Consider the following 53910-nt stretch of genomic DNA (forward strand, 5'->3'; position numbering starts at 1 on the left):
GGAGCTGCCAGGAGCCAAATCCTGGCCTGGCCGGAGCCTCCCAGGGCAGTGACCCGGTGGGGGGGTTGGGGTGAAGTTCTGCCGTTCTCCTGCTTCAAATCCCTTTTCCCGAAGTGCACGGATTTGGGGGCTCTTCGGGAATCAGCCTTGTCCTTTTGCTGTGGCCAAGGTGCTCATTGAGTGACAGCCTGTGACAAACACGGGGGCTGTGTCAGGCCACCTGCCCTGCCTGCTCCCATAGCACTGTGCTGTGTCCTTTCTCCCTTCCCAAAGCACATCCCAGGCATTTTTGGGAGCCTGGGGTTGGTGACTGCACTGGCTCCTTCCATTCCAAGCAGGGAGGTTTGGGAGATCAGGCTCAGCACCCTCATTCCACCTTCTGGAAGACTCTCCCCACTTTCTCTGGCAGTTCTTGCCATCAGAAAACAAAAAATAAATTGATGTCTGCTCCAGATGTTTCTCACACAAACATCATCCCAAACCTGGACGAGGTGGCTGTGATCTGGCCTTTTCCTTCAGCACTTGACCTTGGAATGAGGAGAAACTCGATGCCATGTGTCACTGAGATCCTGAATAAATCCCCCCTTGGCCCTGTTCCTTTCCCCTCGGAGCTGCTGTGGGGTCTGGGATGAGTTCCCTGGGGCAGGCTGTGCTCCCTGGGGTCGTCTTGGAGCTAATTCCAGGTTTTTTGACCATTTCTTTCTTGTGTTGGAGCATGGATGGCTCCGCTGGGGTCAGCTCCAGGCTGTTTCCCCCAGGATGAGCTCTGTAGGGTCTCCCTGGGGATGCTCCCACTTGTTTTCCCTCCTTAGTGGCACAGAATTGTCCCCAGGAGCTGCTGGGGGGGGTGGACCCAGGGCTGTGGTGACCACACGCTGCTCTCCAGCTGGAACCAGCTCCTCCAATGCATCCAGGGGGTCATGGATTCTCCAAAGTCACCCTGAACTGTCACCGCTGAGTTGTGGGCACCTCATGAGGAGCATCCGCACCATTCCCTGCCCAGGGTCCAACCCCTCCTGCCCAAATCCATCCTGGGGGATGAGCAGCTGCCAGGGAGAGTGGAGAGGGGACCTTGGGGGACCCCCTGCCCCACTCCCCCTTTTCTTCTGTGTTTTTGGGGAGGTCACTGGGGCCTGCAGCTGGTCCTTCAGCTCGGTGACATTGGGGTGGGGGCCCCTTTGGGTGCGGGGGCCACTCATCCCCCAAAAGCTCCCCAGGGGAGGTTGGTCCCTACCTGAGCTCATCCTGCTGCCTCCCGGGGTGTTTCCTGAGGAGGGGAAGGGGTTTTTGCCAAAAAAGGGTCAGTTTGGTCCTGGTTGAGGCATGGTGGCTTGGCAGAAGTAGGGGGTCAAGGGGGTGCCCTCCTCACCCCTGGGTGAGCTCTGTGTGTGCCTGGAGCAGCTGCAGCTTCTCCTCCTCAGCCAAGGTCACCACCTTGGTGGCCGTGACCGGCTTGAGTCACCCCTGGCAGGGACATCGTGAGTAGGGGACACCTGGTTGTGAGTCCCCACCCCCAGGATATCCCATCCCTGGGGATGAGCTGGGTCAGGGCTGGGGGGGAGGGTGTCCTGCATTTTGGGGGGTTATGGGGTGATTAACCCAGCCTGGGCCTGCCCCTGGCAAACTCAGAGCAGGGTGAGGACCTGGGGAGACCTCAAGGTTGGGGACACAGTGCTGGGAGCAGCCAGGTCTCCTTGGGACAAGAAGCTGGAAAACCAGTGGGGTCCAGAGAGCGGGGGGTGAGCAGGGCGGTGGATTCCCACTGGCAGCTCCACCCCAGCCAGGGGCTCCCTGAGACCCCCCAGGCCCCCCAGGAAGGGACCAGGGGACCCCCAGACCCCCCGGTGGCTGCAGCCCCTTGGAGGGGCTCCCCCAACCCTGCCAGGACCCCGACACCCCAGGGGACCCCACTGGGGGTACAAAGGGGGCACCCCACGTATTTGGGGGCCTTACCTGTGTGGTGGGGGGCTCGGGAGGCAGAGACTGGGTGGGGGGTTCAGGCAGTGCCCCCCAGGACACCCGTGGGTGCTCGGATTTGGGGATGCTCCAAGTCCCTGTGGATGGGGGTGCAGGGGGATTCTCCCCCCCCCCCTCATGGGAGCAGGGGGACACAGGACCCCAAACGGGGGGGGGGTCTCTGCTCCCCCCATCACTGCCACGAGTTCCCCAGGTCTGAGCCCTCCAGCCAGCACCCCCCACCCCGATTTTGGGTGCCCTCCGTGGGGGGGTGGTGGGAACAAGTTGGGGTTCACCTCCCCTCCCCCCAATCCTGCGCGTTCCCATGGCAACGCCGGATGCGAGGGGAGCCGCGCATTGGCTGCCGATGATGTCACCTCAAAGGGCGGGGCACCCCCACCCCAAAAAAAAGAGGGTGGGGGAGGGGAGCTCCGCCCCACGCGGCCCCTCCCCGCCCGTGGGGGCCCCACCCCGCCCCACCCGGCACCGCCCCGGGGGCAGCGGCGGCGGCGGCGGCCGGGGATGCGCTCGGAGGAGGCGCGGGGGACGGTGCGTGGGGCCGGGGGCGCGGGGGGGCCCGCGTGGGGCTGAGGGGGCGGGGGGGGTGGTAGCGCGGGGTCCGGCGGGGGGAGGGGAGGGGAGGGAAAAGGAGGGGGAGGGTCCCGCCCCCCCCCCGCGGCCCCCTCAGGCCTCCCCTCCCCCCTCGGCCCCTCACGCGGGGGTCGCGCGTGGGGTGTCCCCCCTCCATGCGCCGCGCGCGCTTCCGGGCAGGGCGCCCCCCCGCGGCTGGGAGGTCACACCGGGCGCGGCCCCGCCCTTCCCTCCCCCTCCCACGCCCTTTGCTCTTAAAGGGCCAGACCCTGCTTGGGCTCGAGCCCCCCCCACCCCGAGAGGGGATCCCCCCCCTCTGTATTCCCTCCGTGCCCCCCCCCCCCCCCGCGTGTCCCGAGCGGCCGCTGGCGGAGGGTGGAGCGCGGAGGAAATTCCACGGGGGGGTGTGGCGGCGGCGGCGGGGTGTGACCCCCCCACGCCCACGGGTTGGTGGACACGCGGGGGGGGGGGGGGAGGGCGGTGGGGACACGTAGGGGACAAAGCGGGGGGGGAGGGGGTTGTGGAAGGCGTTTTCCCACGCTCCCCCCCCCCTTGCCCAAGGTCACCCGAAATCCCTCCTTAAGCTGTTTAGGGCTAAAAAGGGGGGGCATTAATTATTCCCGGGGAGTTGGGGACATAAAGTATTTAGGGGGGGGTTACAGCACCCCCAGATATGTGGGTTTGAAGGGGCCCCCCCCGAGCCCCTAATCCCCACGCCTGGCTGGGTTCGGGGTGCGCTAGGCTGAGACGGAGGAATTCAGTTCACCCATGAAGGGTGGGGGGGTCAGCAATGGTGGAATTTGGGGGGTAACGAGCCCCCCCCCGCCCACTCCACTGCCCCATCCCGCACCCCCCACCCTCGCGGGGCTTTGGGGTGCAAGGGACCCCCAAATTTGGGTTGAGCAGGGTCCCTCAGGGGAGGACGGGGTGCCCCTTTGTGCCCCCCCCTCAATGAGTCTGTTTGTGGGGACCCCCGGGTGTGGGGGGCTGGTCCTGGGGGGTCTGGGGGGACATGTTGAGGTGTCCAGGTGCGGGGGGCAGTTGTGTGTCTGTCTGGGGGTGTCTCCTGGTGTGTTTTTGGGGGGGGGCTCTGGCTGGACGGGGTGTTTTTGGGTACCTGGGGATGTGTTGGGGGGGTCCCTGGCTGAGCGTGGGGTGTTGGAGGGGCGTCTCTCCTTGTTGGGGGGTGCTTTGGGGGTCCCTGGATTTGGGGGGAGGGGTTCTATGGGGGTCCCTGCCTGAGGCTGGGGGTGTTTTGGAGGTGCTGGTAGCTTGTGAGTGTGTGAGGGGGGTGTTTTGGGGGTCCTTGGCTGATTTATGGGAATGTTTGGGGGGATCCCTGGCTGCGTGTGTGTGTTTGGGGGGGGGTCCCCAGCTGAATATGTGGCTACTGGGGTGGGGGGTCTCTGTCTCTGTTTTGGGGTGAAACGTGTGTTTGGAGGGGGTCGGCGGCTCTGTGTGTTGGGGGGTCCCCAGGTGAACAGGTGGGTTCTGGGGAGGGATGTCTCTGGCTCTTTTTGGGGTGCGTTTAGGGGGCTCTCGGCTGTGTCTGGGTAATACGTGGGGGGCCGTGTTCGGGGGTTCCGTGGCTCTGTGCGTGTGCTTGGGGGGGTCCCTGGCTGCGTGTGTGGGGGAGATTCGCGGGGGGTCCCTGCCTTGAGTATGGAGGTGCTTTGGGGGGGGTCCGGCTTTTTGGGGACGGTGAATTCGCGGCTTCGTGCCGGTGCCGGGGGGGTCCGTGCCGGTGCCGGGGGCTCGGTTCCGTGCCGGGGGTGAGCTGTAGCCGCCGCCCCCCCCGGGCGGGGCCGGGCCGTGTGCGCGGGGCGCGGCGCTGGGTGTGGCGGGGCGGGGCCGCCGCGCGAGGCCGGTGCGTGGGGGCTCCGCGGGCGGGGACGGTCCCTGCGTGGGCAGGTACGTGCGGGAGGCCCGGGGCAGGGTCGGGGGGCCGCGGGGCAGCGCGGGGGGGTGACGAGGAGCTGCTTTGGGCAGGGGGTCCCCCGTGCCGGGCACCCCCATGCGTGCCCCGGGACGCAGCGCGGGCTGCGGTGGAGGCGGGGGTCCCGGTTGTCCCCCGGTTGTGTCGCGGTCCCGCGTGTGCGCAGCGCTGGGGGTGCCGCGGGTGGGGCCGTGCCCGGTGCCTCCCGCGAGGGCCGGGCCGGGCCCTTTAAGAAGCTCCACCCGCGGCCGATCCCAGGTGGAGCCGAGGGGGCCCTTCGCACCTCGGCCGGCGCGGCCCGGGAGATGGTGCTGCGGGCGGCGGGGTAGCTGCGAGCCCGGCGGACGCGCGTGGGAGCCCCGCGGGTCAGTGCGTGAGTGACCCCGGGAGGGGGGGCGCGGGCCGGGGGGGGGCGCGGCCCCTTTAAGGCGCGGGGGGAAGGAGCGGGGCGGGGCCGCCACCGCCCCGCGCGCGGGACACGCCCCCGCCACGCCCCGCCCGCGGGGGGCGGGGCCGGGCCGGCACAAAGGCGAGCGCGGGCGGGGGGGCGGGGCCGGCGGTTCCCGCCCTCGGCGCGCGCCGCGGCCGCCGTGAGGGCCTGGGCGGGTCCGTGAGGGCCTGGGCGGGTCCGTGAGGGACGGGCGGGCCCGGCCCCGCCTCAGGGCACGGGCGGGCCCCGCCATGCCCGGCCCGGCGACCCCCGGGTGGCCCCACGCCGCGCCGGAGCCGCCCCGAGGCACCGCCCCGGTCGGTTGGTTAGTGAGAGCCCGTTAAAAAAACCTCTTCGCCCCCGCCCCGTGCCTCAGTTTCCCTGGCTCCTCACGGACTGCGGGTCTCTTGCAGGGCCAGGGGAAGGCGACGCTCGCCATGAGCTCGTCGGCGCTGCTGGCTGAGGGCCCCCTCGACCCTCCGGTGCTGCTGGCTGACATCAAGACGGAGCCCCCCGAGGAGCTGCTGGCCAGCGACTGCAGCCAGCCCCAGGCTGAGCCCGTCGATCTCTCTCTCAACAAATCTAAGGTGGCTCCGGCCTCGGCCCCGCCGCCTCCACCCCCCACCTCGGTCCAGTCTTCCCCCATGCTGGTGGCTCCCCCGCTTCCCGCTCCCAGCACCGTGTCCGTCCCGCCCTCCGGCCTCAGCTCCACCTCGGCCATCCCGGCTGTCCTCTCACCCGGCTCCATCCTGGCCTCCACGCAGGGCAGCAGCGGGCAGCAGATCCTCCATGTCATCCACACCATCCCCTCCGTCAACCTGCCCAGCAAGATGGGCAACCTGCAGACCATCCCCGTGGTGGTGCAGTCGCTCCCCGTCGTCTACACCACCGTGCCCACGGACGGCGTCACCGCCATTACCGTGCCCCTCATCGGGGGGGATGGCAAGAACGCTGGGTCTGGTAAGGGCACCGGGGGGGAACCCTGCAATCTGGGGAGTGGGGGGGTATCTGTCCTGCCTTGAAGGGAATCTCATTTCTCACTGTGGAGTGTCCTTGCCACCACCACATGCCACTTTCATACAAAGCCCCTCAGCCCCCAGCCTGTGCCCCCCAGGGGACATGGGGAGGGCAGGGACACGCAGGGCATGGCACTGCCTGTCCTGCACCCATCCTGCTGCTGGCAGCCTGCCCTGCCCTTCCCACTGGCTGCCTGCTGCCAGCAGCTCTGGTTTCAGCTCAGCTGCTCCCTGTGCCCCCCACAATCCCCTTTCCCAGGATATTCCCAGCTTCCCACCTTATCCAGGGTGGGGGGCCTGCATCTGCTCTGCTCTGGGCAGGAGCAGGCAGCCAAAAGTGATGACCCCCAAGTTGTTTCCTCCCTTTGGGGGTTCTCCATCTGCCCAGTTGGATTGGATTCTCTGGAAGAACAGGCAGCGCTCAGAGCGCTGCAGGAGCAGGGGGAAGGCTGAACCCCTGATGTGCACTGGGTGTTTCGGGGGACGTCTCTGTGCTGTGCTCATCCCTTCCCTCTTTGTGCCCCAAAGCTTTCCTTTCCCGGACCCCTCCAGTGAAAATGGATCCCAGCTCCGTGTACCCCATGGACATGAACAGTGACAGCGAGGACAGCGCCTCCGAGAGCGGCCCAGCGCCTTTTCAGGACCTGCAGAGAGAGTGAGTCCCCTCCTGCCTGTGCCTCCCCACCCTTTATCCCCTGAGCCCCCCAGGGGCTCCATGGGCTCCAGGGTCATGACTCCAGCTCTCCCTGCTCCCGGCAGGCCGGCGGCACGGGGGCCCAGAGCCGATTCCCCGGACCTGAAGAAGCGGCGCATCCACCAGTGCGACTTCGAGGGCTGCAATAAGGTCTACACCAAAAGCTCCCACCTCAAAGCCCACCGGAGGATACACACAGGTAGGGGTGGCATTGGTGTCCCTGGGTGCCCCGTGGGCTGGGGGAGCAATGGTGCTGTGTCCCTGGGCAGAGGGGTGGCCCTTTGGGACTGCTGGGTGGAGGTACCAAGGGATTCCCCTTTTGGAATTTCTGGGCGGGGTGTGGGGGCTCGTTGTTGCAGCACTGACCCCTCGGTGCTCCCCGGCACAGGCGAGAAGCCCTACAAATGCACGTGGGAAGGCTGCACCTGGAAGTTCGCCCGCTCGGACGAGCTCACCCGGCACTTCCGCAAGCACACGGGCATCAAACCCTTCCGCTGCTCGGACTGCGACCGCAGCTTCTCCCGCTCCGACCACCTGGCCCTGCACCGCCGGCGGCACGTCATGATGTGAGCGGTGCCCGCCGGGCTGGGCTGGGCCGCGCCGGGAGCCGGGAGCGCCTCCCTCCCTGCCTCCCTGCCTCCATCCATCCATCCCCGGCGCTCCTGCGGGGCGGGGCAGGGACTGCGGGAGCGCCGGGGCCGAGCCGTGCCCGCGGCAGGAGCCCCGCCGGCACGGGACGGCGAGCAATGGATTCGGGACTGCTGCCCCTTCTCTCCTGTCCCCGGTTGTTTTTATTCCTGGGTTTGCCCTCGCCTGGAGGCTCCTTGATTCCTCACCTGGAGGCTCCTTGACTCCTCACCTGGACTTCAGCCAGCAGCTGCCTCAGGCTCTTCAGCCTCCTGCCCGTTGCCCCTCGTGTGCTCCCGGTGCCCTGCCCCTCCCAGTGCCCGTGGGCAAAATCTGGGAGCCGTGGCAAGGACAGGGGCAGGGGGTGATGGCCCCCGTGGAGGAGCTGTTGGCCATTCCCTCTCCATCCCCATACTGTCACAGCGGGAGAAGGGACATCAGCTCTCTGTGTGCCCCTCAGCACATGCTGGGATTCATGGGAAGTGCTGGGGGCACGGAGAGCCAGGAGGAAAGGAGGAATCAAGAAGCGGGGTAAACCCAACCCAACAGTGACCCACAAACAAGACCATCACCACCACAAAAAGGGAAACTTTGTGGAACATGGAACTTTTATTTTATGGAATTCTACGAGGGGGTGGGACAGGGTGGGGGGGGGGGATGAGGGCCAGCAGCTCTCGGGTTTTTTGGAAGACTCTGGGCCACTTGAAGTGTTTCTAAGTTAAACCAGCGGCTGTGGCCACACGCTTTGCTTTTTAATAATGGTTTTTGTGGAGTGTTTCTTCCATCTCCCACCCCAGGCAACCCTCCTGGTTGCTGGGAGGGTGTCAGGATTTGGGGTTGGATGCTTGGAGCTGTCGGATGGTGGGAAGGGTGATGGGGACAATGACCATCCCCATGCTCAGGGCAGTCCCTGCAGGGGCTGGTTGGGAGGAGGAGCTTCCCAGACTCCCTCTGAGCTGGTGCTTTTGCCCTGGCTGTGTGGGCATGGGGGAACTGGTGCGAGGAGGGTCTGTGGGGGCACTTCAGGGGCCTGTGGCCCCTGAAAACAACTCTCAGCTGCTTGGGAAGGAGCTTTTCCTCAGCCAGGATGTGCCATGGGCAGAGCTTGTCCCCGGCCTGAGGTGGTCCCTGACCACCACGGCCTGAGGGAGAGTCTGGTTGGCCACAGGTGAAGTGGGACCTGCACTTGGCCCCAGCCACCCCACCCGAGCTGCAGGCCTGGGGCAGAGGGGCTGGGAAGCTGCCGGGTGGGCAGTGTTTGCTCAGATCTATTAATGGCAAGAGGCAGTGTAGAAATACCATGGATTGACCCGTTCAGGATGAGGATGTCACCTCCCAAAGGGGACAGGGACAAGGCAGAGCTCTTCAGGGCATTCTGTGGCCTCCACCTTCAACGCAGAGCGTGGACCAAGGGGGTCCCAGTGCCCTGAGCTGGACGAGCAGGACTGCAACGATGGTCAGCTCCCTGAACTTGTGTGGGCTCTGCTGCTCCAGCTGGATCCCTGCAAACCCCTGTGGGACCTGGTGGGATTCATCTGAGAATTCTCCAAGAGCTGCTGATGCCATCATTAAGCCTCTCTTGATAATTTTGTGAGGTCTTGGGAATCTGAGAGATCCCAGCTGGCTGGAAACTGGTGAAATTTGTCCTGATTTTTCCAGAAGGGCAAGAAGGAGGACCCTGGAACTCACAGGCCTGTCAGTCTCACTTCAGTGGCCACTAAAATCATGGAAAACGTTCTGGGAAGTATTGAAAAACATGGGGAGGACAACACAGTCATTGGTCACAGCCAGCACAGCTCCGTGAGGGGAAAGTCCTGCTTGTCCAGCCCGATTTCCCTCTACAGCTGATCAAGGGAAACCAGGAAACGGAATCTTTTTGGACTTCAGCAAAGCCTTTGATGCTGTCTCTCCCAGGATCCTTCTGGACAAACTGTCCAGGCCACAGCTGGATAAACACATCATGGGATGGGCGAACAACTGGCTCATGGGTCAGGCACAGAGTGTGACAGGGACTGGGGTGACATCAGCCTGGCACCTGTCATTAGTGGGGTTTCACATGGCTCCAGCCTCATCCCAGTTCTCTTCAACATCCTCATGAACAACCCAGATGCAGGACTCAGAGGAATACTAAAGAAAAACTCTAAATTCTTCAGTTGAAGCTTCTTGGGGATTTTGCATGAAAGATGTCCTATTCCAGAGAGAAAACTTATCAAGAAAAGATATAAATACTCCTTACAGAAATGAAAAATCAAACTCTTGGAGGATTTGGGAATTCTGTCACCTTTTGAGGGGCCCTGCGGCTCCACCTGGGCTCGGCTGGGGGTGGAGCTTCTTAAAGGGCCCGGCCCCACCCGCGGCACCGCGACACAACCGGGGGACAACCGGGACCCCCAAATCCACCGCACCCCGCGCTGCGTCCCGGGGCACGCTTGGGGTACCTGGTGCAGGGGACCCCCTGCCCAAAGCAGCTCCTTGTCACCCCCGGGACTGCCTCACACCCCTGGAGCTCTCCTGCACGTACCTGTGGCACCTTCAGGGGTGTCATTGGGGGTGCTGGCACCGTGTATCAGAAACTGGGGGTCCCTGGGGGGCGCAGGGTGCTGGCACCGTGTGTCAGGGCCAGGGATTTTCCTCTGGGGGAATGGGGGGCTCTTGGGAGGTGCCTTTCGGGGGGACAGGGTGCTCTTTGGGGGTGCTGTCACCCTCTGTCAGGGTTCAGAGCGGTACTTCGGGGCACTTGGGCTCTGTGCTCGCCATTTTGGGGGTGCTGGTAGCCAAAGCCATGCTCGGGGGCACCCTCCGGCCGCCCATCCCCCAGTCGGGTTGTGGGGCGGCCCTGCTGGGGCTCCCCCTCCTCCTCCCCACCCCCAGCGCCCCGGGGTCCGTGTGCGGGGCTGGGACCCCCGGGGGGCGGCTGGGGCAGGTTCCGGGAGTGCTGCAGTCGCCCCTCGCACCCCAAACGCCGCCGGGCCGCGCTGCTGCGCCCCGCTGGCAGCGCTCGGGCACCCGGTGGCGCCAGCGGCCCGCGCTGGGCGAGGGCTGGAGGAGGAGCCGGGGGATTCCCGTTCTTTGGGAATTTCCCTGGGCGCGTGGGGGCCGCCGTGGCAGCGCTGACCCCTCGGTGCTCCCCGGCACAGGCGAGAAGCCCTACAAATGCACGTGGGAAGGCTGCACCTGGAAGTTCGCCCGCTCGGACGAGCTCACCCGGCACTTCCGCAAGCACACGGGCATCAAACCCTTCCGCTGCTCGGACTGCGACCGCAGCTTCTCCCGCTCCGACCACCTGGCCCTGCACCGCCGGCGGCACGTCATGATGTGAGCGGTGCCCGCCGGGCTGGGCTGGGCCGCGCCGGGAGCCGGGAGCGCCTCCCTCCCTGCCTCCCTGCCTCCATCCATCCATCCCCGGCGCTCCTGCGGGGCGGGGCAGGGACTGCGGGAGCGCCGGGGCCGAGCCGTGCCCGCGGCAGGAGCCCCGCCGGCACGGGACGGCGAGCAATGGATTCGGGACTGCTGCCCTTTCTCTCCTGTCCCCGGTTGTTTTTATTCCTGGGTTTGCCCTCGCCTGGAGGCTCCTTGATTCCTCACCTGGAGGCTCCTTGACTCCTCACCTGGACTTCAGCCAGCAGCTGCCTCAGGCTCTTCAGCCTCCTGCCCGTTGCCCCTCGTGTGCTCCCGGTGCCCTGCCCCTCCCAGTGCCCGTGGGCAAAATCTGGGAGCCGTGGCAAGGACAGGGGCAGGGGGTGATGGCCCCCGTGGAGGAGCTGTTGGCCATTCCCTCTCCATCCCCACACTCTGTCCCAGCGGGAGATGTCAGATGCCTCAAACCACCCCCTTTTGTGGGACCCCCGTGCTCTGTCTGGCTCCAATTCCACCCCTTTTTTCCTGCCTTTGGGACACCTTTTGCAGAGCTGGAGCTCAGCATCCCCCTTTCCCTCAGCAGGGACTGTTGGCACAGGCCAGGTTGGGCAGTGGGAATAGAGGGGGCAGCCCCCAGATCTCAGGAGGAGCTGCAGAGGTTTGGGGGTCACACAGGGTCCTGTGTCAAGTACCCGTAACAAAGGGGCATCGGTGTGTGGGCATCACCCTGCAGCTGGAGATGCCGAGGTCCTGCTGCACAGGCAGCAGGTACCAACCTCTCCCCAGGGGCTGGAATCATCATCCCAGGAGTCGGAATCACTGGTCCAGGAGGTCCAGGCTGTGCTAGCTCCCTCTCCTGGGTGAGGCCCTGAGGACTTTTAATTGCTCTGAGCAGCCCCCACTTGAGACCCCCACCCACATTCCTGGGCCCATTTAAGCTCAGCCTGGGGCCTCCAGCTCCTCCCTGTGGCCATGGACCCCCCTGGCTCTCACCTTGGACCTGCCCCATCCCTGTGATCCCAGGACTGTCCTCCTGCTTGTACCAAGGCCAAGGTGACCCCCAGGGAGGGCTGTGCCACCCCCTTTCTGGGGACAGGGGGTCCCTGAGCTTCAGCAAAGCCCCTCAGTGGCTGCCAGACCCTGTGGCACACTGGGGACATCCAGCTCCACATCCCCTGGGAATTCTCCAGTGCCTGGGGCTGTGCTTGGCTTGGCTCTTTCCTCGCTGGGCGCTGGAGGGTGGTGTCCCTGTGCAGTGGGAGCCCAGAAAGTCCTCCCGGTTGTTTTCCAGGCTTGGCAAAGGTCCAGGGCTGGGTTTTGAGAGGAGCAAAGGCCAATAGCACCCCCTTCCTCCAACCCTGCCGTTTGTCCTGGAAACTCACCTCAGCCTCAGACCCTTCTGCTTCCTCACCTCCCTCCTCCTCTCCCAGGAACGCCTGGAGGAGCTGCTCGATCTTCCTGCTGGGGGTTGTGATGCCTCCCAGTGCTCCCCCACTGGGGACTGGGGTTACTGGGGGCCTCCCCAGCTCCTCGGGGCGCTTTCCCCATCACCTGCCTGCCCTTTTCCGTGGCTGGGAGAAGAATTTAACAATCCCCAAACTGCTTCCCTGCTGGATAAGCAATGACTGGGGGGCTTCTGCAGCCTGCCGGGGGGTCCTGCTGGCTGGTGGCATCCCTGTGCTGCCGGGGTGGGCAGTGGGGTGGCGGTGCCCTGGCTCTGGGGTCACCCGAGGTCCCTGAGGACGGTTCCTTGTCCCTGTCCCTGTCGGAGTGCCGGGGCCTCTCCCGCCTGCCCGCCCGGCACTGCTCAGACTGGTTTAGCAAGTGGATGGGATGGGGCGGCCGCTTTCCCTTTGAAGGGCTCCCGGGAAGCATTTGATGGCTGGAAACCTCCCGAGGAGGAGAAAGGGAAAGACAAAAATAGGTGGTTTTGGGTTTCTGTGGGGGAGCGGGGGAGGCGCGGGGCTGCTCCGGCAGCTCTGCAGACCTTTGTGTGCCGGGCGTGGGGACAGGCGGGCGGGGTGTCCCCCTGCCCAGAGGGATCCGAGCAGCACCCGGCCCAACCAGGAGCTCCTGGCCCGAATCCGGGGTGGGCTCGCCCCAGGGAGGCAGAGGCAGAGCGGACCGGGGGTGTCCACCACGGCCCCGAGAGAGGTGGGTGCTCCGGCATCGCTCTGGGGTGCGTTTGGGGTGGCAGCAGGGTGGGGAAGAGTTTGCTGCAGGAGGAAAGCCGGGCCAGGGACCTCCAGCCGGGGCCTGGCCCCTTCCCCAGCCCCCACCTCCCGGGTGGGATGTGCTGTGGGACCCGGCAGGGCTGGGACCCTGAGTGGTGGCTCTTGGCGGTCCCTTGGGAGCCAGCCCTGAGGGTGGTCGTGGGGATGCTGGGGGCAGGCCAGAGGTGCCTCTGGCTGTGCCTGGGATGATTTGGGAACAGGGAGCTGAGGTTTGCTGCCCAACCTGATCCAGCTTTCCTCAAAATCTGGCGCCTTTCTTGCCTTTTAGCTCAAGTCGGTAACTCAGGGCTTCACCTCCTGTCTCCTGCTCCCTCGCGAGAGGAGGACCTGGCTGTCCTTCCCCACCATTCCCGTGGACCCGGAGCGCTGGGATCACGGGCTGGCTCCCCAGTTCTCCCTCACCGACCCCCAGCAGCCCCAGCCCCTGGGTTGGGACCCCCTTTCAGCTCCCTGCGGCTCCTTCATCCCTCCCTGCACAGGGTCCCCCTTCCCAAACCCCCTCCAGCCTCTCGGTGCCGGCTTTTCAGAAGGGAATTCCGCGTGGAATGAGGGAGGAAAACGTGAGGAACGTCGGGAGGGGAGCGGGTTGCTGGCCGGGTCACGGGGAGCCGCCGTTATCTCTGTGCCATCGTGGGCGGCACGTGGGGACACAACGGGACCGGCGGGGGCCACCGGGGGCAAAGTGCCGGAGGCAGAGATGGGCTCAAGGCCGTTCTCCCGGGGCAGATAAGGGCACTGCCTGGATTCGGCCCATCCCTGCAAGGAGAGGCAGCTCCGCCTTGGGAAATCGTGGATTGATCCCTGCTGGGCAGGCGCAGCCTGGCGTGAGCCCCGCTCCAGGAATGGGATTCACCCAGCCCCGGTGCTGCGGATGGGATGGAGAGAAAGGGAACTCTTCTGGTTTGCATAATTTATCTTGGAATCGTGGAATGGTTTCAGTTGAAAGGACCTTAAAGCTCATCCCATTCCACCCCTGCCCTGGGCAGGGACACCTCCCACTGTCCCAGGCTGCTCCAAGCCCCAGTATCCAACCTGGCCTTGGGCACTGCCAGGGATCCAGGGGCAGCCCCAGCTGCTCTGGGCACCCTGTGCCAGGGCCTGCCCACCCTCACTGTAAACTTCCTTCTTTCCATGCGTGGTCCTGCAGGGTTGGTGACACATCTGCTGTCCCTGGCATCCCCTGGGAGCCCTGGTGGGTGCTCCAGCAGCAGCACAGCTTCCCTGGAACACAAAACCCTGCAAGGCCTGAGCTCATTTCCCAAGGGCTCCACAAGCTCCACACTCCGGGATGCTCAGCCCCCCCAGCTGTTTTCGGTCCCGGTGTGGGGGTGGCAGCTGTGACACCAAACCTGTGCCGTGGCTCCTGCTTTGAGTGGTCACAGGTCTCACGTGGCTGCTGTGAAGCCCCTGGGGTGGCAGGAATCCCATGGGAACAGGCATTCCCCTTCCCTGGCAGCACTCCGGCTGCTTTCCCTTTGGCCAGGGGCATAGAAGAGCCTTGGCCCCCCCACTTCCTTCCCCTGCTCCTGTGGTCCCCTGGAGGTGCTGGGATGTCCCCAAGGTGGTGACGGCAGCATCCCTGTGTGGGATCCAGCCTGGGAGACACAGGGAAGTGGGGAATCCGGGGCTGGTTTGGGATGGGTGAACACAGAGAGGAGGAGGATCCAGGCTCCTCCTTGGGGACGGGCTTGGGACTGTTGGGGCTGGATTATCTGGAGCAGGATGGCTTTTTTTTTAAAGTTCTTTGCCAGAAAGGTGATTTTTATTCCCTTGTATCTCTGGATTTTTACACTCCTTCCTTTCCAAAAGGGAAACCCAAACAGAGTTGCCTGGTGTCTCCATATGAGCCCTGTGCCCTCCTCCCTGTCTGTTGCTTTTCCAGCTGCTGCTTTTCTTTTCCTTCGGGGTTTGTCCCTTTTAGTTTTGATCCTTCCCTTTTTCTCCCTGGGAATGAGAAGTGTGAGCAACCAGGAATCTCCTCTCAAAATTAGATTTGGTGGAAAATGTGACCCATTCATGGAAAAAATAGCATTTTCTCATGGAAAAGTACCCACGTCTGTAAAAAAACTGGAATATCCCCCTTGTTTCAGTGCAGGGGACTCAGTCTGGGGACAGTGGCCCAGTTGGGGGGGGTTTCAGGCCTCAGGACTGGGGACTGATCCCTCCATCCTGGTGCTGCTGGAGCTGCCCAGGTGCCGGGGCTGCTGAGGCTCCTGGAAGGGCTCAGGGGTTGGGATTGGGATTGAATCCTGGGGTGCTGGAGCTTCCTGAGCTCTCCGTGTGGGAGCACGGCTGGTGACGGAGCTTGGGTTTGGGATTGGGGATCAAATCTTGGGGTGCCGAAGCTTCCTGAGCTCCCTGTGGGATCACAGCTGGTGATCCTGGAGCTCCTGGGTACCCGCTCAGGTTTGGGATTGGGGTAAATCCTGGATTGTGGGAGTTTCCCGAGCTCCCTGTCAGAGCACGGCTGGTGACAGAGCTTGGGGTCGAGCTTTGAGTCCCGGGCTGCCGGAGCTCCCCCAGCTCCCCGTCAGAGCACACCTGCTGCCGGAGCTCCCGCCTTAGGGCCGGGATTAAATCCCGGGGTGCTGGCGCTTCCCGGGCTCCCTCCCGGAGCTCCCGGCCACCCTGTCGCCCTTTTATGTGCGGGTGTCCCGCTGGAGCCGCGGCGGGGCCACCGCCGGGAGCCTGATTGGCTCCACACCCCTGCGCCGCTTCCAGGTTGGCGTTTCCTCCTCCCGCGGCCAGGTAAAGCCTTCCCGACCCGGCACCGGCCTCCCACCCGCGCAACTCGCTCCGGCTCGCCTCAGGGTTTTTGGTTTTTTTCCCTTTCCCTTCCTTGTTTTCCCTCCCTTTTTTCCCCCTTTTCCCCCCGTTTTCCGGGCCGGGCCCGTCCCCGCGCGGGGGGATGAGCAGCGGGCTGGTGGACGCCGCGGTCTTGGCGCCGCTCAAACCCGTCACCATGTCCGGGGACCCCCACGAGGACACCCCGGTCTTCGAGGACATCAAAGCCCCTTCCCGGCCCCTGGAGAACCCCCCCGACCTGGCGCAGGTAAGCGTTGGGAAGGGGCCGCTTCCACCCGCTCAGGTGCGCGGAGCCTCCCGAAAAACCCCTGGATTTGGGCTGAATTCTGCTTTGTTTTTCCCGTCGTTGCTGCGACACCTCCGTGGCTTTGTCGGCTCCCGCTTCCCCCTCCGCCGGCTTTCCTCCTGGGCGTGTTGGGTTTCGTTTGGGAGTTTTGGGGTTGGGTTTTTTTGCCTCCTGTCTGCCTTCAAAGCTCCTCGTCGTCCGTGTGGGCTTTGCTCCCACTCCAGGGTTCAATCCCTGGCCCCTGGGATTGGCAGGTGAGGGGTGTCCAGGGGCTCTCCCACTGGCAAGGACAGGACGTGGGCCCTGAGATTGCTGTGCCCGCGTGTGCTGGACGAGAAACGGGACCTTCTTTTCCATTTTATTTTATTCCCTGTATTTTTCCGCCGCCATGGTGGGGAAGGAATGCTCCTCGAGATTCCCTGGCAGCATTCCCCCTAGATAAAGACCTGGATAAGTGGCTTTGGGATGTTCCTGCAGGCCCAGCCCTATCCTGGGCCCTGCTGCCCACCCCAGCCAGGGGGACGAGGCTCCGTGTCCCACCACAGAGCCTCCAGCCGCTCTTCCCAGTGGGAAGGAGGCTGAGGCAGGCCCAGCCCCACCCTGGAGCCGAGGTTTCCCCCTTTTCCCGCTCCGTGGGGCGCGGGGTGCCCGGGATAATGATTAACCCCGAGCCCCACGGCCCCAGCGCCATTTTGATCCGGGCGGGAATGCTCCGGCCCCCGGCTCCAGGGACACGCAGGGACCCCCACCCCGGTTCTGCTCCTCCGGAGACCCCCGGGAGGGCACTGCCAGCAGGGGTGGCACCAGCCAGGGCTTGGGGCTGTGTGTCCACTGCCCCTTCCCTTGTCCCCATGTCACCAATGTTCCAAGGGCCATTTTGGGGCTCTGGCCGTCACAGGGAGGCAAAGGCCAGGTCTGCATCTCTGGATTTCCTGGAGATCTGGGATCCACAGGGGCTGCCAGCAGTGCTCACGGATGCGGGGTCAAACTGGGGACCATTCCTCCTTCCCCTGCGATCTTCCTGCCCCTCTGTGCCAGGGTTGGGGTTACCTGGATCAGAAGCGGGGTGGTGGCTCTTGGAAAGCTGGGGATTATCTCTGGGGCCTTCCCAGGGGGAAGAGCTGTCAGCTCCCTCCAAACCTCCCCAAAACGGGCTGGGGAGGCTGAGCTTGGCTTTTTTCCTTTTTCCATCTGGGTGGGATGAGGCAGCGGGGCCGTGACCAGTGGGGCAGTGTGGCCGTGGCCAGCCCTGAGCCACCTCAGGGGGACACCCGTGGCTGGAGACACCTTCCCCCCCAGTCTTTGCTGCTCTTCCAAGGAAAAGGGGGTTTGATCTCACTTTGCTCTGGGGTGGTGGCAGCGGAGGGGTGGCCTTGGAGGTGTCACCCCTTTGCCAGTGACCCTCCTGTGACCCTTTAGGGATCCTGGGACTGTGGGGCTGAGCAGATCCCACGGATCCCCAAACCCACCCAGGGAGCGGGACCATGAGTGGGACACCCTGAGAGCCCCGGGCTGCACCCCACATCCCCGGGGAGGAGTTTTCCATGCTCTGGCCCCTTTCTCCCAGCGGATTCCAGAGGCTGTGGCGCTGTGGGAGCTGTGGCTGGAGGGTGGAAAAGCTGGAAGGCCGCAGGGCTGGGAAGCCTTTGCTCCAGAGGGTTTTTATCAGTTTGATGAGGCTGGTGCCAAAGGCTGTGACCTGTCAGGCTCCAGCTCGGAGCAATTCCCGCTGCTCCGGCTGCCCGGGCTCGGGAAAAGGCAGGAGCAAATTATCCCCGTGGTTTCGAAGTGCCAGTGCCATATATCCCCCTAAAATTGCTTTTCAGGTGGGATCTCTTTGCTGTCGAAAATTTTACTGGATCTGCCTCAGGTGGAAACAGCTCCTCTGTGGAATTTCCAGTCAGCTTTTCCCTTTCCTTGGCTTTTCCAACCACCCGGCCCCGAGTTAAAAAGGGAGAGAAAAGAGGAGGGAAAAGCGCTTGTGAAAGGAAAGTTTTCCTTCCTGATTTGAGTCATATCAGCCAGAAAAAGCATTTTCTTCTTGAAATCTCCAGAGGTGGATGCTGGAGGGAATAATAATAATAATAATAACAATAATAATAATAATAATAATACAATCATAATAATAAAATACCAAGAATAATATTAATAATATTAATAATATTAATAATATTAATAATAAAAAGCAAAAGCAAGGCACGTCCAGGGAACGTTTCAGGAGAGGAGGAGCCGATCCCTTTGTGTGGCTGTCGGGTTCCCGGGATGAGTGAGGAGCCTGTGGGATTTATCCCTGCTCCCACCTGGCTCCCACAGCGTTCCCGGGCACCTGGGGCTGGAGGAGCATCCCGGCATCATGCAGGGCCTGGAAGAACAGGGCAGGAATTGGCTCCTCCAGGCTTCCCTGCAGCTGTGGGCAGGTGGCTCTGAGGATCCTCGAGGATTTGGGAAGGCAATCCCTGTCTCCGTGGCTCCAGCCGGGAATTCTGGTGTTGGAGGTTGTTGAGAGAGCGAAGGAGCTGCTGGGAAGAGAGAGATGGACAAAGCCCCAGCCTGGCCCTGGGTTTAACCCCTTCCTGCCTGTGCTAGGCCCCGGGGCAGTTGTGGTGGGGCTGGTGAGCTCCCAGTGGGGCTGAGGTTGCTGTGGGAAACAGGGAAGATCCTGCTGAGTGTGGAAAGGGATTTTCCTTGGGTGCAGGCTGAGGAACAGCAGCAAAGGGCTCCCTTTGTGTCCCCTGATCCTGATTCCTGCCCCACGGGCACTTCCTCACCCTGTCCTCGGCTCCCTCGGGCTGGGTCAGGGGCTCAGGAGGAATAAAACACCTCGGGCACCTGGGAGGTGCCTGGACACATCGGATGGGATCAGGAAAGTGCCGTTCCCAGAGCTTTTCCTGGCACTCCCCATCCTCAGTGCCGGGACTGGCCCTTCCCAGACCCTTCCAGCAGTGTGAAAGAATGGTGGGACAGGGTGGAAGTGCTGTGGTGCTCCTCTGTCTTCGTCTTGGCAGGGATTTTGCTGCTGGATCACAGGAGAAGCCAGATCCAGCAGTTTTAGGAATGCTCCGGCTTTCAGGAGCTGTTTCAGTCCTGCCCTGTCCCTGTGCCACGTCCTGCACCTCCTTTGGTGCCACATCCTGGTCGTGAACGTGGCTGTGGTGGCCTGAGGGTGGCTGTCCCTTGGAGCAGGGATGGCTTTTCCTGCTCCTTGGTGCTCCAGCGCCTTGCACAGCCCAGCTGGAACCAGGGTGGTGGGTCCTGGCCAGGGCCAGGAGAGCCCTGCCTGCCATAAATAAATCTCCTTTATTTATTAGGAGAGATGTTGGAGTGCCCGGCACAGCTCCCGGGGGATGATTCATTTCCTTGGGCTCCCAGGAGCTGCAGGCAGGGAATAAATTTGGCTTTTCTGCAGGGAAAGGGGAGATGGCGACTTTGGAATTTTGCTCTGGACCTGGAATGAAATGCTGGGGGGAGAATCATGGATGTTCTGCCCTTGGGGATCCTCCTGGCTTTGGAGAAGGGTTCAGAAATTCCATGGAAGTGTGCAAAATCCGTTTCCAAAGGGTGCTGGCAGCCCGGGCAGGCTCCAGGGTGTGCAGGAATGGTGTGGGAGAGATGGGAAGTTAAATCCAGGCAAGGAGGAATGGGCACAGCTGATCCCTCTGGCACGAGGATGGGTTTGGGAGCTGGTGGGGCTGAGCCTTGCATGAGGGATCTCCAGAGGGAGGGATCCTTCCCTCTGCTTTGCTTTGGGATCAGCTGATCCCGATGTTTTCGGGACCAGCCTGTGGATTTGCAAGTCTGATGGGCTTTGTGCCTGGCAGGTGTCTGCAGGGCCACAAGGAATTGGGGTAGATTCCCAGAAAGGATCCCTTTATCCCGCTAATTCTGCAGGAAGACCCTCAGGAGAATCCCCAGCCCACCCCTGTGTCAGGGGTTGGTCCCATGGCTGAGCGACTCCAGAGGCAGCAGGATAAACCCAGTGAGCCAAAACGCGGGAAATTCGGGGGGTTCATCCTCAATATTCGTTACTTTATTTTCCTGGAGTTCCCCGGGTGGGTGCAGGAGGGAGTGAGGAGCGGGATGGAAGGAGGAGCAGCGTGGAACAGCTCCCCGGAATCGCTCGGCCGAACTTTGAGCTGCGGAGCGCCGCGGCTTTGTCCCGGTGTGGGACAAAGGCTGATTGTTCTCCTGCGGGAAGTCTGCCTCGGGAAGGGGACAGGGATTCCAGGTGTGCCGTGCTCATCCTCCTCCCCGCCACCTGCCCTCCGCTGGGCTCAGCTGGAAAAGCGCCTGTGGCCCGGTGGTTTTTCCTTTTTGGGAACCTGCGGAAGGCGGGGATGAGCGGGGCGCTCCGATCCAGCGCATTTCCCTTCATCCCCGCTCCCGAGCGGTGTGTGGGGAGCGAACCCCGCCGCCTGAACTCACTGCCCGGCCTTTGGGGAATGCATTTCTGGCTCGTGCATCACCGCCCGGGAGTTTTCCCCCTCTCAAACCTGTTCGGTCACCTCCCGGCGCTGTTTTGTTCTCCTTCCCTGCTCCACTGAGTTCTTTTATCCAACCCATCCACTGCAAATAATCGCACTTACGAGCGTCTTGTGAGCTCGATTGCAGTGTTTGCTTTCCTCGTGCTCCATTGGCGAATTCCCGGAGTCACAGGGTCCCGCCGGGCTCTGGGGATTGGAGAACTCGTGTTTACAATTCAGGTGTTCTCAGAACTTGAGCTAGCATGAAAACCCTCCAAAAAAACCCCATGGGCTGTTTACCACATCAAAGAGCTTCAGCCCCGTTCGAGCTCGGCTTGAAACTCAAACAAAGAATCTTTCACTGAGTTCAGAAATGCTGCGAGAATTCTTGGAAAATTAAGGTTTTCTCAGTGTGGTGGGGAGGGACCTTCACGTTCCCACCCAGAGCAGGATTTGCGGCTATTAAACCGCATTTCAGCACCTCGCTGTTTGTAGGATTTTCAGTGCAAGCGGGAGAGGGGAATGGCAAGGAATTCACCCCGGTGTAGCTGCTGTGAAAACAAAGGTTTATCCCGAACCCCGGCATAGTATCCATCCCTTATCACATCCCTCACACCTGAGGCACTTTGTCTCATGGATCTGAACCCATCCTGGACAGGCCAGAGGATGTGGATGCTCTCCAGCCCGTGGGGGTTTTTTGGTTGTGTATTTATTTACCCCAAATATTTTAATGTTGTCTCTACAAAATCCTCATTTTGCTGCTCCTCAGGGGTATTTCGGGGAGCTGAACCTGGGAATGGCTGGATATGTTACAATTCCTCACAATGAGCAGGTTTGGTGTCCTCTGAACTGTGGAAAGGCCCCAGATTTGTTGGGAATACCAGAACATCTCCCCAGCTGCTCATTCAAACCATTTCCGAGCGTTTCGTTCTGGGCAGCTTCCAACATTTGGGGGTTTGGTGGTTCTGCGGCATGGGAGAAACTCAAAGCCATTAATTGGGGGTTTGTCATCCCCTCAGGGACCCCAGGAGTGTCCCAGTCCTTGTGTTTCCCAGGGCTGGCATTGCCCAGGCTCCCAAATGCTCCCACTGGAGCCTCTCCAGGGCTCGGAGCCTTCTCTGGGAGCTGTTATTGGCCATAATCAACCTCCCTTAATAAACAGCAGCTGGGGATTCCTTTATACACAGGGAAAACGTGGAAGGCCCTGGATCTGGAGGAAACTCTGGATTTCTGCTCCCAGGCCAACACCAGGAGCACAGAGGCCGCTGCTGGTGCAGGGCGGGGAACGAGGTGATGGTTAAGGTCCCTTCCCACCCAAACCATTCCACGATCCCACAAAATACTCAGGATGGGACACGTGGCTGTAGGAATGGGGGCTGCAGGAATGGATCTGCTCCAGTGTCCCCCTCAGTCCCTGTTTTGGCAGAATCTTCTCGGCCTGGGGAAGTTCAAGCTTGGAAGAAGAGTTGGCCCAGCCCAGCGTTCCCACCTGCCTCAGGGGTTTGGTTTGTGCTCCCAACTGCTCTGGGAGGAAGTTGGGGCCACAGGGATGGTGGGATTTGCTGTCTGCATGTGAAACCTGACCTTGCCCGGGGTCTGCCCCGTGGTTTCCTGGGAAGAACAGGATTTGTGGCCTGTTTGGTGGGATCTGGATGCCAGGAGGGCTCCACAAGCCCCGGCAAGCAGCTGGTGACTCATTCCATTGTCAGTCCTTGGGAATGTGCTGCCTTGGAGAGGAGTGTGAGCTTCCACAGGGACTGAGGGAGGCAGAGTGAATCCCACCAGCTGGGGGGGATCCCTGGGAGCTCCGAAGCCTCTCCCATGGCACGTTCAGGATTTAGGGCAGGGATGTGTGACTGGGGGAGCTGGAAAGCTCAAAGACAATCCTGGTGTCCTGTGGCCAGGAAGAGGTGGATAAATTTGTCCAGGTCATCCTGGTGACATCCAAGAGTCAGGGAGAGGGTGGCCTGGGATGGAGCTGGGTCCAGAAGGAGCAATGGAGCTGCAGGGAGGGCCCTGCTCCTGGCTGATGCCAAATCCAGCGCTGATTTGTGCTGTGTAACCCAGGGTTCCTTGAGTCCCGCCGTGCTTTGGCTGGGGCTGGAGCAGCTCCAAGCCTCCCCATCTTCCAGGAGTTGAAAGGGTGTTAGATCATTCCCTTTCTCCCAAAGAACCATCCAAGGGGCTGTAGCAGCTCACACCAGGAGTCAGCCCAGCTCGACCTCCAGGAGCTTTGATGGAAAACCTGCCCTTGCCTTTCAGGGGCTCCACCTCAGCCTTTGCTGAGCAGGAACAGCTCAGAAATCATGGAGTGTGAATATCCTGGAAGCTGTGGAGGTCCAGCTCCCTTAAATCCTCATGTCCTCCCTCCCCACGCTTTGAGAGTTGTCCTCACACCGCGTTGGAGCAATGGGAGAGGGGAGAGGCCATCCCTGATTCCCCCCTTCCTTCCAGCTCCATCCGGTGCTGAGGCGGCTCTTGGTGGTTCTGCAGAAGTGGGATCAACCCCAAAAATGTGGATCAACGCCAGTGCCAACATGGCACCTCCCACCCTGCCATCTGGAGAAGCTCCTTTGGTTTTCCCTTCCCGCTCCAGGCTCCGTGTCTCCAAGGTTTTGGGTTTTTTCAGTCCAATGATGGATTCAAACCTTTATTTTTGGCAAGGCTTCTGTTTGCTGCTGGAGCCTGGCTGTTCCCAGCTGCTCCTCTTCCAGCCCCTTGACCTTGGAGCTGGCTGAGGGTGTTTTCCCTGGCTCCCTTGGCCTTTGGGATTGTGGCATGGTCCCAGTAATAAATACCTGAGCTGGATTGCCTCGGAGGGAGCCTTTATCAGCTGCCGGAGGGAAGGAACTGCGAGCACAGTCAGTGAGTCTGGGAATGGGGCTGCCTGGCTGGAGATTCCCGGCCTCCCTGGCTGCTGGGAAGTCGTTATTGGCTCGGGGAGTTGCAACACAGGGCAGGAAGGAGCACTGGGATAACCCTCAGGAGCTCCTGGGCCATCCATGGGCACAGACCTGGAGAAGGGAGGATCCATGTCCTGCTCCAGAAGCTGGAGAGCTCGGGGATGGACGCCTCTGCCAGGCTCCTCCCTGGGCACGGGATTTCAGCATGGATCCCCACTTCCCAGGTGGCCAAAACTCGGGAATTTTAAACACCCCAACAGCCCTTGGGGACAGCTGTGACCCCAGGGGGCTGAGCACCCCCAGCACCCTCCGTGTGCAGGGACAGTGAGGGGGTGGATTCTGCTCCCAAAGGGATTTGGGGCGTCCCCATCTCCCTGTGCTCCTGGGGGCATTTCACAGCAGGTAAAGGTGGCTTTGGGACACCCCCAGCACTCTGAACCCCCAGGTCTGGGCAGGATGGGGGACTCACACCCTTTATCCATGGCCTGGCAGGGAATTGTGCAGGAAAAGGGGAAACTGTTGGGCTGGAAGATGTAAAGGTTGGATTTGATCGCCTTAGAGATGTTTTCCAACCCAAATAATCCATGAATGCTTCGAGGGCAGCCCCTCACCCTGGAGTTGCTCTGAACCCCCAGGTCTGGGCAGGATGAGGAGCTCACATCCTTTATCTGTGGCCTGGCAGGGAATTGCTGCAGGGAAAGGGGAAATGTCTGGAGTGGATGATGTAAACCTTGGACTTGATCACCTCAGAGGTCTTTCCCAACCCAAACAACCCATGAATGCTTTGAGGGCAGCCCCGCATCCTGGAGTTGTTCTGAGCAAGCAGGGGAGCTCATCCAGGGCTTTCCTGGGCCCAGCACATTCCCACGGGAGCTCGGATTCCATCCGGGATTCGGCTTTGTTGTTTACGGCAGCCAAACGTTGGGCACTTGAAAGGAAGAGTCCCGGGGCTTTCTTTGCTAATCCCGTTTTACAGAGAGTTCCAGGAGACTTGAGGAACAAACAGAAAATAACGTCGATCCAGGTCGGTATCAAACCCAAATGATCAGAGGGACAAATATTTACCCAGGTCAATATTTAACCAGGAGACAATAAACGCTGATATTGAACCAAATCTGGATATAAATACAGGCTATTTATAAAGCGAGCCTGCACAGGGGCACTGCCAGGGCCGTGCCAGGGGGGTTGATTGATGATTATCCTGCCCATTGTTTGCTGATTCCCTCGGAGGCTGGAGTTTCGTGCAGGTGCACGGAGGAGAAAGAGCCCGGGCTGGGTTGTGGCACAACCGTTGTGCCACACCTGTGCTCCCGGGGTCCCTGGTGCCGGGGACAGGCCCCCCTTTCCCGTTGGAGCCGTGTCCAGCTGTTCCCCCATTCCCTGAACCCCCACCTAGGAACGGTTTGGGTTGGGAGGGGCATCAAAGCTCACCCAGGTCCAACCCTGACACCTCCCACTGTCCCAGGCTGCTCCAAGCCCCAGTGTCCAGCCTGGCCTTGGGCACTGCCAGGGATCCAGGGGCAGCCCCAGCTGCTCTGGGCACCCTGTGCCAGGGCCTGCCCCCCCTCCCAGGGAACAATTCCTTCCCAATCTCCCATCCATCCCTGCCCTCTGGCACTGGGAAGCCATTCCCTGGGTCCTGTCCCTCCATGCCTTGTCCCCAGTCCCTCTCCAGCTCTTCTGGAGCCCCTTTAGGCCCTGCAAGGGGCTCTGAGCTCTCCCTGGAGCCTTCTTCTCTCCAGGTGAGCACCCCCAGCTCTCCCAGCCTGGCTCCAGAGCCCTTGGAGCAGCTCCGTGGCCTCCTCTGGATTTATTCCAGCAGTTCTGCATCCTCCTGATGCTGAACCCCGGGGCTGGCTGCTCGTGGCTGCCCTGCCTGGACACAGGTGACATTCCTCCTGCCCCCCCATCCCCAAAGCTCTTTGCAGCAGTGACAGCACCATAGCGGGGGCTGCCTGTGAGCAGGAGCCTGGCATCCAGCTGAGAAGGAATCTCCCGTCTGGGAGCTGGAATGGGAGCTCTGGCCAGGCAGGAGGGAGCTCAGGGCTGATGAAACCCCCCCGCCTGTGCCAGCCCCTCCCTGTGCCACCTTCAGAGCTCGTTGCCTGTTTAGCAAACACTGATTTCCCTCCTCGTGCCCTGGCGCTGCCCGGGTGCTGACAACACCTGATGTTCCTCCGGCCGTTTGTCATTTATCACCTGCGGATTAGGAGGTGTTTAATCAGGGACAGCCACGTCCCGCCCCCGCCCCGCCAGCCCCAGCCCAGATCTCCGTGCTCGTGGTTAATCCGGGTTTAGCTGGGGCCTGCCAAGAAATGTTTGTGTTGGACTCTGCTTGAATCGATCTCGGTGCTGATAACAGCTCCCCTGGCCTGGGACAGCTGATCCAGGGATAGAGGGCTCCCAGGCTCCTGCAGGATTTATGGGAACGGGCAGGGGTGGAGGGTCTCGTGCCCACCCCTCTGAGCCACTGGAGAATCCACTCCGGAGAGCTGGGATGGCATTGCCCTGTTCATCGAGCCACTGGTTTTACTGGGGCTGGGGGCTTCACATCCTCCAGCTCTCCCAGGGGCTGCTCCTGAGGTTAGCCCATCCTCCAGGGAATTCTGGTCGCCAGGTTTGGGTGTGCTGAGTGTTACACTGCTGGTCCAGTGACACAAACTGGTGTCCAGTGGCCTTACTGGAGTGGACAAAGTACTGGTTTGTGCCTTTTCCTTCTCATTTTTATTTTGGTTTCTTTTCCCTGGCAAATTGAGGAGATGCTTCTCCAGGGTTGAACTTGTGTGACTCCGGGGGGGAAATCCCCCTGGAATTCAGTGCTTTGGCTGTGCGAGAGGAGTTTCGTGTTGGCTTTCCCTTCCTGGCCACGTAAAGATGGCTTCAAGTCAAAGAGAATGGGTTTGGATGGGATATTGGGAAGGAATTCCTGGCTGGGAGGGTGGGGAGGCCCTGGAAGAGGTTTCCCAGGGAAACTGTGGCTGCCCCTGGATCCCTGGAAGTGTCCCAGGCCAGGTTGGACAGGGCTTGGAGACAGCCAGCAGAGCAGAGGCTTTATTGGTCTCCAGTTGTGTTTCATCCCAAAACGAGGATCCAGCACCTGGAACTCCCCTGCAGGCTTGGGATTACCTGGGGAAGAGCTTGGCTGGAGGACACAGGAGCTTCTTCTAGTGGTTCTTCCAGTGATGGGACACAGCCTTCAGCCCCAAAGCCCAGGAGATTTCTTGTTTAAGCATCTCCTCGTGCTTCCATGGCCACGTGGAGCCCATGGATCTCCAGGGATGGCAGCTCTCAGCATTCCCAGCCTGCTGACATCCCTCCTCTGGGACCTCTGGTCTGTTGTGGCCTTGCAAGGAACATTCTCCATTTAGGTGCAATCCCAGGATATGAACACCTCAAAAAATGGGAAAACTCAGTCCACTGAGTTGGTTTTCCTGGTTTTCTGTGTGCCAGAGGGAAACCTGTGCTGGTTTTGCGCCCGTGCTGGTCTCAGTGACCATCCCAAACTGGGAGGGGACGGGAGGCTTTTCCAGGGTCCTGTTGGACTGGAGGAATGGGAGAGGTTTGGGTGAAACCGGGTGGTTGTGGAGAAGAGGGACACGCTGGAAGTGAGCAGGGGAAGGATGTGGAGTGAGGATGAGCCCACAGGAGGCTGGTAAATGCTGGTTTGGGATTTGGAGAAATCCCAGATCTCTTCCCCTCTGCTTGGTGCTGGAGGACGGTGGCCTGTCTGGAGCACTGACCTTGGAGAAAGGTCTGAGGGATGTGGGAAGAGCCCTCAGCCCTCTGTGGGAATTTGGGAGAGGTGGAGGCAGGAGAAGGGAGAGGTGCAGGACGTTTGTGAGCACATCGTCATCTGTATGGGGGTGATAAAGGGGATTTCAGGTGCCGTGCCTCAGTTTCCTCGGGAGTGCTCTGTACTTCCCGTTTGTCTCTTCTTTCCAAAGAGGCTTCCCTGTTCCTCCTCAGACAAGCTCCAACCCATGGTGGGCAACCACCAACCCATGGTGGGCAATCACCAGCTGCTTCCATGTCACGGGGTGTGGGGTGGGAGGAGACACCGGTGGCAGGGGGGACACCTGGAGGCCCTGGGGGGCTGTGGGAGGCTCTGGGGGGTGCTGCCCTCCCTTGGCCAGGGGTTTTTGAGGGGGGTCTTTGGGGTGGCCAAGCTGGGGAGGACACCCCACTAACCCAGCCCTGCCTCCTGCAGCTGCACCCCATGAGGATGGACCAGCGGATGCCACCGCTCATTCTGGAGGTGAGTGGCTTCCCTCGTTCCTTCCCCTGCATCCTCCTGCTCCCGTTGGTGACAGGAATCACAGAAGTCTCCAAGAGGTTGAGCTGGGACATTCCCCACTTCCCATTCCCACTTTCTCCCTCCATCCCCGCTGGCAGCCAGGACAGGTCCCTCCGTCTCTGCCAGTCCCGCGTGCCAGCGCGTCACTGCCACCGCCATGGCTTGTGTGTCCCCACGGGCTGCATCCCAGCGCCTGTGACAGGAGCCAGGAGCGACAGCCAGGGCACCCGAGTGCTGGAGTGGCACTGGGTCACCTCAGCTGGACTGACGACTTTGTAGGATCATGGAACGGTTTAATTTGGAAAAGCCCTCTAAGATCACCCAGCCCAACCATTCCCCAGCACTGCCAAGGCCACCACTGGCCCCTGTCCCCACGTGCCACGTCCAGAAGGCTGTGAAACCCCTCCAGGGATGGGGACTCCAGCCAGGCCTGGAGAATCCTTTTTGGAGAAAATTTCCCCAATATCCACCCTGAGCCTCCCCTGGCCCAGCCTGAGGCCGTTCCCTCTCCTCCTGTCCCTGTTCCCTGGGAGCAGAGCCCGACCCCCCCGGCTGCCCCCCTCCTGTCAGGGACTTGTGCAGAGCCACAAGGTCCCCCTGAGCCTCCTTTGCTCCAGGCTGAGCCCCTTTCCCAGCTCCCTCAGGAACTCTCCAGCCCCTTTCCCAGCTCCCTCAGCCACTGGATGTGGATGTGGCATTGGCTGGGAAGTGCTTTGGGGTCAGAGGTGCCAGCACCTGGCCAGGCAGTGTTTTCCAGGCGTTTCTGGGCCACAAAAAAAAACTTCCCGTTTCTCCCAGTGGGAAAGACGATGGTGCTTGGGATTCCTGCACAACTGTGGCGTAGTGGAGAATTCCATGGGGTGGAACTGTTGTTGTCCAGGTCCTGCACACACACACAGAGCAGAGGGGCCGGGCTGGTGTCCCTCACTACCCCTTTCTCCAGGAGCCTGAAGGGGAATTACTGTGGTTTTTTAATGGAAAAACTGGGAAAAGGCTGTGCTCTGCAGGGAGGGGTGGTCATGGAGGGAGGGAGGTTGGGTGACACCAAACACGGCACAGGCAGAGGATAGGGGGTCTCCAGATTTGGGATCTGAAATTCGGGCCCTGCATGGAATCCTTTAGTTTGGAAAGGCCCTCTGAGCTCCACACCTCTCCACGTTTGTATTCCTGCCCGGTCCCTGCGGCAGAAGGACCTTCCCTTGGGAACTGCAGGTGAGAAAGTGAAATGCCCGAGATAAGGGAAGTGTGGAAGGAAAAGGCACCCAGCACCTTGCCCTGCCCCTGCTCCTGCCAAGTGGGGCCGTTCATTGCTCAGGAATGTGCGGCATCCCGAGGCGCCCGGGGTGAGCTGATTCCCAAGGGAACCCGGCCTGTGCCAGCCTGGCTGCCAGGAGTGCCCAGGGCTCGGCTCCAGGGCTTTGGTTCTCCCGAGGGAGGGAACCCGCGCTGGGCACCACGGGGCCCAGGGGAGCAGGGAGGCAATCGGGGAGGCAGTCGGGGTTGGAGCTCTCCATGAGGATGGAATGGAGATGAGGGGGCCCAGGTCCTTCCCCTGCCTCCTGCTGATGCCTCAGGGTAAAGAGGGAGGGCAGGCACCAGGGACAGGAGCCAGGGAACGGCTGGAGCTGGGCCAGGGAGGGGTTTAGGTTGGATATCAGGAAAGGTCCTTCCCCCAGAGGGTGCTGGGCACTGCCCAGGCTCCCCAGGGAATGGGCATGGCCCCGAGGCTGCCAGAGCTCCAGGAGCTCTGCCAGGGATGTCCAGGGTGGGGCTGTTGGGGTGTCTGTGCAGGACCAGGGGCTGGACTGGATGATCCCTGGGGGTCCCTTCCAGCTTGGGATATTCTGTGACTCCATGAGTAGCTTCCAGAACCCTGAGCCAGGGTTCCCTGTCCAGAGGAGCTGCTTGAGCTTCCTTTAACCAGGACAGCAGCTTCCAGGACCTCCACGTTCGACGAGAACAGACATGTCGCGGTTGGACTCGATGACCTTCGAGGTCTTTTCCAAGCACAGCAATTCCCTGATTCCATAGGGCTCCCAGCACGGTGTGTACACACAGCAGTCCCAGCACGGCCCTTCCCAGCCCGGCCTCCCTGAGCTCCTTCCCGAGTGGCACAGGGTGGATTTGTGGCTGTCCCCGTGCCTGGGTGACAGCCAGCTCAGCCATGTGTTGCCAGCACGGCTCCCAGAGGTGCAAAGGCTCTTTGAACGAGCTGGAAGCTCCGTGATCCTTTCCCTGGAAAGGGCGAGGAAATCTCTTGGCTCCCTCCCAGCTTTGTTAAGAGCCCTGAGGTGGCAGCAGGGCCGACTTTGGCCCATGGCACTCTGGTGACACGGTTCAGGGCTGGAAACCTCGGCTCAGGGCGTGGGCTGAGCTCGGCTCCTGCTCCTGGAGTGCGCTCCGGGCTCCGCCAGGGAAACCTGGTGGTTTTCCAGCTGCTCTCCATTGGAACGAGGCTCCGAGGGCTTTGACACTTGGAGAACCATGTAATTAAGGGTTGGAGCTCTGCACAAGAGCTTCAGTGCTGGGATCTGCCACCACAGTGAGCAGAACCTGAGTCACCCAGTGCCAGCAGATGAATTTCCTCGAGGATTTCTCCATCAGGTTGCTGGATTGTTGGGCCTGGATCCAGTGGGATGCCACAGCAGGCGGGAACCAGGAGGGGAAGGAACCGGAGCCAGAGGTTCTGGTAGCTTGGAGGAGCCAGGCTTGTAAAAACAGCTCTGTAAAACCAAAACTAACCCAAAGGTTAGGCCAGGGCTGAGTCACTGCCCAGGTGAGGCAGGAAGGCAGGAACTGTTCCCATTTTAGGCTCAGAACCCACTGAGTAAGTGGCAACATCACTTAGATTTCTAGGCCCAAATTATTCCCAATTAATTAAAGATATTGTCCTAGAATTCCTCAGTTCATTAAAGAGACTGGCCCAGAATAAAACACTCCTCAGGCTGCTGAGTTTAAAGGAGACCAGAGCCAGCGTGTCCAAGGTGGGCTGCAGATCCAACCTGAGGTGTGATCCTGGCTGGATTCATCTCATTCCCGGTGCTTGTGTGGCCAAAGCTTTGTAGCCAAAGCTCTGTAGCCAAAGCTTGCTTCCCCTTTATCAGGTGTGATTTGTGTCCTACCTGCATCCTCTCCCTGGCTGCCCGCTGTTATCAGGGAGATAGGGAGGGGGGAAGTGGGGCAGAGGCCGCTGATTCAGCCCTGGGGAGTCTGGCTGAGTCAGACCCGGAGCTAAATCACCTCAGCTTGGCTTCCTGGGCCGTTCCTGCTGCTCCCTCCATTTCCTGCTTGCTCAAATCCCTGCTGGACGTTGGCCTCCACCCACTGGGTGTCAAGGTCACCTTTCCCAGCTCCCGTGTCCGTGTTTTTGCCCCAGGCACGCTCGGAGATGGACAAGTACCTATCCAGCGAGGTGCCGCCCATGCCGATGCTCCCGGACAAGAAGTACCGCCGGGAGAGCGCCTCGGTGGTGGATGAGTTCTTCTCCACGGAGAAGCCCAGCTCCACGCCCTACAGCGTGAACATCAACGTCATCCTGCCGGACACCACGCACCTGCGCACGGGGCTCTACCGGCCCCCCAAATCCATGGCCCCCTTCCCTCAGATCAAAACCGAGCCCGGCACCGGCTTCTCCCAGCCCTGCTCGTCCGCCTCCGGCCCCACGCAGACGCTGCCCGACTTCACCAGCGTGTTCAGCATGCCCCAGTCGGTGGCGGTCAACAACATCTTCATCAAGCAGGAGATGCCCGCGGAGATCCCGTTATCCGCGCACCCGCAGCAGTCCCAGCTCTTCCAGCTGCCCCTGGGCGGTGCCCGGCGCCGACATTCCCACCCTGGCGTCCTCCTCCAGCAGCAGCACCACGGCCATCAGCTGCCTCAGCGGGGTCACCATGTCCACGGGCTCCATGGCCAGCGTGGCCCACAGACCTGTGCAGCCAGCAGGGCCCCTCAAGCAGTACCCGCACGTGGCCCAGGGACAGGGAAGCTTCGGAAACATCCCCGGGCAGTTCTACCCCGCCCCAGGGGTGACTCTGCCCCCCTCGCCCCCCAACTCGCAGCCCGGCAGCCCGAGAACCAACCCGAGCTCATCAACACCATCTCTCCCCCGCCGTCCTACGAGGCCACTTTTGGACTGAAGCTGGTCCAGTCGTCCCAGATCCCCCCAGTCCCCAACGGCATCGGGGGCCTCTCCCAGGGGCACATCGTGATGCAGCCCCCCAAGTACAACCGGCGCAACAACCCCGAGCTGGAGAAGAGGAGGATCCACCACTGTGACTACCCAGGTGTGCTCATGGTGGGCTCTGGGGGGCTCTTGTCACCCCGAGGATGGGTGGGGGTGTCCAGGGAGGATAATTGAGATCCCTTTTGGAATGGAGCTGTGGATGGAGCCCCAGGGAAGCGGGAGGGAGTAGAAGAGGTTGATCCCACCAGCATGGTGCGGTTCCTGTTTTGTCCCCTTCCCTCTCCCTTTACACTCTGGCAAAAGCAACTCAGAGAGGCAGAGAGCTCCTGCAAGGCCAGGGATGCTCCTGGGAATCTGCACCTGGGAATCTGCTCCTGGGCTGCTGCTTCGCTCTGGTCTCTCCCAACCCCAAGCAGCCACGTGAAGCCACTCTGCCATTCCCACTGACTCTTCCTTTCCCTCTGTCTCACAGCGGGTGGAAAACCAGCAGGGAATTCCCCCAAGGAGACCCAGACTCTCTCTGTAGCCCCAGCTCTGATCTTCCAAAGGCAATGAGCTGAATGTCCTGGTGCTGTCCTGCCATGGCTCCGTGGCTGCATCAGGAGCTGTGGAAGGGCACTCACGGAATGGTTTGGATTGGAAGGGACATTTAAAGGCCATGTCATGCCACCTCCTGCCATGGGCAGGGACATCTTCCACTATCCCAGGTTGATCCAAGCCCTCAAGCTGGGGATCAGCCCAGAGATGCTCTCGCTGCCCCTGGATCCCTGGAAGTCTCCTAGGCTGGGCTGGATGGGGCTTGGAGCAGCCTGGGATAGTGGAAGGTGTCCCTGCCATGGCAGGTGGCACTGGGTGATCTTGCCTTCCAAGCCAAACCATCTGGGATTCCATGACACACATCAGGGAAGCAAATCCCACTGGGAGATCCCAGTGAGAGCAGTCTGAGGGCTTGGAAATCACCGCTCCTGGAGCCAGGACACACCTCCCACTTCCTGGGCTGATCCCCAGTGCTGACCAGTTGGGGATTAGCAAACAGTTTTCCCATGGGGGTGTGTGAATGAGGAAAGTCACTTCCTAACTGCCTCCTGTGAGATTTATGGGCTCTTTCCATGGCATGGGAGTGGCTGGAGGTCAGCCCAGAGGCTCTGCCTGCTCCAGGTCCTGTCTCCAGCCATGATCCCAGGAGGGGAAAAGCAGCTCCTGCCCGTCCTGAGCAGGACAGGCCCTGTCCTGCTGATCCTGGGCAAGAGGCTCCTCTGGGCTGGGTGGAAACGCTGGGATGAAAAATGTCCCCGTGCTGCTTGTGCAGGTGATAAAAATTCAAATTCGTATTTGAATGTCCTCGTCAAAAAACACAAAGCAGCAGGGCCAGAAAGGGCAGCAGAGGCTTCCTTAAGCTTTGTCCAGCTGAAACCTGGGAGTAATTAAACCCAACTCGTTTTGAGACACCTGCTGCTGGAACTTTTCCCCAGCCCTGGTGTTTCTGTTAAACCCTGTCTTTGATTAAACCTGTTCTTGCTGATCTTGTGAAAACACTTGTCCCTGGCTCTGTTCTGGCACCTGGAAGCCAAGCTGTGACTGTCCCTGGCTCTTTCCTCCTTCCTGGAACATTTGTACCACATCTGCTGGGCCGGGGCTGTTACAAAACCCAGCCTTGCAAAGTGATATCAGCTGTGACTGGAATCCAGGGAGACAAAGGGCAGCACAAAACCAGAAATGGGGGGGGAATCGAGGGTTTTCATCCTGCTGGTGGAAAAAGGGGTTTGAACCTCTGTGCTTGATCCTTCCCCCGCTCTTTCCCAGCACAATTCCCATGGGTGGCAGGAGAAGGTGTTCGAGTCTGTCTGCCTCAGAGCAAACGCTCTTTAGTTAATACTGAGCCCGAGCCAGGCTTATTTGCATGGCCCAGCTCTGTCCCTCACCTCAAACACCAGGGTTTTTTTGAGCAAGTGCCCCTTTCCCACAGGGAAATTGTGGTTTTTTTCTGTCCTTGCAGGTTGCTCAAAGGTTTACACCAAGAGCTCCCACCTGAAGGCACATCAGAGGACTCACACAGGTAAGAGCAGCTCCAGGAAGTGCTGCCAGCCTCAGGTACCAAACCCCCCCAAAAGGGAGAGATGGGATTTTGGGAAGGAATTCCTGGCTGCGAGGGTGGGGAGACCCTGGAAGAGGTTTCCCAGAGCAGCTGTGGCTGCCCCTGGATCCCTGGAAGTGTCCAAGGCCAGGCTGGACATTGGGGCTTGGAGCAGCCTGGGACAGTGGGAGTTACCATGGTGTGAGATGAGCTTTAAGGTCCCTCCCAACCTGATTTGTTCCTTGATTCTGTGCTTTTCTGTCGCTCTGAGCTCTTCCCTTGAGATGTCCCAAATCCTACCCGGGGCTGATCCTGCTGACCCTCCAGGAAGGTTGCAGAAGGCCTGTGTTGCATGTTTGGGACCTCTGAGGAGACCGGGGCATCTCTTTTGTGTCAGAGCTCCCAAGGAGAGGGGGGAACCCCTTGTGTCTCCTTGGGCACCACTCCCTCCAAACCCACCCAGAGAAGGGCTCCCAATCCGTGCAGGGCTGGGCTGTGCCCTCATTCCCGAGGGTGCCATGGTGCAGACAGGGACCCCAGCACGGAGCAGCTCCTGCTCAGCTCCCCTGGGCCGATCCCAGCTCCGTGACACTCGTGCCGTGCATTCAAGCCCCAGCGCCCTCATTAAGGCATTTATTATACCTGAAACCTTATCAGATCCCCAGGTAGTCCAGGAACCATCAGTGCCCTCATAAATCTCTTTTATAGGAGGGCTGATCTTTACTGAGAGCAATTAAGCCGGGCCCAGAGTTCACTTCTCTTTTTTATGAACAACGACCAAACCCTGCTCTGCGGCTGGGAATTGGTTCTTGCTCTTGGCTCCGTTCCTTCCTCCCCTTATCAGCCCTTCAAACAAAGAATTTCGCTTTGTGGGTGAGCCACGATGTTTTTTTGGCAGGGGCTGGGGAGGAGGGGGCTGGAAAAGAGCACGGAAGGGGTGGAAGAAAGGAACAGGAAGGATGTTGTCCCAGAGCTGGGTGCCGATAGGGATTTATCACAGTCTGGAATCAGGGCTTTAAAATTAAATTAAACATCTCTTGTCCCTTCTGGTTGGGAGCACAGGGTTTAGCTCCGTGCCCAGGACATTGGGCACCTCCTTACCCATCACATATAAAAATGTACCCAGGAAAACTTTCAAACTGGGTTTGAAATCCAGTAAAATTCTGGTTTTTCCAAGTTTCCCAGTGATCAAGGAGGAAATCCAAGTGGCTTTGCCTCCTTCCCTTCCCCTCCTGTGAGAGGGAAGGGCGGAGAGGTGAGGGAGGATGTGAGCTGAGGGGTCAGGAGAACTGGTGGGGGTGTGGGATGAGCAAAAAGCAGGGAATCCAATCCAGAGCCGTTGTACAACCCAGGCCCGGGATCTCTGCATCCAATGTTTTTATGCCTCACGTTTTGCTTTGCCTCGCTGAGCTCATCACCAGGGCTGCAAGAGCAAGGACTCACCCCAAATCCTACCTCAGCTCCATCATCCAAAGGGTTAAAAATGTCCCTTCTCCCATTCCCTGCCTGAGAAATCCATGATCTGGGAGCTCTTTCCTTGTGGTTTCCCGTTGCCAGGGGCCGGGTGTTTTCCTCTCCTGGAGCCACCATTCATTTCCTGGGTGCCATTGTGAGATTAAATATAAACCCCCGGGGCCGGGAATGCCACCTTGGATCCTTTGTTTGAGCCCGCCCTGCCGTGCTGTCCTGGGAGACACAGCCAGCTCCCAGGACAATGGAAAACCTGGGACAATGGGAAACCTTGGGCTTCTATCCTGGAGATCAACCTGGCATTGTTTGGGAGCAAAGGGCCTTGGTGGGGTTGACCCAGCCAGGTGACCTGGAGGGGACAAAGCTGCAAGGGGCAAATCCTGCCTTTGGGAATATCCTGCTTTGGGGAAAATCCTACTTTGGGGAAAATCCTACTTTGGGCAAACCCTACCTTTGTCTTGGCACGTCCCAAGTCCTGTAAAACCCCCACCAAGTCCTTGTAAATCCTCTGCAAGTGCTGTGTTTACCCGAGCCATAAAAACACCCCTCTGTTTCCCACGGAGCAGCGCCCGGGGTTTTTGGAGGAGCAGGATGTGCTCGTGCTGCTCTGCCACCTCCAGGTTCACACATCCGTGGTTTTGTGCTTTTCCCACTCTGGGCAAAGCACTGGAGATCGTGCCGTGGCTGATTTCACTTCCCTGACCAAACGTGGCATTCCCAGCCCTGGAATTATCCAAGGCTGGGTTGGATAGGACTTGGATCTAGTGCACGGTGGAACCCGGTCTGGTGGAACCTGGCCTGGGGAAGATGGGCTTTAAGGTCCCTTCCAAGACAAGGCATTCCAGGATTCCCTGGTTCTGCAGAGCAGCCTGTGGGAGGAAGGGCTCCCTGGGCAGCAGGGAGAAGAAGGAATCCCTGTAAACTGATGTCGTCCCTGGAAGTTGGTGTAGGAATCCCTGGAAGTTGGTGGAACCTGGTCTGGGCAGGGTGGAACGTGAAGGGCTTTAAGGTCCCTTCCAAGCCAAGCTGTTCCAGGATTCCCTGATTCCACGGAGCAGCCTGGGAGAGGAAGGGCTCCCTGGGCAGCATGGGGAGGAAGGAATCCCTGGAAGTCGGTGTAGGAATCCCTGGAAGTCGGTGTAGGAACCCCTGGATGTCAGTGCAATATGACAGGCTTCCAAGTCAAGGCATTCCAGGATTCCCTGGATCTGCGGAGCAGCCTGTGGGAGGAAGAGCTCCCTGCAAGCATGGGGAGGTGTCCCTGGAAGCACGGGCAGGAAGGAATCCCTGGAAGCACGGCAGGGCAGGGCACACATGCCCGTGCACGCGTGCTGCGTGCGGACGTGCGCTCCCGCCGCGCCGCTGCGCCCGGCAATTGGCCCGGGAAAGGGTAAATATTTGAGGTCGGGAATGTCAGCACATTCCCTGAACTCTGCCTGCTTGTTCAGGCTGTTAAGAGCAGCACTAATATTTGAGAGCACCACGCCCTGCGTGGGGACAGGGCTGCAGCCAGGGTTCAGCCCCGTGGCCCCGCTGGAAGCGGCCGCGGGCTTTTCCGGCCCAGTTCCCAGCTGGCTGGGAAGGTGCCCGGTTGAATGGATTTGGGTTGGGAATGGGTGTGTTTGGGAGGGAGGGGGAGAGGGCACGGGGATGACATCACCTGAACGCTCTGAGGGAAACACAATGCGTTGTGTACAGAGCTGCTGGCGGGGAACTTGGAGGTGTGGAGCGTTAGGTCACGGAATCCTGGAATGGTTTGGCTTGGGAGGGGTCTTTAAAGGCTGTCTGATCCTTTAGGGACGCCTTCCACCAGACCAGGTTGCTCCAAACCCCATCCAATCTGGCCTTGAGCACTTCCAGGGATGGGACAGCTGCCAACATTGGATGGAGGTTTCAAAAAAATTTAGATTTTTCAGACTGAAATTTAGATTTAGAGCCCTTCTCTTCCTCCTGGCACCTCCCACCACCCCCACCTTCCTCAGGAATTTTCGGCTTTTTATTAAAAAAAAAAAAAAACTAATTCAGAAGTTGTTTTTAGCCAGAAATGCTCCAAAATCCCACAGGAGCTCGGAGAGCACTGGAAGGCAAAGCAGGAGGGGTGGAGAGGGACGAGACCTGGGTGGTGCAGCTCCGTCTTCGGTCCCTCGCTGGCTCTGGGCTGAGCGCTGCGGGGAGCCCTGGCAGTGCCAAGGAAGTTGGGCGTGTCCCAGAGGCTGGGGGGCGTTTTTGGGAGGCTGGGCACACGTGTGACCGGTGGCTGTCCCCTGGCCAGGCGAGAAGCCCTACAAGTGCACGTGGGAAGGCTGTGACTGGCGCTTCGCCCGCTCGGACGAGCTCACCCGGCACTACCGCAAGCACACGGGGGCCAAGCCCTTCAAGTGCCTGGCCTGCGGCCGCTGCTTCTCCCGCTCCGACCACCTGGCCCTGCACATGAAGAGGCACCAGAATTAGGAGCCGCCTCCCTTCCCACTTCTCCGAGAGCAGCTCAAACTCTTCCCGTCTCCCAGGGAAGAACCTGTACATAGGAATGACCCCACGCCGCGATCAACCGAGGCGGCAGGAGAGCTCCTGCCAGCCTGGCCCCGACTCTGGTTTCACAAGAGACTGAAACCCACCCAGCTCATTTCAGACGAGCCCTGATTGCAGACTGAGCTCCTGACGAGCCTCCTGGTGGCACCGGGCCGACAGAGCCAGGATTCCCAAGGGCTTTCTTCCAGCAGTCCTGCTATTTATTTGTCACTCAGGAGCGACTTCATGTCTCAAGGCCTTTTGGGACGATTTTTGCCCCTTTGGTGAGGTCCAGGAGGATGTGACAGCTTGGCTGTGACAGGTCTCACTTGGACCCTCTTGGCCAGTCCCATGGCATGGCCATGGATGTGGCACCACATCCCTTGGTGTGACCATGGATATGACACTCTGTCCCATGGTGTGACCATGGATGCGGCACCGGTGCCATGGTGTAACCATGGATGTGACCCCTGTCCCATGGTGTGAGCATGGATGTGACCCCTGTCCCTTGGTGTGACCACAGATGTGACACCACGTCCCTCGGTGTAACCATGGATGTGACCCCTGTCCCTTGGTGTGACCATGGATGTGGCACCGGTGCCGTGCCAGAACAGGAGCCATGCCCAGGGCTCTTGGGGGTGACAATCCCAGTCTCTGTGGGGGCATAGAAGAACAGACCTGTGACAAACTCACCCTTCAAACAAGGGACAGCACAAAAGCAGGTGACAAAAGCGTCACCTGTGTCCCACTGAGCCCATTGCTGGCAGCCACCTCACGCGGGACTGCCAACGCCTGCCCTGCCTGGTCAGGTTTTTATGGTTGTGTCCTTAGCATTTCTGCTTCCAAGAGGAATCTGGACTTCAGGTGTCGCTGGGGGGACCAGCCTGGGTTTGAAGCTACCCAGGGGACAACAAAAGAGCCACTGCTGAAGGTCTGGAGTCCCAGAATCCGCCAGTGGTGCCCTTCCCCAAAATCCTCCCACAAGGACTCGGTGGCCACCAGTCACACCGGGCCTGTGCTGTTGCCATTCCATCAGATGGGGAAAAACAAAAAAGGGAAAAAAGCATCTGGGAACCAAATTCCAATAAATCCTGCAGTTCAGAGTGGAATCTGGAATCACATGACTACCTCACAGGTTCACCGCCTCCGGCTCCCTAAGCTCCTTACCCCCATCCCATGGGATGCACATCCCTGTTCTCCAAAGCCTTCCAGGGGTTAAATTTGGGCACAACAAGAGCCAGTTCCAAGAGCAGCTGGGAGGGTTGTAAATAAATCAGGAACAAATAACGGGCCTGCTGTGTCCAACAGAATATTGATTTCTTCCACGCCCGCCTCCTCTCTTATTTTTCCTTGGATAAATTCGGGTGGCGCACGGACTGATGTGTGGGATGGAAGGCTGGACCATGGCATGGCCAGGTGGCTGGAATTTGGAGGCCACTCCTCTCTGCTGTTGCCAAAGCCACTGCTGGCTTCCTGGTTGTTCTATTCCTTGGAGAAACAGAACCAACCCCAACCCCGCCACTCTGTTTGGCAGGAGAGGAGGGCAGGAAGGATTTGGGGTCAATGTTGTGCTGTAGGCTTTGGGATGGACGATGGTCCAGCTCTGCGGCGACTCCTCCTGTGGCTCTTGAGCCAGGAGCCTCCCGTGCCACCAGGGAGGGTGGGAGTGGAGGGGGTGACAGGTCATGGAATTGCTGGGTGGTTTTCCCAACAGTGGGAGCAGTTTTCCAGCCCTCAGCACCAACCTCCACGCCCCAGGGTGGTTTTTTCGGGGCACCTCCTGTGGTTGAAGCTCCCCAAGGCAGGAGCCAAAGCACAAAGCACAAAGCACAAGGTCCCCGCGTGCGTCACCCTCAGCCCCACCCACGGCCCTCTCAGAGGGGTCTCTTCACCCCCCTCTGCCTCTTCCCATCCCTAATTCCCCTCTCTCCCCACCCTGTGATGCTGATGGAGCCCAAAACCAGTTTGCTGAAAACCAGCACAAAGCCAAACCCACCAACAGGCAGCTTGAAATCCGAGGGGAGTTGGACACAATTTTCCTGCTAATCTTGGGAATTTTTTTCCCTACAGCCTCTGCTTGTCCTCCCCTGGACTCTGTGTGTGTAAATATATAAATATATATATATTTTTTTAAATTTGATGAGGGGCAGAAGTGTTTTAGCACCCAGCCACTGCTCTGCATGCAAACTCCTCACGTGCAAATGCTTCTTTGTTTTGAAAAATGAAAATCATGGCAAATCCTCGGCTTTTATTCCTTTATTTTCCTATGGACAGAGTGGACAGCTCTGGGTTTGCGTTGGTGGCCGAGGGCAGTTGTTTTTGGGGAGAAATCCGGGGAGATGGGGAGTGGTGCTGGTGGAGCCTTGTGACACTCATGACAAACGACAGTCCCTCCCTCCCCGGTCCCCTGGGACACTTTGGGAAAGCTTTGCAAGGAGTGGATCAAACGCTGGAATGTGGGTGCCCCACCTCTGTTTGAGAACGGGGAGAAAATCGCTGTAAATAGGCCAAAAGTGCTGTGTGACTCCGGGGGTTCTTCCAGGTGATCCTTTATTATCCAAGATGAGCACAATGGGAAAGAAATTGGGACCTGGAAAATGTGGGGAGGGAAGATTTCTTTTCCTGGAATGCTGTGTTTGTTAAAGAGCCCCTCTCCCCCACCGAACTCCCCCAGGAATATTGATCCATCTCCTATTTTGTAATAAAATTTTATCACCTGCAGACCTGGTCTGGCTTCTGGTCCTTCCTGCTCCAAGAGCTTCTCTCCCCTTCACGCCCTGCTTTTCCAGGCTTAGGGAAAACAGGGAATAAAGCTCTTTTCACTGGGAAAATGGGTGTCCAGGCAGGGAAGGATCCATGAACGGTGTGAGCCTGGAGTTGTCCCTGTCCCAGTGCCGTGGGAAGGGAAAGGAGGGACAAACTGCTTGTTTTTAATCCCCTCACCTTTGTGTGCTCCTACTGTTTATCCTGAGCAGGGAAATGGGGCATCCACAGATCCAGGAGGGAGCTGGAGCAGAGCCAGGAGGGGGAGAGGGACAAGACAGGGACAAGACCCCTGAACATTCCGTGGCACCCTCCTGTCCTTGGGGACACCGCTGTGCCCCGGGCTGTGCTCTGGGTGTGCCACGGGCTGATCCTGGTGAGGTCACCAGGACGGGGAGTAACGGGGATGCCAGGGAGGTTTAGAGGGTGGCTGATTGTTTGAGAAGCTGAGGGATCCTTCCAAAGTGGGGGAAGCCCCAGAGAGGGCATCACTGGAGAGACGTCAGACCTGGCTGAGGTCCCTTTGGGCCAGCTCCTCCCTGGAACATCCTCTTAGAGCAGTGGCAGACCTGGGGCAGGGCTCAGAGCACAGATGGAAGTTCAGGCTCGTCCCTCAGTGGGTTCTCAGCAGAGCAGGATCCCAAAAAGTCCTTCTCCCTTTCGCACCCCATGGCTCTCACTCCCTGCAGCGTCCCCCAGCACCGTCCCCGTCCTGGCCTTGTTTGTGCCGACGGTGAAGCAACGGCTGTAAAAGCTGGGTCGATGCATGGACTGTTCCTGCCGGGCTGTTAAAGCTCCAGGAATGCCAGGATCCAGCTGGCCAAGGACAGGGAGGGAAGCAGGAGGCAGAGGGAGGGATAAAATCCCGGGGGAAGCCTGGAGGAGGCCACGCGGTCTCACAGGGCATGGCCAGGAGGTGACGGCACCAACAGGAGACTCCTCTCGGGTTTTTCCTCAGAATTCAGAAGGAAGTGATGCTGATGCTACCACACCATGTCCAGCACCTGGAAAACACATGGAAGGAGGATGGGGATGGGAAACTCCCTGGGGGAGGCTCAGCGAGCCTCTGTCCTTCCTCTGCCCCCCGGGGTGATTCCAGAGGGGAAAGGTCCTGCTCGGTGTCACCCTGTGCCCAGGGTCTGCTGGGACGGGTGGGAGAAAACCCAGCCCAGCCTCCCTGGGGTCTGGGAGGACCCTGGAGATGCCCCCCAGCCCGGCAGTGACTTTGAGGGTGGTTTTAGGTGTGAACTTTGCTGTCCCTCCCCGCCGCCCATCGCTGCCCCCGAGGCTGCTCTGTTGGATGTGTCCATGGCCCGGCTGTAAAGTTATCCATTGACTCGGGAAAACACAACTGAAGGGAGAAGGAGCCCCGGGCGGGTTCTTCAGGCATCTCCGGAGCTCAGCAGAGGCTTGATTGTGGCACTGGGACACTCCTGTGGCCGCGGGTGGCTGTGGCAAAGCCACCCACGGGCTGTGACCTGGAGGGACAAATCCTGGCTCCCAGCACCCCCTGGAAAACATAAGGGAATGTCCCAGCAGGGTGAGTTTTGGGGGAGGTGGCGGAGTATGTTGCTGGTGGGAACGGGCCGTGCTCGCCGTGACAGCAGCCACGAGCGCTGCCCTTCAAACCCTGCCCTTATCTCCTTCATCCCGGGGACTATCAACCCCTCGAGCCTCCCGCTGCAGCCCGAGCCATTAAAGTTAACCATTACCCACAGCGAGTGTTTATTTGGGATAATCCAGGCCCGGGGGAAAGTGAGGGACGGGGGGAGGAAGGCTCTCGGTTCTTTTCTGCGAGATACGGCCCCGTCCTGCGGGGCTGAAGTGGTGCTTGAACAAGATGAATGCTCAAACAACACACGGCAAACAGAGCTGGGCTGGGAGAGCTCCGGCCACCGGGACACTCGGCGTTCCCATTCCATAGGGACACTCGGCGTTCCCATTCCATAGGGACACTTGGCAGTCCCATTCCATGGGGACACTCCCCCCAGCCCATGGGGACGCTCAGCATTCCCATTCCATGGGGACACTCGGCAGTCCCATCCCAAGGGAAGCTTTTGGATTTTGGCACCTTTGGGGAGAAATCCTCCCTTTCCCGATGATTTTTCCACGCAGTTTCTCCAGCCCTGTTCTGTCTCCAGCCTGTGCCGCTCCCTGCTCCCATCGGCCACGCAGAGGCAGCAGTGCGAGCCAGGACAGGGAATATCCACATCCAGACCCTTGCGTCCGAGAGGGGCCTCACCCACCTCCAACCCCAAAGCAGAGGGATCCCAAATCCCAACCCTCCTCCAGACAAGTCACTGTGCCAGAGTAAAACTTCTTTTTTCCCACTCCCAGACTTTTTTCCTCTCCCTGGAGGATAGGAAGGACAGGGACACCCCACAGCTTTTCAGCACCAGGATCTGAGCCCCGAACTGACCCCAGCACTGGGCAGTGGGACAAACCCTTCCCCCTCTTGGGCACCGCGGCTCGGAGCCTTCCCAGAGCGTGCCAGGAAGGAGCATTCCCGGAGCCATTCCCGGAGCCGTTCCGGGAGTCACCGGATCGCGTGCGGAGGGCTCACCTGATCCCTCTAATCCCCTAATCCATCACCAAGGAGACCCAGCGTTACCTGACATGTGCGAGCAGAGGGGCCCCGCAGAGGGAGAGCTGCTCCTGCCACCCGTGCCAAAGCCCCGTTTCGGCTCATCCCGGTGTTCCAGGGCTGGGGGATGGAGCAGGGAGCAAACCCCCTCCTCGCCGCCCGAATATTCCCACCCCAGTCCCCCCAGTGCGGGACCCCTGGGATCGATCCACCCCTGCTGTCCTGAGCACCTCTGTCCGGCACCGCGAGGGTGGGGGGTGTCCCCTGGGCACGTCTGGAGAACACGGGGACCCCCAAACTGCTGCTTAGGGCGCGTCTGCTCTGCCCCAACCCCGCCGAGGGTGGGCTGGAGAGACACGGGGGTGGGCGCAACCAACCTGGGTAAAACTGGGATAAAAATTTCCCTTTCTGGCAGCAGGGAGCGCATGAGGGCTCTGAGGCAGGGGGGAGAATTGTCCCAGTGAGGCTCCGAGCCGCCGCAGGCACCGCAAAGATGGGGACAAACCCCGAGCTGGAGAGGATCAGAAGGCACAGGACACACGGGGTGGGGGGTGCTGGCTTTCCTACAGCCCTGCAGGGGCCTGTGGAGACCAGGATCGTCACCGAGGGTCCCTGTGGGGCCAGGAGGGGACGATCCAACCCCGCGTGTGCCTCTGGTCACCTGCTGAACACAGCATGCCTGGGAAGGGTGAGGAGAGCAAGGAGTTGATGTGAGGAAGGGGGAATTCCCGCAGGGAACATCCTTCCTGCTCCCAGCATCTCCCGGAGGAGAGCTCAGGGCTGCCGGGCACTCCAGCCCCTGCCTGGGCATCCTCAGGGGTGTCCGTAGGAGCTCCCATCTCCTCCCAGTGGACTCCAGTTCGGCTGAGACCTCACAACTCATGGCACGGGTGGATGGAATTTTTCCAGCGGTGCCATCCACCCGTGGCCGTGCCGGTCCCTCCCGCTGGCCCGGGCCCGCATCGCCCGGGACTGCGCCCTCCTGAGGTGCGGCTGCGGGACACCGGGAATGCGGGAACATCCCCGCTCCAGGGTCTGGCAGCAGGGCTTGTTCCTGCGGGGATGTCACCTCCTTCACCCAGGACAAGGACTCTGAGCAACCTGGCCCAGTGGGAGGTGTCCTCGCCCATGGCAGAAGGCTTGGAAAAAATCGCCTTTGGAGGTCACTTCCAACCCCAAAAATCTGGGAATCTACAAACTTTCATCCTAAAAACTATTCCGTGACTCTCTGACAGCTCAGGAGGAACCGATGCATCTGCCAAGGCGTGAGGAAGAGCCGGGAGAATCTTCCTGCTTCCCACACCTCCGCCCAGCCCCGAGGATGAGCCAGACCTTCCCCCCTGGATCCTTGGCTTTCCCGAAACTCCTCCGGCTCCATCCCGCGTGTCTTCCCGCTCCATCCCGGCTCTCCCGGCTCCGGCTGCCGGCGCCGTTCGCTCGCGGAGCGCTTGGGGCAGCAGAGCCCCGCGCTTGGCCGGAGCCTCCTCCTGCCCAGGCTGGGCTTTACCCGCCCAGGCTGGGCTGAATTTGCGGCCCCTTCCACCCCGTCATCAGGCGTTTATCCATCCCAGAGCCCCAGGAAATGTCCCTGTTTCCAGTGCCGAACATCCCGGAGTTGCCGTGCCAGGACCACGCGTGGCCCCTGTGACTCTTCCCGGTGCTCCTGGCTCCAGGATTTTTGGGCAGGAAGGATTTGTATCCTCTCTCAGTGCTGGGAGGAGCCTTGCCCTGGGCTGGCCCTGCTGTGATTACCCCGATCCATCAGGAGCAGGGACAGGATTCCTCGGGAAGCGCCATTCCATGGCACTGCTCCTCAGGGGGGTGTCCCCGCTGAAAAATAGCCCCATCCTCGGATCCGGGCATTAACTGGACACTGACCCTGTGGAAAATCCTTTCCGAGCTCATGGATCTATCCAGACCTTTTACACGTTTGCTGGGAAAGGAATGGAGCCCGATTTTCCTTGGAGAAGAGTTCCCAGAGGGGTCACAGACCCTGTGCCAGCACCGCCGTCCCACAAACCCAAACTCAGAGCCCACAGCCCCGAACTCAGAGCCCACAATCCCAATTTCAGATCCCACCTGGGCACCAGGAGGGGTCACAGATGGGTCACCCTGGACACAGGGAGGGTCCAGCACTCTCTGAGTGGCTGTGGGATCACAGCCCTCGAGGATAAAAGAGCTGCATTGGGAACGCCTGCTGGCTTTCACTAACGCTGAGATATCGAAGCAATCTGGCTTTTATTTGGGAATTTTTATTGGATTTGCCAGGCTCGGGAAGCCACGGTGGCAAACAAACCCGACGGAATCCCATCAGCCCCGTTAGTCACCATTAAGTGCTGATATCTGTGCTCTCCCCCCTCGGAGGTATCAATTAGCACAGCCAGAGGCGGGCAGAGCTCCAGCCCCGACCCTGGAGGAGCCCTCAGCATTCCCGGGAAGGGGCTGGGACTGCTCCAAGCTCCCAGAAAATCTTCCACCAGCACCAGACTAAAATATCCCCCACTCTGGATATCCATCCCCAAATCCCAGAGGCAAATTCCAGTGCCTCTCCTCTCCTGCCTCCAGAGGCAGCTCCAGCAGCTGGGATAGCGGCTGTGTGTGCCAAGGATTTGCTCTGCCTCCTGCAGCGAGGATGGAGCATTCCACAGGGAGAACCCTCTGGAGCCCCCCCCCGCAAGGTGTTTTGGGGTTTTTTGGGGGTGTAGAACTGGAATTCCCAACCCTCTCCAGCCCAGGCAGCTTTTCCCACGGTGGGGGGACAGAGCTGTGCTGTTCCCGGGAATTGGCAGCATCCTGGGAACTTAATCAGTGTGGATGTGGCACTTGGGGACATGAAGGCCTTGGCAGTGCTGGGGGAGAGGCTGGACTGGATGATCCCAAAGGCCTTTTCCAGCTTCAGTAATTCCATGGTTTTATAAGGTCCCTTAGAGGCTCCGAGCAGCTCCAGCTTTTCCCTGGAGAGCTTCCCACTGGAGAGAGGAGACTCTGGAGGCTCCAGCCTGCGGGGTTGGAGATCAAAGCCTTCCCAAACCTTCATCCCAGTGGGAAGGGGAGCAGGGACGGCACATGGAGCAGCAGCAGCAGCTCTGCTGACCTTTGCATCCCGGGCAGGGAAATACCAGCCCCGGCAGGAGGGGTGGATTGCATCCCGGCCTTCCCAGCAGCAGGAATTGCGTCCCGACCTTCCCTGTGCCAGCCCCACAGCAGGGATTGCATCCTGACCTTCCCACAGCAGGGATTGCATCCCAACCTTCCCTGTGCCAGCCCCAGCAGGAATTACATCCCAACCTCCCTGTGCCAGCCCCACAGCAGGGATTGCATCCCAATCTTCCCTGTGCCAGCCCCACAGCAGGGATTGCATCCCAACCTTCCCTCTGCAGCCCCACAGCAGGAATTACATCCCAATCTTCCCACAGCAGGAATTACATCCCAACCTTCCCAGCAGCAGGAATTTCATCCCGACTTTTCCTGGCTCCTGCTGCTCCTCAGAGGTGCCGGGAGCTGGCCTTGATCCAATCCCGCTCTTGGCTTGGTTTGATTTATTTCTGGACTTGTGCAGAGGGAGAGAGTGAGAAATAAATAAATAAATAAACAAATCGATCAATCAATAAATCACCTCCCACCCTCGGCACCCCAGCTCCCGCCAGCTCCGCAGGGGGATGGAATTCAGCTCCATCCTTCTGCTCCTCCTGCTCCTCCCTCTCCAGTCCATCCCTCACTCCCTGCTCCCAGCCCGGGAACAGGAGCTGTGGGGACAGAGCCACCCCCTCCTTCCTCTTGTCCTGCTGATCCTGGACATCCTTGGGCTGGCTGGGGTGGGAGCGCTGTTCCATGGAGCAGATGGAGAGGGAGAGGCATCCACAGCCCTGGCAGTGTCCGGGGCCAGGCTGGACACTGGGGCTTGGAGCAGCCTGGGACAGTGGGAGGTGTCCCTGCCTGTGGAAGGGGTGGCACTGGGTGGAATTTAAGGGCCCTTCCCACCCAAACCAGTCTGGGATAAAACACAATAATTATATGGAGATATTGGAGCGAGTCCCGAGAGGCCCTGGAGCTGCTCCAGGGCTGGAGCCCCTCTGGAGCCAGGCTGGGAGAGCTGGGGGTGCTCAGCTGGAGAAGGGAAGGACACAGGGAGAGCTCAGAGCCCCTTCCAGAGCCTAAAGGGGCTCCAGGAGAGCTGGAGAGGGACTGGGGACAAGGCATGGAGGGACAGGACACAGGGAATGGCTTCCCAGTGCCAGAGGGCAGGGCTGGATGGGAGATTGGGAAGGAATTGTTCCCTGGGAGGGTGGGCAGGCCCTGGCACAGGGTGCCCAGAGCAGCTGGGCTGCCCCTGGATCCCTGGCAGTGCCCAAGGCCAGGCTGGACATTGGGGCTTGGAGCAGCCTGGGACAGTGGGAGGTGTCCCTGCCCAGGGCAGGGGTGGGATGGGATGAGCTTCCCTTCCCTTCCCACCCAAACCATTCCAGGTTTGCCCTCGGAGGCTCCTGGCACTGGCCCAGGCCCGGTGCAGCCCCTCAGCTCAGAGAGCCCCAGCGCAGCCCCCAGGAGCTGCTGCCGAGAGCACGGAGGGGGCTGGCCTGGAGCTCCATAAATCAGGGACTGCGGATCCTTCCCGCGGCATTTACGGCTCCGCCTGGGAATGCTGCCGAGCCCAGCCCGGCTCTGCTCCCAGAGCATTCCGGCACCTCCCGGCCCTGCTGCTGCTGCTCCTCATCCCAAAGCTCCCGTTCTGCCGTGGGAAGTGCCCCCTGTGCCGTGCCCCCACTCCTGCCTGGCGCAGGGTGCAATTCCCAGTGCCTCACCGTGGGCACGGATGGCTCCCAAGGGGGAATTCAGGGATTCCCGACCAGCTCTGGTGGGAACAGCACTGATTTCAGCAGGACAGAGGAGATATCCTGATAAATGAGAGGAGTATTGGCTGCAGGAAAGGTGGAACCAGGAAAAATGAGACAATATTTGCTGAGGGAAAGGCTTGGAACCTGCCCAGAGCTGCCAGAGATCCAGGAAAGATGCGGACACAGCCTGGGGTTAATTTGTATTCCCTGGAGTTATTAAATCCATGAAAATCCCTGTTGGGTGGCGAGCTGTGGCTGGAGCTTCCCATTTTTCGGGGACAGGGATCTGTCAGGTGTTCATAGACTGATAAAATCCAGAGCTTTTCCTTTGGTTTACAGTGACCCTGTCCAGATTCTCCCTCGGGAGCCATCCATGTCCATGGATGCTGGAAGTGGCAGGTGTCCCTGCCCATGGACATGGATGGGCTTTAAGGTCTCTCCCAATCCACCCCACTCTGGGATTCTGGGATTATCCAGGACTGTGGATATCCCAGTGAAAGGGCCAGGGCAGACTGAGCCATTTCCTACAGGAGCTCAGCCTCATCCTTCAACGAATCCACTCCAGTTTTCCATCCTCCACAAAGATCCTCAGAGCCAGACAGAGGGAAAAAAAAAAATCTGCCAACATTTCCACAGCAGAAATTGGATTTTTGGGAGTTTTTCACCTCTGGGATGGGGAGATTTTATTGTTTACTGGGATGTCTGTGCACAGGGAGCATTCTCTGCACACAAATCCATCGTTCTGGGGCTCCCAGCGCATTCCTTGGAGCACAGTCCCTTCCCAGGGAAAGAGAGGAGCAGCAGACGGGAGAACATTTTGAAGGATAAAATCAAGCTCAGCCAGTCAGGGACCCTCCTGATCCCAACTCCAGCTGCATTTTGGATGAGCTGCTGTTTTATGGATGGGCTGGGACGTGCTGGAGTCCTGGAGCGTGAGGACGGAGCGGCTCCGGGATGGATTTGAACGTGGATCCCACGGTGTCCAACGGAGCGAATGATTGAATCCATCCCATCAATCTTTCAGTGCCGCCAGAGGAGCGTTCCTGCCTGGAGAATCAGTGCCTTGGAATAGCAGGGAACGTGTTATCCCGTGGAATCCTGGGATGGCTCCCGCCTGGAGCCAGCCAGCAGCACAAGAAGCCTCTTTGCTGCTCAGCTGTGGGTGTTTCACCCTGGAATTTGGGACGGGCAGGACCCACACCTCCCAAAAAATTCCTCTCCGACCTGCAGGAACAGCCGTGCTCATCCCGTGCTCCAGATGGAGAGGGAGAGGCATCCACAGCCTTGGGAATGTCCCAGGCCAGGCTTGGAGCAGCCTGGGACAGTGGGAGGTGTCCCTGCCATGGCAGGGGTGGGATGGGATGGGCTTTGAGGTCCCTTCCAACCCAAGCCATTCCCTGATTCCATGACATCCCATCTCTCCGCCATGGGGAGACTGATCCTGTCTTTGGAGCCCCAGTATTCCCAGTGCCTCCTGCTGGTCCTGTCCCCAGCACGACAAACCAGGGCAGCTCCCAAGCCACAGCAGAGCTCTGGAATATTTGCGGGGAATGCTTGCCCATGGATGAAGAATGTCCCCGAGCTTTGTCTGCTCTGAAGGGCACCTAGAAAGGATTTAATAGAGGAATTTTATCTCTCCTGATGAAGTTCTCAGATGGCCTCAACATTCCAGCAATTCCTCACGTCCTTCCCGTGCCGTGACTTTCCCAAAGACCTTTGCTGGGGACACTTTTGGCTCTTTCATCCCAAATTTCTGTGCCCTGTCCCACTACCCTGGATGGCCCCAATGGCCCCACTGCTGCCCCATATGTCCAGACACCCCAATCCCAAATCCATCCTCTCCAGGTCTCCCAGCTCTGCTCCCCAGTGGCTGCGAGTGTGTGATTCCCTCTGCCGGGATCATCCCAATCCCTGGAGGATCAGCTTTGTCCCCACCCCAATCAGATTTTTCTCCTGACATAAAACCCGACCTTTTACTTCTCCTGAAAATCCTCTCTGTGCCTTTTCCCTCCTTCCCAGAGGATTCTCCGTGGGGCTCCTCTCTTGTTCCTGCTCCCGCCATCTGCTCCGTGCCCTTGCCAGGGCAGCTTCCCGTCGGAAAGCCGAAGGCAGCGCCAGGATCTTGGCTCTGGATCCTTCCCTGGCACACTCAGGGCTCCCTGTTCAGGACCCAAGCTCAGACATTCCCTGTTCCAACATTTCCCTTCAGCGTCTGTTTTGCAAAATGTCGGGAGATTTCCACTTTTATCTTAAAAAAAAGAAAAAAAAATCCCAATAAAATGATTCTCATTTCCCAGGAGACTGAAATTCCATCTTTTCTTCATCTTCGACTCCTGTGGTTTCAGGGATAATCCAAAGCTTGGTGGGGGGGTTTTTTTTGGGGAGCTGCTCCAGACTCCTGGTCTCAGTTTTTCTGCCAAACAGAGAATTCTTTATCACTTTTGCCTGGATTTTGGTTTCTTTGGATCATGGGGTGAGTTTCCACCTTGGGATCTTACCCCTGGGCTGATTTCTGGTGCTGAAAACTTCCTGGCAAGTTTTCCCAAATCCCCGTGGCTGCTCCAGAAATGCTTCCTCATCTTTTGGGAGCATTACTTAATTACTCTGCAGCCACGGCGCGGGGCTGCTCCTGCATTTTAATGGCAGCCAGATCCCTCTGCACCTCCTCATCCTGATTTTCCTGCTCCTTTCCTGAGGGAGCTGTGGAATTGCTGCAGAATTACGCAGCATTAAGCAGGAAAACAGTGAGGTTTAACCAGGATCCGGGATCTCGGTCCATCCTCAATGGCTCTGCGGCCAAGCTCTTCCCTCTGCAGGGATTTTTCCAGCGAGGAAACTCCTGAGGAGAAGCCATGGGAAACTTCAGGATGAGGCTCCAAGGCTGGTGCCCCAGTGACGGGGAAATGGGGACAGTGAGGAGCAGGAATAAGGGACGAGCAGGAGTAAGGGATGAGCAGGAAAAAGGGATGGGCAGGAATAAGGGATGGGCAGGAATAAGGGATGGGCAGGAATAAGGGATGAGCAGGAATAAGGGATGGGCAGGAATAAAGGATGGGCAGGAATAAGGGATGGGCAGGAATAAGGGATGAGCAGGAATAAGGGATGGGCAGGAATAGGGGACGAGCAGGAATAGGGGATGGGCAGGAATAAGGGACGAGCAGGAATAAGGGATGGGCAGGAATAAGGGATGGGCAGGAATAAGGGATGAGCAGGAATAAGGGATGGACAGGAATAAGGGATGGGCAGGAATAGGGGATGGGCAGGAATAAGGGACGGGCAGGAATAAGGGATGGGCAGGAATAAGGAACGGGCAGGAATAAGGGATGAGCAGGAATAGGGGATGAGCAGGAAATCCTCTGGAGAAGCAGAGGAAAGCGTTGGCCTCGGGCTGGTGAGGCAAATCCCGGGAAAACAGAGCTGTTTATCACGAACATAAAAGCTTGGAAAAGCCACCAAAACAGCTTCATTTCCCTGCAGTTTTTAACAAGGGATCGATGCAGGGTCACTACAACCCATAATAATTTTCCTTACGTAGGCAAAGTCCCATGGGATTTCCCGGGCGTTGATAAAGCAGGAATGAAGCGATTCCATCCCTTCCGTGCAGACAGCAAATCCCTCTTTCCTCGCTCCTGATGAGCCCCATCCGTCATTCCTGGAGCAACAGGGACCCCGCTCGTGCTGGGCCTCTCCTCCTGCCTGCAGGTGCTGCTGGAAATTTGGGAATGTGTGGGAAGGGATGGAAATTCCTGTTCCCTGTCCGCTTCCACAGCCCAGGGCTCATATCAGGGCTCCCTTCCCCACCTCGGGGCCTCTCCCTGCCTATCCGTGGGTCACATCCAGGTTTTTCCCTTTGACACAAAGCTCCTCCCTGATTTAGGATTCCCAGAAAATCCATTGATCCTGATCTTCATCTCCCTGCAACTGGAAAAGTGACGTGGATCAAGCTAATTGCAGAAGAGGTAAAAGGGAGCTGGTTTGCTGCAGCTCAGGCTGTGATTCCCTTTGGGAGAACATCGGGATCAGTTCAATCCCAGGATGTGTTAACCCAGAGCAGGGATCCTTCTCTCCTCTCTGGCTGCACAAGGAATGACTGATCCCATTCTCTGGAAGTGAAAATAACCAGTTCCAAGCTGCTGGGTCCTGAACATTCCAGAGTTTCCCTCCTAAACCATTCCTGCTGTGGCTCAGGTGGCAGCGGAGAGAGGGATCATGGAATGGTTTGGGTGGGAAGGGATCTCTGAGCTCTTCCCATCCCACCCCTGCCATGGGCAGCGACACCTCCCACTGTCCCAGGCTGCTCCCAGCCCCAATGTCCAGCCTGGCCTTGGGCACTGCCAGGGATCCAGGGGCAGCCCCAGCTGCTCTGGGCACCCTGTGCCAGGGCCTGCCCACCCTCCCAGGGAACAATTCCTTCCCAATCTCCCATCCAGCCCTGCCCTCTGGCACTGGGAAGCCATTCCCTGTGTCCTGTCCCTCCATGCCTTGTCCCCAGTCCCTCTGCAGCTCTCCTGGAGCCCCTTTAGGCCCTGGAAGGGGCTCTGAGCTCTCCCTGGATCCTTCCCTTCTCCAGGTGAACATTCCCAGCTCTTCCAGCCTGGCTCCATTCCCAGAGAAGGACCCAAACAAACCCAATTTTTCCTTCTGTCATTTCCATGCCCTTCCCAGCCCTGCTGCCTTGGGCGGATTGCAGCGATCCAGGGAAAACCATCCCTGAGGAAGAGTCTGAGTGGGATAAAACGCTGTGAACCCCAAACTGCTCTCCCCGAGCCCCATCCCCAACTTTTTCTTTCCATGGATTGATTTTCCTGGGAGCAGCAGGAGCTTTCTGGAGCCCAGAGAAGGGACGGGAATCCACAAGCAGCCGTAAAACAGAGATAAGAGATAAGAGGCAGGGCTTGGCTCTGACCGAGGTGTTTAGGAACAGAGATATTTATCCGGGGGGATCACTCGGGAAGATCAGTATTCCTTTTTCCCATCCCATGTGCCGGTGCCTCCCCTCTCTGGAGCCGCTCCTGCCTTTCCTGCCGCTTTAAAATAAAATCGAATCCATTTCCAATGCCGCTCCCGGCCATTAAGGCTCCCTGAGCGCGGCTGTTACCGCGCTTGGCTGGCAGAGCATCCCGAAGGATTTAACTCCTGCCGGGCCGGGCGGGAGCATCCCGCTCCCCAGGATCCTCGGGATGTGGCCAAGAGCTGCAGGACCCCAGGGATGTCCTGTGCCCTCTCCCGGGCTTTGTGCCGGTGCTGCCACGAGCTGAGAGGCTGCAAATTTGAGGGTTTGTCCCTAAATGCCACCCCCCAAAAAAAGGGAAAAATTGGATTTTGTTCCAGCTGGAAAAGCAGAGTTCCTAAAGGGAGCAGAGGATCCAGCCCGTTTTGTCCCAAACCAGCAGACTGGGAAGCCCAGATCTGCTCCTGAAATTCATTCAGTTCGGGAAGAAATTAAAAATTTTCCATTTTCCTGCATGAAAACTCCACCGAGTCCAAATACTGCACAGCCAAGTGAGACAACCACTTCTTTCCCCATGGAATACCCCAATTCCTTGGTGGAATATCCCAATTCCTTTGTGGAATACCCCAATTCCTTTGTGGAATACCTCAATTCCTTTGTGGAATACCCCAATTCCTTGGTGGAATATCCCAATTCCTTGGTGGGAATGTTCCTGCTGGGACATTTGAGCCTGGAATCCACAGGTGATGCCAGAGGGAAGCAGCTGAGGCCGTGTTGGGAAGCAAAACCCCTCCAGCTTTCCCGGAGGGATTTGGTTGGAAGGGTTGGGGTTTTTTCCCCCACAAATCCCAAGGGAAATAAAATCCTTCTTCTTTCCTCTGCTGGACAATTCCTGCTCATTTTTATCTGGGCCAGGTTTAAATTATCCTGTTCCCAGCCGCTGATGGCATTTG

At 59.6% G+C, this 53910-nt stretch overlaps 2 protein-coding genes and 1 long non-coding RNA gene across 7 annotated transcripts; 2 read left to right on the top strand and 1 right to left on the bottom strand.

Moving 5' to 3' along the window:
• The first annotated feature begins 2467 nt into the window (after positions 1–2467).
• On the top strand, positions 2468–8011 carry KLF8 (Kruppel like factor 8). Of its 5 annotated transcripts, XM_039572176.1 has the most exons (6): positions 2468–2505; positions 5327–5500; positions 5678–5873; positions 6458–6584; positions 6689–6822; positions 7012–8011. In XM_039572176.1, the coding sequence occupies exons 1-6, from the start codon at positions 2479–2481 to the stop codon at positions 7191–7193; spliced, it is 840 nt and encodes a 279-aa protein (XP_039428110.1). In that variant the 5' UTR covers positions 2468–2478; the 3' UTR covers positions 7194–8011. The 5 variants fall into 5 exon arrangements, with proteins under 5 accessions (XP_039428110.1, XP_039428104.1, XP_039428105.1 ...); XM_039572170.1 differs by having other exon boundaries at positions 5327–5873; XM_039572171.1 differs by lacking the exon at positions 2468–2505 and adding an exon at positions 4395–4458 and having other exon boundaries at positions 5327–5873.
• A 7332-nt stretch (positions 8012–15343) lies between these two features.
• Positions 15344–40545, top strand: LOC104691713 (Krueppel-like factor 5). Its single transcript, XM_039572169.1, is given in 7 exon segments — positions 15344–15893; positions 27503–27550; positions 30966–31403; positions 31405–31651; positions 31654–31872; positions 33769–33828; positions 37589–40545. Coding segments are annotated over 7 exon segments (1335 nt in total). The 5' UTR covers positions 15344–15749; the 3' UTR covers positions 37768–40545.
• Positions 19938–20503, bottom strand: LOC120412038. The gene is made up of 2 exons (XR_005604697.1): positions 20423–20503; positions 19938–20251 (listed from the first exon to the last, which is right to left on the bottom strand). It is a non-coding gene; the product is annotated as an uncharacterized LOC120412038 (long non-coding RNA).
• Positions 40546–53910: the final 13365 nt, after the last annotated feature.

The sequence above is a fragment of the Corvus cornix genome, chromosome 4A (assembly GCF_000738735.6).
Source record: "Corvus cornix cornix isolate S_Up_H32 chromosome 4A, ASM73873v5, whole genome shotgun sequence".
Lineage (NCBI taxonomy): Eukaryota > Metazoa > Chordata > Aves > Passeriformes > Corvidae > Corvus > Corvus cornix.

What these genes read in the sequence shown, in the direction of transcription:
- KLF8 (XM_039572170.1), top strand. Translation starts at nt 2,479, where the DNA reads ATGCGCTCGGAGGAGGCGCGGGGGACG. An exon ending in TTTCAGGACCTGCAGAGAGA is followed by an intron (nt 6,585 to 6,688) that starts GTGAGTCCCCTC and finishes TGCTCCCGGCAG; the next exon opens with GCCGGCGGCACGGGGGCCCA. An exon ending in CCACCGGAGGATACACACAG is followed by an intron (nt 6,823 to 7,011) that starts GTAGGGGTGGCA and finishes TCCCCGGCACAG; the next exon opens with GCGAGAAGCCCTACAAATGC.